The 72,089-nt window shown below is 41.1% G+C and overlaps 2 pseudogenes; both read left to right on the top strand.

The window, feature by feature from the left end:
* Positions 1 to 19,051: 19,051 nt before the first annotated feature.
* On the top strand, positions 19,052 to 20,465 carry LOC116666852 (annotated as a pseudogene).
* A 10,414-nt stretch (positions 20,466 to 30,879) lies between these two features.
* Positions 30,880 to 33,492, top strand: LOC102520640 (annotated as a pseudogene).
* Positions 33,493 to 72,089: the final 38,597 nt, after the last annotated feature.

Raw genomic sequence — 72,089 nt, 5'->3', positions numbered from 1 at the left:
AGATTAGTCCCAACACCGCTCTGTACAGTACCTGAGAAGTCATACACTCTTTATTTTTTTTAACATTTTTTATTGATTTATAATCATTTTACAATGTTGTGTCAAATTCCAGTGTTCAGCACAATTTTTCAGTCATTCATGGACATATACACACTCATTGTCACATTTTTTTGTCTGTGAGTTATCATAACATTTTGTGTATATTTCCCTGTGCTATACAGTGTAATCTTGTTTATCTATTCTACAATTTTGAAATCCCAGGCTATCCCTTCCCACCCTCCACCCCCCTGGTAACCACAAGTCTGTATTCTCTGTCTGTGAGTCTATTTCTGTCCTGTATTTACACTTTGTTTTTGTTTGTTTGTTTTTGTTTTTGTTTTTTAGATTCCACGTATGAGAGATCTCATATGGTATTTTTCTTTCTCTTTCTGGCTTACTTCACTTAGAATGACATTCTCCAGGAGCATCCATGTTGCTGCAAATGGCATTATGTTGTCGGTTTTTATGGCTGAGTAGTATTCCATTGTATAAATATACCACTTCTTCTTTATCCAGTCACCTGTTGATGGACATTTAGGCTGTTTCCATGTTTTGGCTATTGTAAATAGTGCTGCTATGAACATTGGGGTGCAGGTGTCATCCTGAAGTAGATTTCCTTCTGGATACAAGCCCAGGAGTGGGATTCCTGGGTCATATGGTAAGTCTATTCCTAGTCTTTTGAGGAATCTCCACACTGTTTTCCATAGTGGCTGCACCAAACTGCATTCCCACCAGCAGTGTAGGAGGGTTCCCCTTTCCCCACAGCCTCTCCAGCATTTGTCATTTGTGGATTTTTGAATGACGGCCATTCTGACTGGTGTGAGGTGATACCTCATTGTAGTTTTGATTTGCATTTCTCTGATAATTAGTGATATTGAGCATTTTTTCATGTGCTTTTTGATCATTTGTATGTCTTCCTTGGAGAATTGCTTGTTTAGGTCTTCTGCCCATTTTTGGATTGGGTTGTTTATTTTTTTCTTATTGAGTCGTATGAGCTGCTTATATATTCTGGAGATCAAGCCTTTGTCGGTTTCACTTGCAAAAATTTTCTCCCATTCCGTAGGTTTTCTTCTTGTTTTATTTCTGGTTTCCTTTGCTGTGCAGAAGCTTGTAAGTTTCATTAGGTCCCAGTTGTTTATTCTTGCTTTTATTTCTTCTAGGAGAAAATTTTTGAGATGTATGTCAGATAATGTTTTGCCTATGTTTTCCTCTAGGAGGTTTATTGTATCTTGTCTTATGTTTAAGTCTTTAATCCATTTTGAGTTGATTTTTGTATACGGTGTAAGGGAGTGTTCTAGCTTCATTGTTTTACATGCTGCTGTCCAGTTTTCCCAACACCATTTGCTGAAGAGACTGTCTTTATTCCATTGTATATTCTTGCCTCCTTTGTCAAAGATGAGTTGACCAAAAGTTTGTGGGTTCATTTCTGGGCTCTCTATTCTGTTCCATTGGTCTATATGTCTGTTTTGGTACCAATACCATGCTGTCTTGATGACTGTAGCTCTATAGTATTGTCTGAAGTCTGGGAGAGTTATTCCTCCAGCCTCTTTCTTTCTCTTCAGTAATGCTTTGGCAATTCTAGGTCTTTGATGGTTCCATATAAATTTTATTATGATTTGTTCTAGTTCTGTGAAATATGTCCTGGGTAATTTGATAGGGATTGCATTAAATCTGTAGATTGACTTGGGCAGTGTGACCATTTTAACAATATTGATTCTTCCAATCCAAGAGCATGGGATATCTTTCCATTTTTTAAAGTCTTCTTAAATTTCCTTCATCAATGGTTTATAGTTTTCTGTGTATAATTCTTTCACCTCCTTGGTTAGAAGTATTCCTAGGTATTTTATTACTTTGGGTGCTATTTTAAAGGGGATTGTTTCTTTACTTTCTTCTTCTGTTGATTTATCGTTAGTGTAAAGAAATGCAACTGATTTTTGAACGTTAATCTTGTAACCTGCTACCTTGCTGAATTCTTCAATCAGCTCTAGTAGCTTTTGTGTGGACCTTTTAGGGTTTTCTATATATAGTAACATGTCATCAGCATATAATGACACTTTTACCTCTTCTTTTCCAACTTGGATCCCTTTTATTTGTTTCTCTTGCCTGACTGCTGTGGCTAGGACTTCCAGGACTATGTTGAATAGGAGTGGTGATAGTGGGCATCCTTGTCTTGTCCCAGATTTTAGTGGGAAGCTTTTGAGTTTTTCACCGTTGAGTACTATGCTGGCTGTAGGTTTGTCATATATAGCTTTTATTATGTTGAGATATGTTCCCTCTATACCCGCTTTGGCGAGAGTTTTTTATCATAAATGGGTATTGAATTTTATCAAGTGCTTTTTCTGCATCGATTGAGATGATCATGTGGTTTTTGTCCTTTCTCTTGTTGATGTGATGTATTACATTGATTGATTTGTGTAATACGTATTATTTCTTCATGGTAGAATAAAGCTCAGAGACGTTAAACACATTATGCAAGGGCACACAGCAAGAAATGATTGAATGTGTACGTGCTTTCCACTTTTCCACATTTATTTTCTTTCACCTGACTTCAATGTTTATGTTCTTTTTATTTGTCTATACCAATTTTTGGCGGAGGGGTGAGGAGGAAGTAGGCAGAGGAGCAAGTGGAGAGGAGAAGAAAAAGAAAAGACACAAGAGGAGGGAAGAAAGATAAAAAGGAAACGAGCAAGTAAAATGAGAGGATCACAAGAAAATGGGTAGAAGTGGGCTGGTAGAAGAAAGAAGGCTTATTTGCAGGGTTTCCTCAGTTTTTCATGTTTCTTGGCTGTGAATTCCTGGTCAGTGTATTTTGGGTCATTTGCCAAATTTTAAGGCCACAGTTAGGCCTTGGAAATGCTAGAACTAAACCAGCACCATTGTTCCTTCCTCTTCCTTGTCCTGTGGACTCTGTGGCTGCCTAGTTGGACCCTGCAAAATGGTTAGAAGTGTAATAATGGAATCAAGCTGACCCCTCCCAAGCTTGTATCAACAGTGGAATGGGATTGCAGAAGAAAGAAATTCAATGCAGGTGTGTAGCACAGGGGACAAGGTGAGGGGATGCTGGTTAACCCAAGAAGCTTAACATATAGTGAAAATTAATGACCCCCTGAATGGATTTTCAGGGTGAAAGGACACTGCCAGGGTATAACTTTCAAAGGATTTTATTCAAACAAACCAGAAGAGTCTACTATGTTCCCAGTCCTGTGCTGAGTGTTTCCGATATCAACTGTCTCACATTTTCAAGACATCCCCCCCACCCCAAAGCAGGAAATCTTACATTCAAGACAACAGAAGTAAGTGGAGATGCTCAGGATGGAAGTTTCCCTGACCTTTTCTTTGTATCCCTCTGAGTTACCTCCTTAGATTCTTGAGGGTTCTCTTAGCATGGTGGGGAGCTCCCGCCCTTAGAGAAATCACAGAAGCTGGGATGGTACCGCTCTCCTTTAGCTCGTACAGTGGACGCAAAGGAAGTGCTTTACTGGAACATGGTGCCCATGGTTGGGGAATTTTGAACGCTTACATTTTATTTATTGCCTTTATTTATTAATAAGTTTAGTATTTCCACGCAGGAATTCTTCCTTGCAGCTCTTGGGACTTGCATGTTTTTTTAAAAATTCCAGATCATGAAAGAATTAAAGTTCAGCAATCAACAGAGAGATCTTATTGGTTTGAAGGAATCCACTGAAGTCTAGTTAAAAGCAAGAACAGGAAAGCTGACATGTGAAGTCAAAGTTTAAGTTCGACATTTCTGGAAACTGGGACAGGAGCACCTAGGAGAGAACTGGTCATGATAGAATCACTGAGTCTTACAGCTTTTGTTGTAAGTGGCTGTTTGTGGCCTTGTGTGCTTCTCACACACAGTGAGTCATTTTTATAAATCAAAGAGATACTACTAGTAATACATTTACATGCATTATATACTATATGCAAGTTAAATGAGTGGTGTTCCAAGAAATACATTTTGTAGGCAAAAGTGTTCTTAAATTGGCAATTTTGACACATGATTTCTACTAGTGCTGTAAACTTTTCTAGAAGATCTGAATTTTAGGCTATTAGAATATACCCAAAAATGTTTGCTGGTGTTTTCCAGAACCTCTGTAAATACCTTAACAGAGAAACACAGAAAAGATGTGTATATTTATGTGGAATACTCCGACATGAAATCACAAATGACCTAAGAGCTATTCTAGCAAAAGCAATATCAATTTCAATGTCAAACCCCAAATCAAAGCATGAATGAAAATGAGCTTATCAAAAGCAGTATGTATGCTGACACCTGACATGAAGAGGTTTTCGGATGCGCTCTTAAACAATATCAGTGCAAAATGAATGACAAGTTTTCTTTGTAATATCTGTCACAAAATAAAGATCAAGGCTATTGGATAGGACGATTAATGCCTTTCTCTGCTTTAAAATTTCATTTTAAGAATAATGTGTCGAAAGTATCAAATGTTTGTGTAACAGTGTTCAGAAAGCTTCCAGGTTGAACATATCCATGTACCGGGAGTGTGATACACCCCAGCTCTGGGGTGGCAAAAGGGGCCTTTCAGACCTCACCCTATTTCTTCATCTGACTGTTCACCTGTATTCTTGATTATGTGTTTTATTATACAGTACACTGGTGAGCATGTAAGTAGGTGTTTCCTTGAGTTCTGTAAGCTGTTCTGGCAAATCAGTGAATCCAAGGGGGAAGTCATGGGAAGTTTGGATCTGTGGCCAAGTCAGATAGACGTTGTGGGGAACCTGGGGGCCTGCTACTTGTGAGTGGCATCTGAAGTGGGTGGCAGTCTCGACTGAGCACGTAGCTGTGGGATCCTACATTATCCCCAGGTAGATAGCGTCAGAATTGAATTAAATTGTAGGACGTTCAGCTAGTGTCACAGAGAATTGCTTGGTGTGGGAATCCCCCTCCCCCCAACGCAGCTGACGTCGGAAGTGTTGTGAGTGTGCGAGTAACGTGAAGAGAAGAGGAGAGAGAGGAGAACAGATTTTTCATTACCCTGCTCTCTCCCCGTCCCCGTCTCCCCCGTTCTTTATTCCTACAACCCATGCTCCAGAGATGAAGATCACGTAACTCATCAGGGCCTTCCTGTTCAGAGGCTCACAGATGTTGTGCCTCCTCCAGTATTCCCCGTGTCTTTTCATGACCCCTGGCTCCTCAAGGCTCTCCAATCTTGCGCCTACCCCAGAGGTTCTTCCCTGTCTGTCTGTCCCTTTCTAGTGAGATGGGTCCTCTTCTCTTTGGCCCCTGTCATTAAAAGGGACAAATTAATTCTTACAAAAGCATTAATGCAGTGGTTCCCAGCCTTGGCTGCAACATTAGAAACACCCAGGGAGCTTTTCGAATATATCTGTGCTGAGCTCCATCCCAACCAATTAAATCAAAATTTGTGACACCAAAAAAATTCTGGAAGCCTTTTCGGGTGATTCTCATGTGCAGTCAGGTAGTGGGCCAGGTGGACCTGCACAACAACACATTTGAATATGAACTGATGCTCTCAACGTCTTAAGTCCAAAGGAGAACGTTAGGCGGAACATTCAGTCTTCAGGATAAGCATTTATAGGTGAAGGAATGGGTGGGGGTGGAGAATGGAGGCCTCTTTGACTCACACCCATCAGGGCTTGATCAGGACAGACTGTGGTGTGGAAGTTGGAGCTTGATACTGGCTCCTCTTTTTCCTGTAATGAGATGAAGAAGAGCACAGGGGCTCGACTGGCTAAATGAGTAGAGATTGCTCTGATAGGGACACATTTTCTAGAGCCGTTTCTGTCTTGTAGCACAGTGCAGGGTTATATTGCATACATTATCTTCTCTGAGTATGTCTACATGTGTTCTTGTAAAAGTAGCATGGTTCTGACCCTTTGCCATAGCTAGGGTGACTTCCAGAGAAGCTCAGTTTCCTAAGTGCTTGATACACATGATTCTTCCCTCATTTTAATTTGCATCCATAACCAGCATCATCAGTGAGATGTGTTTCTGTGGGGGTCTGGCTGACTACTGTGAAAAACCAACACCCAGCAAGTGAAGACACAGACATAATAATTAGTGACCAGAGAGTCCCACTCACATCTCCTCTGGGGTATCCTTGTTTCTGCCAACGTTGCTGTCATTACTTGTTTTATATGCTTCTGCCAAGGGTAGGTTGTGAGACTTACTTTTTAAAAAAAAATCTACTTATTTATTATCTCTTCTAGCAGGACGCAAACTTCATAAAGATGGGAAAATGTTTTGTTCCCCATTGTAGCCCAGCAACTAGCCTAGTGCCAGCACATGGGAGGCACTCGCGTTTTCCACGAATGAATGATGAAAGCATTGGCTCTACAGCGGGTTTTCTTGCTCCTTCTGTGAATCAAAAAAATCGGTTGCAGAAGTAAAATTGCTCAACATTCATTTTCTCTTATTCCTATTTAAGCTAATTACATTTGAGGCGTTTTTGTTCACGCCTCTATAAAACTGCTTCCTTTGTCTCTGAGGATTTTCTATCATGTCTTATTTTAATTGTACCTCTAAGAAGCCAAACTTTATCAGCCTCTACTTGTTTCATTCCGAGTTTTGTGATCCTTCCATGTTTAATTCATGCTGATGTTTTGTAGGCTGCTATCAGCCAAGAGCTGAAATCTAAAGTACTGGAATAAAACATCCCTTAAAGAATATTATGACAGACTGGCAGTGACCACGATGTTCATACACCGTGAAAGTAATTTCATACCTTATTCCCCATGCAGGTTTTCCAATGTTATCTACATATTTGGATGAGACGTAAAAATAGGATTACTTCTTCCCCTTTCCTCTCCTCTTCAAGTCTATGAATTTTTTCAATCAAAAATGAATCTCATTTTAATGGAGACCCATGCATCAGAGTACTTAATGGCCTGTCCATCACTGATGGGATCTCTCACATTTTCTAAGACGGTGAGCTGTGATGCCACAGACTAAATCTCATGTGGAATATTCCATGCAATGTTCAGGATGTCTGCTTTCTTATCCTTTTGATTTCCTTGAATGAATGCTTAGTTAAAAAGTACATGTACCACATTTTATTTCAGTGTCTTGCCAGTAAAACTAGAGGAGCAAACGGTATCATTCAGGTTCTCTTCAATTTACCGGTTGTTTTAATCAAGTTACACTTTTTTAATTGCTTTCGTTCCAATGCATTTTTGAAGAAGAGTGCCGACGGCTTGCTAGTTATTCTCCTAAGAAATGTTTGTATCATTTCTAATTAATACTAGTAGTAGGGAAAGTGGCTCGATGAGGTTGTGACTGTTGACGGGGTCCAAACATTTCAAGGAATAGACCAGTGCTTATAAATTGAGATGCCATTCATCAGTGTGTCAGTCTTTAAAAACAGGTTTATAATTCTATGACCCTTGGGAGGAAATCAGCAGCTTCATTTACCATGTGATGCTGTTTGATGGGGTGTGAATACAAAAGATCAATACCTAATAGGCAATGCCTTGACAGTTTATCTGAAGGAGGATTTAATGCAGTTGTATATCTTTCTTGTAAATCACACTTATTAAATCCCAGCTAAAGCTACCTAACTGTGATCTAGGTCAGAGCTTTAAAAATTGGCATGAAATTGGAAACTACTAATGAATTTGTAAATCTCTTCTGAAACCTGCATTCAACCTATTTTTCAGGATAGAAGTTCTTGAAAAGCTAAAGCCACTGTCTTGGGTCTCCCTATGAAATTGCTCATTTCTAAGTTCTGGGAATGGATAGCGATCATAGTTGTGCAACATTGTGAATGTACTTGATGCCACGGAATTGTAATCTTAAAAATGGTTAAGATGGCAGATTTTACCACAATAAAAAAAGGTCAGCAGCCACAAAAAATAATAGAGAAGATTAACAAAACCCAAACTGATAGACAGATCAAGGAAAAAGAGAAAAGATACAAACAAAACAAAACAAAACCAGAATTTAAAAAGAGAAAATAACTGTAGATACAACATAGGTTTTAAAAACAATAATAATCTTGTTTGGATTCTGGTTTGAATAAGCCACCTATTAAAAGATGTTTTTGAAAAAAGTGGAGACTGACTAGTAATGAAACTATTAATGAATTATTGTGAATTGTGCTGAATGTGTTACTGATATACTGGTTATATATTTTTTAAAGAGTCCTCACTTTTAGTGATAATAGCTAACATTTAAGGAGAAATTTTTGTGATATCTAGGATATGCTTAAAAATAATTCGGAAAAAAAAAGTGGTGGGAAGTATATGGAATGATAGTGTCACAGTGTTGGTAACTGGAAGCTGGTGATGGATACATGGAGTTATATTATTCCTTCTGCTTTTGAATTAACTTGAAACTTTCTAAAATGAAACATAAACAAAACAAAACAAAATAATAAAAAATTAGGAACAAGTAAAATAATTGTGTATTTCTGTGCTTTTGGGTTACCTTCCCCCACCTCCCCGACAACAAAGACCAAAGGAGACAGCGTTCATTCATATTCAGAATGTTAACATTCAATTTCATGCTTAAAATAATTGTTTCTTTGGGTGAAACTCCTTGGGCAAAGCTTTCAAAGTGCATATTAAGGGAAAATATATTTAGTTTTCACCAAACATTTCCATTTCTATGCTAATTCCCTGGCTCTGTGCATCAATTGGAGATGGAAAAGCTACTTGAGTGAAAGAGGCTGTTGAAATTAGTTGGTAAATTTCAACAAACAATTCTTTTGTGTAAAACAAAATGAGCAGGACAGTACTCTTGACTATCTAAAATGTTTGAAATGCCTTAGCTGGTGGCATAATCTTAACCATGAATGGAAAAATAAATCTACTTTATTCTAACTTTTCCCAGACCAACCCTAAGTAAACACGTGCTTAGGGCTTGCCTCTGTAGGAGGTAAGTTTCCACTGGTCCCTGTGGGAGTCTGGGTAATGGCCCTAAAAGATACCCAAGTTCTAATCCCTGTACCATGAGAATGCTACCTTATATAGCAAAAGGGATTTTGTAGATGTGTTTAAGGATTTTGAGGTGGAAGATTATCCTGGGATATCCAGGTAGACCCTAGAAGTCCGCAAGAGTGTGTGTGTGTGTGTGTGTGTTTTCCACAAATGTTTTTATAAGAGGAAAGCAGAGGGAGATTTTATGGTAGAAGAGAAAGTGATGTGAAAATGCAGCAGAGACTTGACACTTGAAGCAGAAGGTGATGTGATGATGGAAGCAGGGAGAGATTTGGAGATACTACTCTGCTGCCTTTGAAGACGGAGAAAGGGGTCATGAATCAAGAAATGCAGCTCTAGAAACTGGAAACGGAAAGAAAACAGGTTCTTCTGTAGAGATTCTGGAGAGAGTGAGGCCCTGCCAATACACTGAAACTGATTTTGGACTTCTGGCCTCCAGAGCTGTAAGAGAATACATTGTGTTCTTTTAAGCCATCAAATTTGTGGCACTTTGTGGTAATTTTTTAGGGCAGCCATAGGATTCTAATACATCACCCTAACTCTTCCTCTTATGAGAAAGGTTGGGTTAGTGAACTGGAGGGCCTGGCCCCTGGGGTGTGTATCAGAAGCACATGAAAGTAAGTATCATGGTTTGGTTGATTATTTGCAGGAACAGATTGTACAACCAAATGAGAGGTGTGTTATGGTGGTTCCCACCTTGACCACAGAGGCTGCATTTTGTCTTCTTCCTGGTTCTCTGTTCTCTAAATCCTATGGTTCTGAAGATAGGATTCATGAATTGGAGGTACAGATGAGGACTTCATTGTAGGATGGTAGTAGCAACATTAGAGTAGGCATCTGGTCTTCTGGCCAGTGCCCACCTACCAATAAGCATTTGGAGAAGATTTTTAACCTTTTGCAACCTGTCAAATGGCTTAAAAATGACTTACCTTGCCTACATCATCGTGTCTTTGAAGGATCAAATGAAATGGAAGGGTCTTTTCAAATGTAAAAGAAAAGCCCTTCCCCTTAAAGGCATTAGATGGTGCTGAATAAGGTAGGCATGTGTTGAAGAATCGTTGTGGCCCAGAGCAGGGTGTAGGAGACAAAGAGGGCCTAGAAGGTTGTCCATGTGGCTGGGTGGTGGTGGTGGTGGCTCAGTATGGGATGCTTGACCCTGAGTGGGTGGAGGAGTGGGTCTGCACTGGTGTAGGAGTGGTGAAAATGATACTGAGAGATTAGTTACAGTTAAGGGAATTGACCTGTATGTTAAAGTTAATGTAACTTAAATCTCTATTAAGGTACAAATATTTTTACTATCCCAGAAAATTTCCTCCTACTCCTTCCTAGTCACTTCCCATCTCCATCTGCCAGAGACAACCAGGGTTCTGATGTTTTCCACCATAAATGAGTTTTGCCCATATTAGAATTTTATTAAAATTTTCATTCAAATTTATAAAATGTGAATTATAAACTCTTTTAGTCTTCTTTCATTTGGCATAATACTTTTTAAAAAATTAAAAAATTTTCTCATTATTTAATGTACTTTTTAATTTATTTTTTGGGGGGGAGGTAGGTTGGTTTGTTTGTTTTTATGGAGTTACTGGGGATTGAACCCAGGACCTCGTGCATGCTTAGGCACACACTCTACCACTGAGTTATACCCTCCCCCTAGCATAATACTTCAGATATTTCTCCTTTTGTTTATTGCCTGTATCACTATTTTGTTCCTTTTTATCCCATTGTGTATTATAATATTCCATTGTATGATGACACCATAACTTGTTCATCCATTCTTCTGTTGATGGACATTTATTTATTTTTTTTCTTATTTGAATAAAGTTTCTGTGAATAAAGTTTGAATAACAGTGTTGCTTCTTTGGATATGTCCCAGACACTGGAATTGTTGGTTCATGAAGAAGAGGTATATTTAGTTCTATAGGAAGCTGCCAGACCAGTTTTCAAAGTTGTAATGTTTTACATTCCTCCCAACAAAGTATGAGAGTTCTCATTACTTGATGCTCTTGCCAGCATTTGGTATTGCCAGTCATACTTATTTTACCCTTTCTGATGAATGGGTGGTGTGAGCTCATTATGGTTTCAGTTTGATTTATCTGGTGACTAATGATGGTGAACATTTTTTCTTTGGGTTGTTTGTCTTTTACTTTTATTTGTAAGAAATTTTTATATACTCAAGATAACAGTTGTCTGATGTATGCTTCTGAACCTTCTCCCCCACTCTGTGCTTTGCCTATTCATTTTCTTTAATAGTATCTTTAGATGAGTAAAACTTCTAAATTTTGATAAATTCCATTTTTTAATTATTTTTCTCTTGTGCTTATTTCTTCATGTGTCCTGTCTAAGAAATACTGGCTTATCTCCAAGTTACAATGATATTCTATGATTTGTTTCTTATCCTTGCTGTCTTCCTTCCTTCCTTCTTTCTGCCTTATTACACTGATTAGGGCCTCCAGCGTAATACTGAGTAGAAGTGAGAGAAAACATCTTTGCTTGTTCCTAGTTTTAGGAGAGAAGCTTTCCCTCTTTCACTATCAAATATTATGTTAACTGCAGGTTTGTCATAGATCTCTTTATGAAGTTGTGGTAGGTCCTTTTATTCCTAGTTTTCTCAGAATTTTTATTATGAATGAGTGTTGAATTTATCAAGTGCTTTTTCTGTATCTAGTTTGATCACATAGCTTTTCTTCTTTATTTTATAAATGTATATTACATTGGTTTTTAAAAGCAGTTGGAAATGTATACTGCACAAGTCAATGTACACTTCAGTGGTTTTAGTATATTCACAATGTTGTGCAAACATCACCACTGTCTAACTCTGGAACATTTCCATCATCCCAAGTAGGAACTGGGGAATGATTCCGTTAGGCAATGATTCCGTTAGGCAGTCATTCCTCAGTTCTCCTTCTCTCCAGCCCCTGGCAACCACTAATCTACTTTCTGCCTCTATGGATTGCCTATTCTGGACAGTTACTATAAATGGAATCATATGTGATCTTTTGTGTCTGGTGTCTTTCAATTAGCATATTTTAAAGGTACATTCATGTTGTAGCATGTATCAGTAGTTAACTCATTTTCAGGGCCAAATAACATTCCATTGCACATACCACATTTTGTTTATCCATTCACAGTTGACGGACATTTGAGTTGTTCCCACATTTTGGCTATTATAAATGATTCTATGAACACTCATGTATGAGTTTTAGTGTGAATATAGGTTTTCATTTCTTTATTTCTTTTTATATACCTAGGTATAGAGTTATTGGGTTATCTAGTAACTGTATGTTTAAATTTTTGAGGAAACGGCAAACTTTTTTTTATTAGCCACAGCGTTTTACATTCCCACCAGCAGTTTTCTGTTAGTGGTTGCCCTAGAGTGTGCAGTATACATTTCCAAGTAATCCAAGGCCACTTTCAAATAACATTTCTTTTAACATCTCTTGCAAGGTGGTTCTATTGGCAACAACTTCCCTTGGGTTTTGTTTGTTTGAGAAAGTCTTAATTTCTCTTTCACTTTGGAAGGATAATTTTACCAGATACAGAAGTCTGTGGATTTTTTCCTTTCACCATTGTAAATATTTCACTCTGTTCTCTTCTTGCTTGGATGGTTTCCAGAGAGAAGTCTGATGTAATTCTTATTCTGGATGCTCTATAGGTAAGGTGGCGCTTTTCCTTTGGCTTCTCTCAAGATTTTTGCCTTGTCTTTCATCTTCCATGGATTGAATATGATATACTGAGTCCAGTGACTTGTAAATACTGATAAGGGACAACTGATCTACTGAAGCACTTGGAAGAATATTTAGGCAACAGTTTGGGTTTGAATACAGCAACCTTCCCTCTAGTCCTCCACAATAGGCTGCAACAGAGATTCGCAGTAGTAGTCACTCCTCTGCTTACTGAATTTTACTCTCTTGTTATTTTCATGGGCACTGGATAATGTTTTCTTTCTGTTCAACAACCTATTATCTGGGGTGTTGTTTCCTTACTAACTCATATCAGAAATGATGTTATACTCAGTTTGCTCATGGTATGGGCTGTGGGGTGCTCTGATTGGGCCTGCCTTACGTGATCAGTCAAATAAGAGGTCATGAGAACTGCTGTCCTTCTGGCATGGCTCTACTGTCCTGGACTCCTCCTGCCATCTTTGTCAAAGATCACGTTAAGGGTGTCCATTGTAGTTTTCCAGGTCCTTTGTAAGGGTGTCTTTCAACCTCTCTGAGCAGAGGGAAATGATGGAGCTGTGTTTGAGAGAAGAATAATGAATATTGGACAAAATAGCTAGTTTTTATCCCCCTACAAATTCTGTTTTATTTTCTGCCTAGAATAATATTAAGGAATAATTGACTCCTTACCCACACTGGTTTTTCAGCCATCAGCTGGTGAAGTCTCTTTCCTTGAACAATTTATACATCAGAGAAGTGGGGACCACATTAATGGTTCACTCATTGTTTAAGCTCCATGGGCATGACCTCAAGATTGATACCTCGGTGGCCAATTGGCCTGCCCCCCACCTCCTCTTTAAGACAAGATGATGTGAAATGATGACACTACATGAAAACATTTATTTTCTTATTTGGGCAGAGAGATAGGCTTACTTTTTCTCATGAGTAGAATAATTACAGGATATCGAAGATGCAAAAATTCTTGTGGTATTAGATAGGATAAGATGTAAGACTGAAGAACTTTGCTCACGCTTTTGTCTCCTCCATCTCCCATGGCTTGTGGGAATTTCCTATCCTAATCCAGTGGCATCATCCTACTGAATGTTTTTCATGTCTAGATATTCCCAGATGAAGGACACCTCATCATACAGCAATGGCCATGGTCTCAGGAGGCTGAAACAGATTGTCCAAAGGCTCCCTGAAACCTCACTGTTCCATGCTATCTTTATAATTTAGTTTAATTTGGATTAACAAGCATTTCTTGTCCACTCTTTCAAGTCCAATACTTGGCTAGTGTAGGATGAACAATAGTAGCCATGACATAATTTATTAATTTTTAAATTGAAGTATAGTTGATTTACAATGTTGTGTTAGTTTCTGGTACATAGCAAAGTGATTCAGGTACACATATATTCTTTTTCAGGTGCTTTTCTATTATATTCTATTACAAGAGAGTGAATATAGTTCCCTGTGCTATACAGTAGGACCTTGTTGTATATTTTATGTATAGTAGTTTGTATCAGCTAATTCCGAACTCCTAATTTATCCCTCCCCCAACCTTTCCCCTCTGGTAACCGTAAGTTTGTTTTCTATGTCTGTGGGTCTGTTTCTGTTTTGTAAATAAGTCCACTTGTAATATTTTTTTAGATTCCACAGATAAGTGACCTCCTATGGTATTTGTCTTTCTCTGTCTGACTTACTTCACTTAGTATGATAATCTCTATGTCTATCCATGTCGCTGCAAAAGCCATGGCATAATGTAATCATCAAGAGTAATGTTAAGCGGTGTTCTGTAGAAACTATCATGTTTGGGTGGTGGGTTTTTTTTTTTCCTTGCACAGTTAGGCAGTTGGCTTTCAGCTGGAATTTGATTGGAATGTTACGGCTTACTAAAGTACTGACACGCCAGGGAGCACAGAGGGACAGAGGGACTGGCGCTGAGTTGAAAGCGCTGCAGCTGCAGAGAGGCTAACACACGCCATTGTTCCCGTACTAGCAAGGAAAGTAAGCAGGCCACGTTTACCGGTAATAATAAGGAAAGAAAAACTCTTCATAGGGATTCTGAAGAGAACTTTATGTATTTCTAGGCTCAAAGACTAAGAACTATATGCAAAGAACTGCTGGGAACGTGAAACAAGAAAATGCCCCTCCCCCCATCAAATATTGGAAAAGACTCAGGGAACACAGAGGGTGATAAGTAGCATAATGAGAACGTGGGGACAAAAAATGCTTAGCCTGGACCTGAGCAGAGGCACAGGTCACAGAGATCATTGCTGGACCCACAATGAGGAGGCAGTTGAAATTAATATCATCATTGTCATTGTCATCATCATCATCATCACATTGACTTATTCAGTACTTAAAGTGACTCAGGCTCTGTGTTAAGTGATTTATGTGTTTGTTTACCTAATTTTCCAAAGAACTCTATGAGCTAGGTCCTCTTATGCTGCTTTTATAGATGAGGAAAGGGGAGAGGTTAACTGCTCTGCGTGAATACACAGCTTGGAACGCCTTAAGAGTTAATCATCACAGTGCGTGGGCTTATCCATGAAATACTATGTACACCATCTCCATTTCACCATTTGGGCTCATCCATCCCCCAAAATCTATTTGACATCTTCTGTTTCAGTGTTAAATATGCCATCCAGGTATATTTATGTGTAGATACCCATAATGAATGGACACTTTCTACCTATTGCCCTCAAAAGTCTGGTAACTAGAGTTGATACAAACAGCTTCTTTTATAGAATGATCTGTTTATAAGACTTAATAAATTCTGGACGTGCTGCTATTATAGTCTTTATTATAATTGAAGATCTTTTCCATTCACAAAAGAAACTATTAAGGCAAGCATGTAAAATCAACCACAAAGGCATCTCTTCTGTTGAAGCAGTAGAAATGTCTTTTAAGATGAGAATACACTGGACACCTTCAACATTTTCTCTTCACTGTTTCTTTTTCACCTGGCTCGTGTTCCACGTTCTCTGGAAAGAACTGCCTTGTATAAACCATCTTGAGAGCAAGGTTCTTCAGCAGTGACAGCCTGCTATACTGTGCTTTTCTGTCTAGAATGCTGTTGCTAGCTTTTTTAAAATCATCATTTTCTTATAGAGATTTTTTTTCCTCCTCTGAATAAAAAAAAGTGAATTATTTCTATTTGTTTTGTTGGCATGATTATATTTTGAGTATGGTTTTGAGTACATCATTTAAATATGATTCTATTAAAGTGATTATCTTTGGGTCTTCATGTAGGAACTAGTGATGTGTGTCTGATAATCTAGGTCTCCTGGTTATTCCCCGCCCTTTCTTTTTTTCTTTTTCTTTTTTTTTTTTTTTTGGTAATCCTGCATGTTGTGGCCAAGAGCATAAAAAAAAAGTTCTTTTCACAGCATATTTCCCTTTTGAATTTTGCCTTCCACTGAAGGTTCCGGGACAAAATGACCCACTTTCCTCCCTTTGCAGTTTGTAAAAGTGATGAAATTGCCTTTTTAAAAAAACTTTGTTCAGCTTTTCTCATCTAGAATTCATCTTGTAGAAACAGATAGGTATCACTGCTTTTCCCTCAGGTAACACTGAGAATAGTCTTCATTATTCTGAGGGAGAAGGAAGAGAAATAAAAAGGGATATGTATATCAGTGGAACCTGAGATCATTATGAACAGTCGTTACCTGTGGGTGAAGCTAATTGTAGCTTTCCTAAAAGTAAGAGTTAAGTTTGTCCCATTTAACACCAACGAATCTATTTTATACTGTTTTACATGCAGACATGTACATATAAATGTGTTTTATTTTTAGAGTACCATTTGGATAATTTGTTCTTAGCATCCTCTCATTTTCCAGAATTGTCTTTTTCTGTAGAAGACTGTTCTGCCCACCCAAGGGCCATCTAATAACAGTAGGAATATAGTTGGGGATTAACTAATTGTGTCGCTGTATCCAAAATCCTTTGACTTTGGGAATTTGACAAAACTCAAGAGACACTTAACAAAAGGATACAGAAAGCTCACTGAGACAAGGTACCTATAGATATTTCATACAAACTGTGATTTAGGACTTCTGTGCCATCAGTTACCAAGTCAGCTTCTCTTCCTGTCTCTCCCTCTCACTCTTTGTTGGACCACAGGCTTTCAAGTGTCTGCCTCTTTCTTTATGTTGACCTAATCTTTTTCCCTTCAGACTAGTGTCATCTATTTGCACATCTGTCTTCACCAAAATGGTGATCTAGGTCAGAGTCACACGTCCCTTTAGTTCAGCTGCATTCTACCCACTGAGTACAGCTGGGATGCTTGTTAGTTTAAATTCTTTGGAGTGGGGGAGCATGTAATTAGGTTTATTTAATTTACTTATTTATTTTAAAGGAGGTACTGGGGACTGAACCCAGGATCTCGTGCATGGTAAACACGCATCTACCATTGAGATACACCCTCTCCACTTAGTTTAAATTCTTGAAGTATTTTGATCGGGTGCTGGCTAGAGAGTGAATTGCCCAGTCTTGGATCCAGTGTCTACTATTGATCCAAGCAATCAATCATAGTAATCCTACAATGGCTAACGTGTACTTTGGACTGCTTCAGGGTTGAGATTAGGACAGGAATGTTTACAGACTATAAGAGGTAACAGGAACTGTGACTGGCTAAGGAGATAAGTGGTATTGAGAATAACTTTTTTCTTTTTTTTTTTTTTACACAACAAGTCACCCTTCTTGTTTAATTTATAAATAAAGTCAGCTGTTCTAGATTTAGAAAAATACCTCATCATGTCTTTAATCTACTTTGACTCACTGACATTGTAGGCCCTTCCAGTTTCATTAAAAGCCATTGTTGAGGATCCCAGTTGCTTTCTTCCAGTTTTATCCTTGGCTTTCTCTTTGGCTAGAAAGCACATGGGTTGGTTTTCCTGGACCCTTGGCATTTCCCAGCCCATGGCTCTTCCTTCTTCTAGTGCCTTAGGGAGGTTATCCTGCTTTAACTCAGGCTTTTAAACCCAAACTCCAGCACAATTTGGGCTTGTATTTGGTGTGTATTTGGGCCTCCTTGGAAGGTTTAGATGACTTATGTGATTCTCCAGTTTCTTTCTAAGAAGAGTATGTTTACTGGCATAGCAATTAGTTTCTTATAACTTTGTTGGTTATGTCTCAAAAATAGGAGTGACATATGTAGCACAGGGAACTATATTCAATAGCTTATAATAACCTATAATGAAAAAGAATATATATATATATATACACATTATATATATACATGTATAATGAAACACTGTGTTGTCCACCAGAAACTAACACAACATTGTAATTCAACTATACTTCAATTTAAAAAAAATAGGAGATATATTATTTTCTGAAACATGGATGAAAACTTAATTAGCACTTAGGCAGGAAGCAAATAGGACTATAACAGTGAGAAATCTGGGTCAGCAAAATTCATCTTGTTGGAAGGGCATCCTAACTGAGAGGACAGCCTTTTCAGGCTAAAGATATTAGTTAATTGCAGACATAAATTCCTTATGTACAGACTTCTGACATTTTATCTTGACTACACTTAAGGCCTGCATTAGACTTTTACTTGAGGTGCAGAGAAATCACTCTCTTTAAAATTATGCTGCAGCCTTCTTGATAAATTCACCATTGCTCTTTCTACCCAAGGAAGGTTTAATAATAAATCTGAGTCTCTTAACAGCAATAGCAAAGCACTGATGCTCTTTTTCTCTTGCCCAAGATCTATGTGCCCCGACACTGGTATTGTGTCACATCCTAATCCCAGAACACCGAGCAGTTTCTCAGTTTGTACAGCAGCCTGAATGCACCGCTTTATCTACCTTCAAAGTTAGAGTTATGAGCAGAATTGCTTATGGAAGTTTCAGCATTCAGCCACCCTGCACAAAGTGATTTAAGCTGGAGTCAGAGGGCAAAATTTGGGGACTGACATGAGCAGTGATGAGGTGTCCTCTACATTCCTCAGGCTGTCTTTTTCTACCTGTGTTCAAAGAACTTGCTAGAACATGGTGGGCTAGATATGAGGAGGAACACGTAGTTAAGTTGGTGAGCCATTTGGCCTCTTGGGAGCGCCATTTGCTCAGTGTAATGAAAGTGTTGGGTGAGATTGGCAGTTCCTAGTTCAGGCAGTGAGTTGGTTGCTTGGGTGTATTGTGATTGGTTATAAAGTGTGTCATGGGTTGCTTGTTACAGATGACATTTAAAATAGTGAGATTTGAGATGTATATTAAAAGTGTGAATTCAAGGCTGTTCCTGTAAGATTGTCCCTCTCACTTGCTTGCATTAAGGTCTGCTTTCGTGAGTAAAAGACTAGAGAAGTGTATGGGCTTCCTAGGGCTGCTGCAACAAAATGTCACAAATTGGGTGGCTTAAAACTACAGAAATTTATTCTCTCACAGTTCTGGGGGCCAGAAGTCCAAAATCATGGTGTTGGCAGGGTCATGGTCCCTCAAAAGCCTGTAAGCTGCTGCCTGGTGAGTCACGAATCCTAAACAACATCAGTAACAGCCATAGCCAGTGGGAAGCCCTCCCAGCACTTGAGAAAATTTACCCAGTGTTAAGTATTTGCTTTTACGAAGACACAGGTATCTCTTGGAAAATCAGTAAAACATTCTAGGTGGCTGAGGACATCATTTTCTCTGACTTCTGGGTTGTTTTTTGGGAGTCCTTCATTTGGCTTTTGGGCCCAACTCTCATAGAGCTGTTTAGATGGCCTCACTGAAAAGGTCCCAGGTAACTGGTTATCTATGCCATCCTGAAGTTTTGCAGGGAGGGCCTTGTCTTTAAGCTCCATTCCAGTGCTAAGTGCTCCAATTCTCAATAGCTTTTGTTCTGAATTTAATATCCAATATGGTAGACTACATGGGTTTCCTTCCGTTTGTGCTTAAGAAGAGATAGTGAGCTGCATTCGAAACTCCTTAAGAAATTGGGAGGAATTACCTGATTTTTATTTATAAGGCTCTGCAAGATTTAATTCGCACTTCTCCAGTAGGGTCGCCAGGGGGCCCTTCGCGATTGCAGGCGGGTAACCGGGAGCCGGGGCCTGGATCTCTCTGAGGACCCGCCAGGGCCCATTCATGCCTGCCCGGAAACCAGAGCCCCTGCGGGAATTGTGGCTCCGAAGAAGTGACTGGTTTCCTCTGCTCTAAACCCTTTCCCAACATTTCTTGGTGCGGCTGCTTCCTGAACGAGCCCACCCGCCGACGGTTGAGAGTTTTCGGTGGATTCAGCCTAGGAGAAATGTGCAGTGCTCCCTCTTTGCTGGCCACTGCCCCTCCGCGGCCTTGGTTATCGCACTCCCGTGTGCCCTGCTGGTTCGGTTCCGGCAGCCCTCGGCCAACACCCTCTCACAGATCACCAGCAGCCTGTACATCAGCCACGGTGTGGCCGCCAGCAACAAGCTCATGCTGTCCCGCTTCCAGATCACCGTGACATCAACGTCTCGGTGGAGACAGAGAACACTTCATAGGAGGACATGCAGTAGGTGCAGGTGCTTGGGGCAGATGCGTCCATCTCGTGCCCCGCAACTTCCTGGGCCCCGCTGCTGAACGCCCCCACGGTAGGGAGACGAAGCAGGGCCGTCCCCTGCTGCGCTGAGTCGTGTCTCTGCTCCAACGCTCTGCCGCCCTCGGCTCTGCTGCCCCCGGAAGCACCGGCCACCGCGCTGCTTGGACCACGCCTGGACCAAGCCGCGCCGGCCGTCGTCATCCCGCCCAACATCGGTTTTTGGGAACGGCTTGTCCACTACGAGTTCCAGCTGTTTGGCAATAACACTGAGCACACAGTCCACTCCCCATGGGGGTGATCACCGACGTCTATGAAAAGGAAGTCCGTTTGATGGCAGCCAAACAGTGAGCCGTCCTGGCCAGCCCCTGCCCCAGGGGTCAGAGGTGCGGATCTGCCGTTGATTCCACACCAAGATCTGAGCTTGAACATTCTACTTTAGTTGATAGAGAAAATCAGATGATGGCTCTTAGAAAGCCAAGAAAAAAGGTAAGGCGACTGCAGTTTTTAACCTTATAATCCGTATCTCTGAGGAGTAAAACTCTTACTAAAAGTAAGATGGTGAAAATAAGTTTCCTATCTTGTGAGTGCCAGGGCACGACCGCTGGGGCCAGGCCAGAGTGGGGGAAGCAGGGGCTACCCATTCAGATGCACCTGCCCCCATGCTCGTTGCATGTGGCAGGCCTGGAATCCTGCAGCCCTTCCTGGGATGGACTTCACAGGAGCAAGGCAGCCTGTGTCCCACTTCATTCTTTGGAACCCAAAACCAGGGCCTTAGGCATCATGGCTCTTGTACCTCTCACAGGAAGTGCCAATTTACTAGGTAAGTGGCCATCAAGTGTTGCTCTAGGAGCCTTGGGAACCTTTGGCCACCCTTGCCCCTCACCTTCAACCACGGCAGCCCAACTCTGGGTTTATAGGTTAGGCTTAAGCATAAGATAGGTTTTGAGGAAAGCATTTCATTATATAAAACTTGAAAGTAATTTTTGAGAGCTATTCCAGATGGCAAGGTCTCAAGGTGCCTTTAGTGACTTCCCACCAGCCTTTAGATGGAAAGTAGCATCAGTCCCTTTCTCTGGGGCCTGTGCTGAGAGAGCAGGCCTGATGTCAGACCTCATGGTTTCCTCTTGGCCCGGACGGTTGGGGGTGTGGGCTGGGACCCAGCTCTGTCATCCTGTGACCTGGGGCTTCTTGGGGGTTCAGTTTCCTTACCCCTCTCTGCAATGACAGCTCTTCTCTCCCAGGGTTGTTGTGAGGGTAAAAGGATTGCTAACAGTGGGACTGGCACAGGGCACCTGCTTGGAGTAAAGGGCAGCTCTTGTTATTAATGATACTCCCCAGTCCTGCTGTCTTTGGTCACCACTTTCAACCTCATAACAGCATTTCCCCTATCTGTGCACAGCTCTTTATTGTTACAAAGTGCTCTTCTCTAAAATTGTCCTGTGGGGGGAGGGAGAAGTTTAAGGTCCTTTCAGACCCTGTGTCAGGGGAGGCCTAGACTTAGCAGCCTTTTCAGAATCCAATTATGTATCCAAAGGTTCTGAAGCAAGAACCCACACTTCATGCTCCCCCTGAAACATCTAGTTTGGCATCACTGACCATTAGAACCAGTGCCTCATTCTGGCTAACCACTGAGATCCACGGGGGCACTTGCCCAACGGACAGTCGAGTTGACTCCACCACTAGGGCCTGGAATCTGGGATTGTTCAAACTCCCCAGATACCTAAGGATGTGGCTTGGGAACAGCTATTCTAAATGAAAGTTCTGCAGACAACCGATACACGAAATAAACAAAAGCACGACTGCTCCAGTTGACGTAGAGCTGTGGGTCTGGAGCCTGGTGGATGCTGAACATTCTTCGTCTCCAAATGTGCCCTTGCCTCACTTTCACAAAAGGAGTGCCCAGGGATGAAACTGGGGAGGAAAATGAATGCCAAATCACTGCTCTGGACAGATCTTGTTTCACAGATGGAAAAACAGTCCCACAGAATACCAGGGCTGATGTGGCAGAGCCCCTCAAAGCAGCTTTTCTGGCAGAAACTCAGATGGAAAATTTCTTTTAAAGTACTTTATAAGAAAAATGTATTTGGATATATATGGCCAATTTTTTTCTCATTCAAAAAAATTCCTAAGTTAGCATACCATAAAATTAACTTTTTTTTTGGTTGTACAGTCCTAAGGGTTTGACACATGTATGGTGTTATGTAACCATCCCCGCAATAGGAACACAAAGCAGGGCCCTTCCTCCTAAATATTCCCCAGTGCTTCTGCTTTGGAGTCAAGCCCTCGCCCCACCCCAGCCTCTGGCAAACAGTGATCTGTTCTCCATCCCTATGGATTTGCCTTTTCCAGGGTGTCAAGTCATCATGCATGATGTGACCTTTGGAGGCTGAGTTTTTGCACTGGGCATAACATCGTGGAGATTCATCCATGTTGTTGCTTTTTGGCGGTGTTCCATTGTATGGATATACCAGTTTGTTTTACATTCACCAGATGAAAGCTTGGGGTTGTTTCCATTTTTTGGTGGTTGTGAATAAAGCTTCTAAAAAAAAATTCAATGCATATCAATATTTATTTGCAACAAATAACATGGCAAGTCATTTCTAAATGGAAATAAGAACTAGGAAAAAAGTTGAGAGTAGTATATTAGATTCAAGAATCAAAATTTCTAGTCTGTAGTAGCTTGGCTTGATATCCCATTGATAGGGCTGGACTCATGGGCACGTGACTCATGCAGTTGCACAAGACCTGTGCTTAGAAGGGCTCCTGCTTGGTTTAATGCTCTGCTGTAACTGTCTTGAGATTTTGCACTGGGCCCTACCAATTATGTAGTCAGATTAATAATGACAATCAATGGGAAAATTTCAAGCCTGCTATCCTTTACAAGGTCTCTTGGATGTTCACCTATCACAGTTTCTTTCTTTACTCTTTTCTTTCCCAATTAATAGAGTTAGGAAACAGGAATTAAATACAATTAAAACAGGAGCTGATCCTCTGGACATAAAAAGAAGGCTACAGCTGAGAAATTTAAGAACATCTGTTTTCCCCACCTGGTAAATAAGCTCTGGCTATCAGTAGTTTTGAGATTGGGTCTAGGTCACCAGGCAGTCTAGTCATGCCTGACCTATAAGGAGTACTAAGATATGAGATGACTTTTTACGACAAAAAGGAATACCAGCAGTAAGCTGTCTTTCTCTTTAAATTTTACCTGTTTTCTCCACTGTGATCCTACGTGATTACAGGGCTGCAAATTTTTCCAAGGTATTAGTTTAAAGCTTTTAAAATCTGGAAAGCCTCTTTCTTTGAGTTTAGTTTGACCAGGGCTAACTGTCATGGAGTAGCATATTCATTTCCTGAGGCTGTCATAATAAATTACCACAAACTTGGTGGCTTAAAGCAACAGAAGTTAATTTTCTCACAGTTCTGGAGGCCAGCCGTCCAGAATCAAGATGTCGGCAGGGTTGGTTCCTTCTGGAGGATCAGAGAGAGAATTGTTCCAGGGTGCTTTCCTAGCTTCTGGTGGCTGCTGGCAATGCTTGGCTTTCCTTGGCTTGTAGATGGGTTGCCTGAGTCTCTGCTTCCTTCTTCTTCTTCTTTTTTTTTTTAAACACTTTTATTATGGTATGATTCCTGTACAGTAAACTACACATATTTGAGATGAACAATTTGATGAGTTTTGATAAATGTATATACCAGTGAAACCAACACCACAATCAAGATAGCTAACATTTCCATCACTCCCCAAGAGGTGCAAATTTTGAATTCCCAATTTACCCCTTCCCACTCTCTTTACCCACCGGTAACCATAAGTTTGTTTTCTCTGTCTGTGAGTCTGTTTCTGTGTTGCAGATAAGTTCATTTGTGTCCGCCCTCCTTTTTTTTTTTTTTTTTTTTTTTTTTTTAACGATTCCACATATAAGTGGTATCATATGGTATTTTTCTTTCTATTTCTGGCTTACTTCACTTAGAATGATGGTCTCCAGATCCATCCATGTTGCTGCAAATGGATTATTTTATTCTTTTTAATGCTTGAGTAGTATTCCATTGTATACCTATACCACATTTTCTTTATCCAATCATCTGTCGATGGACATTTGTGTTGTTTCCGTATCTTGGCTATTTTAAATAGTGCTGCTGTGAACATTGGGGTGCATGTAATTTTTTGAATTATATTTTCCTCTGGATATATGCCCAGGAGTGGGATTGCTGAATCATATGATAAGTCTATTTTAGTCTTTTGAGGAATCTCCATACTGTTTTTCCATAGTGGCTGCACCAACCTACATTCCCACCGACAGTGTAGGAGGGTTCCCTTTTCTCCACAGCCTCTCCACCATTTATTGTTTGTGGACTTTTTAATAATGTCCATTCTGTTTGGTGTGAGGTGATATCTCATTGTAGTTTTCATTTGCATTTCTCTGACAATGAGAAATGTTGAGCATCTTTTCATGTGCTTATTGACCATCTGTATGTCTTCTTTGGAGAAATGTCTATTTAGTTCTTCTGCCCGTTTTTTGATTGAGTTGCTTTTTTTTTTGATATTAAGCTGTATAAGTTGTTTGTATATTTTGGAAATTAGTCCTTTATTGGTCACATCATTTGCGAATATTTTTTCCCATTTTGTAGGTTGTCTTTTTGTTTTGTTGATGGTATCCTTAGCTGTGCAAAAGCTTTTAAATTTAATTACATCCCCCCCTTTTTTTTTTTTTTTTTTTTTTTGCTTTTATTTCCATTACTCTAGGAGCTGGTTACAAAAAAAAATATTGCTGTGTTATGTCCAAGAGTGTTCTGCCTATGTTTTCCTCTAGGAGTTTTATAGTATCTGGTCTTACATTCAGGTCTTTAATCCATTTGGAGTTTATTTTTGTATATGGTATTAGAGAATGTTTTAATTTCAGTCTTTTACAGGTAGCTGTCCAGTTTTCCTAGCACCACTAGTTGAAGAGACTGTCTTTTCTCCATTGTATATTCTTGCCTCCTTTGTTGTGTATTAACTGACCATAAATTCTGCTTCCTTCTTTTCTTTCTTTTAAATTTTTTGTTTTGTTTTGTTTTGAAGGGGGAGGTTCATTCATTTATTTATTTTTAGAGGAGGTACTGGGTGTTGAACCAGGACCTTGTGCATGCTAAGCATGTGCTCTGCCACTTGAGCTATACCCTACCCACCCTGCTTCCTTCTTTATGTGGCCTTTCTCCCTGTGTCAATGTGTTCTCTTCTGTCTGCGTCTTTTTTCATCAGGACATAGGGCTGTTGGATTTAGGGCCCACCCAGATAATCCAGGATGATCTGATCTTGAGGTTCTTAATTCCATCAGCAAAGACTCTTTTTCCAAATAAGCCCATGTTCACAGGTTCCAGTTGGACATATCTTTTGGGAGCCACCATTCAAACTACCACAGGTGATATATGCCTTTTGGTCAGTAAAAGCTTAAGCTTCTGTGAGCTGAATCATTCCTGTCTTAAATAATGTTACCTAGGCCTCTAGGGGTTGCAGGCACTGGTATCAGCTTGTGCCAGCATACAGAAGCTGACTGTTAAATTTCCAGGAATTTTGCCTGTTGTTTCACACAGCCATTAATAAAATGTAAATTATGTAAACTGACAATTAAGTTATATTAAAACCAAAAATTATATGTACTCAAAACTCATCACTTCCTAATTATTTTACCTCATTTTATTATTCTGTGCTCTTGAGGTTATCTACATCTATTGTATCAGTGTGGTTGATTGCTGAGCATCTCTTTCTCAACTCCAAGTGCAGTCACATTGCAAGCTTGAAATTGACCATGGTGGGAGTATTTACACCATGGAAATCGGCAAGTGCTACACATCCCCTCTCCTCCAGAGCCAGTTTTTAAACATTTCTCATTATACTGCTGATCCTTGTAACCATGACAATGTGTACCAGAAACTTCTGAGCAGGAAACTGATACAGGAAAAAGAATGTGGGGCGAGAGGATGTCTGTGTCCCAACATAAGCATTTTATTTTTTCATTAGGCTTCTTAGTTTCTTGATATCACAATAGAATGACGAGAAAACAAAAACAAACCAACCCCCCCCCCAAAACCCCCACGAATCTGCAAATCTCCAACAAAGAACAGAGACTTCAAGGCAACTTCTGTTGAGTCCCTGGGATGTACTCCGCCAAGTGTGGGTCCTTGGCTTCTCACAGGAAGGAGTTTAAGAGTGAGCCACAGTTGAGTAAAAGTAGATTTATTCAAAGAGATACTTATTCCATAGACAGAGTGCAGGCTGTTTCAGAAGGCAGGAGAAAGGCCACTAGGTGTGGGGGTTGGGTGCTCAGAGTAGTTACACACTCTGCAGACAGAGTGCAGTCTGTCTCACTCAGAAGGGAGAGCAGCCATGAGGTGTGGTGGGTGTTAGTTTTTATAGGCTGGGTAACTTTATATGCTAACAAGCGGGAGGATTATTCCAGCTACTTTGAGGAAGGGGCTGGGTTTCCCAGGAACTGTACCACCATCCACTTTTTGACCTTTTATGGTCAGCCTCCAAACTGTCATTGTGCCTATGGGAGTGCCATTTACCACGCTAATATATTACAATGAGCGTATAATGAAGCTCAAAGTCTACCAGAAGTGAAATCTTCCACCATCTTGAGCCTCAAGGCCCACTGGAGGTTGAGTCTTCCTCAATCTTGGTGTTAATTGCTGTGTCATTCCTTGAATGGCCGTGCCCTGTCCCCTTTCTTCCTGTCTCAAAACCAGCAAAAGCACCCTATGACTACGGATACTACGTAATCCGATTATTTAAATTTAGCTATGATTTCAGTGAAAAATTCATTAAATATGTATAATTAAATGTGATTTATAATTTTTAACTTATGGTTTTATCTATTACTAAATACACTAGTCAAAAACATCCTTTACTAGTCTGTATAACCTAACTTTTGTTTAAAATAATATCATTGAACTTCCTATGATAACATAAGTATTTTCAAGGTGCAAAGTTGATAGTTTGTAAACACTAGCAAACCTTTTATTTGGGCCAGTTCAGGGATGAGATGACAGAGATGCTCTGTGAAACTTAGAGTTGGCCAGGCTTTTAACTTGCTGTGGTCTAATGAAATATTTTAGTTTGATCTCTACTTTTTGTTTTTCCTTTGTTATCCATTGGCACCTTAGGCATTAGCTGGAAGTGAATTAAATGGCCCCAGAAGCTGTAATTCTGCAGCCAGCAAGATATTGGAATAGAATTGATTATCTGGAGGAGTTTGCATATGGAAGCAGCCCTCCTACCTATCTATTCATTTCCATTTTAACCTAAGAGGTATGTGGGGAGCTTGTTAATACCCTTGGAGAGTTTGATCCCTCTGCCTGTGGGGCTTCTGTATCAGCTGTGAATACTTAAAATCCATAAAAGTGAAATCATAAATAAAAGCAAACATGACAGAGGAGAAGATAATTCCAAAAATATTAGAAACTATATCTTCAGGCAATGTCAAATAAAAAAACAAACCCAGACTCAAGTAAGGAGGGACTTTAGTTGAAAAGACTATGGGAGTTGGGAGAGGGGGGCTATTACAGTAGGAGGGAAGGAACTATTGCAACAGAAGGCTCTGACCATTATATCTATAAGGGTCTCAAAGGCCAGGCAGAAAGGGATTTCATTTTAAAGGGAGAAATAAACAAAGCTAGGAAGGTCTGGGTGTGGAGAGTGGGGTGAACCGGGGATTGGTTGGTCTGTTGAGCAGAAAATGTCTGTTTTTGTGGTCAGCTGATTCTCAGGAAAGGCTGTTAAGGGGTTTTGTTCTGTATTCCAGTGCTTCCTTAAGCTCCTAATGCTTGCTTACGTGCAACTGTGGGCCAAAGTTCAGGATTCTGGGGGAAAGAGAGAAGCCGGATGAAAGTTGGTCAGGTCAAGTTAGTGAGCATTTTGTCCGGACTGTTCAGTGGGGATAAACAGTTCAAGCAATCATTTATTAGGTAAAGAAAGGGAATTTCGAGAGCCTGTGCCTGGCCTTGGCAGAGACACACAGTGGAGTCATCCATGGGTTTTATACAAGTCATATGTGAAAGGATGCTTCTTTGCAATAAACTGTTTTCTGAAATACGAAAGGATGTATTGACTATCCCTGTTTTCCGGGAACGTGAGGCTCAGGTAAAGTTCTACGTTTTCAGCAGCGAATGCAGTTCACGCTATATTTTACATCAGACTTCAGCTCTAATCCTGTGCTGTATTTGAGAGACTGTATCAGATATTTTTTTTTGTTTTATAATACCCTTTATTAAAAAAAAAAGCCTCTGGAATTACTTGGCAGGTGGAAGTAAGATTTTGCATGAGGCAGAGCTTGTCACTTCTGTCAAGCAATTTGTGTTGTCCTCCAACACACAAGTTCCTAATACTGGTAGAGCAGACAGGTAGCTAGATATGAGCAGAGAAAGGGGGACACCGACCAAATGGCAGGAATTGGGCAGAAAGGAGGGGCACAGGCCAAATGCAGGAAACCACACATCATGTAAGCACCAGGGGTCCCTGGGCAGAGAAGGAAAAGCAGGAAACTTTGGGCTGATAAGAGATCATGCCTTTTGGGGTGACAAGTGGCCTTGAGAAGAACAAAGAAAGGTGAGAAAAGGCAGGAATTTCTAGTGTCCGAATGTAACCTTTTGCTCATTATGCCCTCATTTCAATAAAATTAGCCTTGCTGATCAGAAGTACCCATCATGCACCGATGCCATGACACTTCCGATCCAGACTAAATAAGGACAAAAATCCCTCCTCACTTTGGGAAGGTGGAGTTGGGATGATAATCAGGGAATACAACCCCAAACGCTTCCCTCGCCAATGAATATTCTGCCCATTCATTTTTACTCCCTATGTGGCTAACTTGCCAAAGAAACTCAGGGCAGCCGCTCACCTCAGCCTGCCGGCTCTCCCCTGAGAGTGTACTGTCCATCCTTTAATAAATCCTCACTTTACCTTTTTTAACCACTACGTCTTGTCTCTGAATTCTTTCTGGGACAGGACAAGAACCTGGAACACCGGTTCCATCTATCGGCAACAATACTACCTGCACTAGTGAAGACGTCACCAAAAATTTTTGTAACTGAAAGTGTTACCAGGAGGAGGGAAATAAGAATTACCTCGGTTCTTAGTCACTCGAAAAAAAAAATAATTTTTAATGAGGGACAGAAAGTGTGATATAAAGATGATTTTATTAGTAAAGCAAAAAGGTAGTAAAATAGAGTACGCTCCCAATTGTTGGGAGCGGGCCAGTCCAAGAGAGGAAAAATGGCGCCATTCCTTTATTTCTCCTGTTTCTATATCCTGGCTTAGGGGTGTTTTTCGTGATTGATTGATTGATTCACGGCTCAGGTTGAGTGCTCAGGCTGACTGACAGCTCAGGTCCCTTGTGCTCAGGTGCGCCCATCCCCTTTTGGGCGGTTCTTACCCATGAAGCACACAGAGAAACCCACGGGAGGGGGCTCAAAATGTAATATTAATTACATTATAATGAGCATTGGACCAGGTTAAGCCGGCTCCTTCTTTCTATTGCATGGATGCAGCATTGGATCCTAGCTGTCTTCTTTGTTGGCCCTCATTTAGAGAAAGTTTTTGGAGCCCCTTGTCCTGAGTGCAGGCATACCATTATTTTCTGGGTTGCTCCTTTCCCCTTCCTCTCTCCCTGCCCAGTGCTCATCTCTATCTAACTGCCTAGCAAGCTGCTGTAATTCAGAATTTGAAATAACCCCACAGTGCTCTGAAATTTCACTGGAGTTCCTTTCTGAAGCCAGCACAAAAGCAACCTTTTTTTTCCTCCTTTTGGTTTCTCCATCTCCCTTCTCTCCCTCCAGCTAATATCATTTTTTTTTTTTTAATATTGGGAAGCATTTTAGACAAGTTACCTTCTTCATAAAGAGTTACTGTACCCATACTTCCCATTTTCAATTAACACAAATGATATAGAGCATGACTTATTATTGCTCGATTCAGGAAGCACTTATGGAAGTTTTTGTGTCATTAGAACTATAATCACGAACCTAGCCTTCTTTCAATGTGAGCTAGTTAGTAAAGATTTATTTTGGGTTACCTTAAGCATTTAAAATGTACATATACACATACATATTTTGCATACATTTGAGCTGAAGTAAATGAATAAATATTTGGGAGACTGGTGCTGTTGAGAGAACATGGTCTTAGGGTTAGACACACAGACCTGTATTTGAATGTCAGTCCTCCCACTTAACTACCTATAAATCGTTGAGCGTGTCACTAAAACTTTGAGTGCTTTTCCACATCTGCAAAATGCAGGCAATAATATGTGCTAATGGCATTGCTGTGAGGATTAAATGGAATGAATTTGCATCTTTAAAAGAACACAGACTAGGTACTGGGCAAATGTGAGTAGCCTTCTGTAATTTATTGAATTCTAGTACATGCAGCAAAAGAGACCAGCCATTCTCGGGGTCTGACTTTTGAGGAACTTATGATCTAATTGGGGAATCATATAGACACATATAAGATACGTAAATACATATCAATTTACATTTTCAGAAAATGCACCTAGGACTTTTGCAAACTTTGATCACTGTTTGAAACTTATCTCGTAATTTGATCCTAGTGCTTACTCACAGTTTAATTTTAGGTGGTTCCTTTTATCGCCATCCCTCTGCTTTCTGCATCGGGCACCCGGCCCCCTTGTCATCAAAATTTTACTAATGGAAAAACTATGCCCCTCCCCACCTCCCACCGTATTAGTAGTCATTACTGCAGTTGCATTGTGTGCAAGGAATAGATCTGGAATCTATGTCTTCCAGGCCTGTTCTCTGGCTGCACCTGCTGGTTTTCATCTCAGTTGCCCAGCACAGAGCAATTTCACTCCTAAGTGGCTGCCAAACACCGAGTCAGCCAAAGAAAACTCCCTGCCCTGCTCCCTGCGTGCATAGGAAATCAGGGGTGAAAGAAGAGAAGCATCCAGGGAACCCTGGGTCAGTTCACCCTCACGAGGGCCTCGGAAACCCGAAGGGGAGCCACCTAAGCGGGGTCACTGCAGATGAGCAGGCACAGGTGGCGTCAGGGCCTGGAAACACCGGGCTGCAGGGACAGCTAGGCTGTGAATGTGGCCCTGCTCCACCGTGCACCGAAGTCTGTGGTGCTGAATGAGGCACTAACACAGCAGCCGAGACTCTACAGATGATTTTGTTTTGCACTTGGCAAAGGTCGCCCTGTGGTGGTAATGATGGACCCTTGTGATTTTCTAGGCTCTGTCTGGCTCTGAAAGAATTTCACTTTGGAGGCACGAAAAACGGGATCAGCGCCCTCCAGAGGCAACACGAGGATTTTGTAGACATACTTGTATACTGAGAGAGGGACTCAGTAACACCTGGTGACTCCCAAATGACCCTGATAAAGGCCATTCTTAGTCCAGCAAGGGCGACATCTTTCCATTTTGACAAGGTCCTTCTGTATTTTAACAGTTACTAGAGGATTAACATTAGGTGAGCTTAGGCAATGGCATAGAGGTTGATGGTTAGTAGCTTCTTTTGGTGTCTGCATATAGGGCTGACCATGCATAATCTTTTAAAGGTTTTGGAGAAGCATTCAGAGGCCCTTGGATTTTTTTTAATGGAGCACAAAATTGCCAATAGAAAGTCTGTGTAATATAGCTGATGTACAATGAGTAAGTCATAGATACTGGTGAATAATTAATTTGGTTAGGTGCAAATTAAAAATTGGAAGACAAAGCAATTTTAAACCCATGTACTTTTAAAAACTTTTAAATTCGAAATGAGTTTAGATTCACAGGAATTTGCAAAAACAATATAAAAGGTCTCATGTATCCTTCACTCAGTCCCTCAGTAGCAACCATAGCACAATATTAGAACAGGCAAATGGCATTGGTACCATCTACAGAGGTTATTTTGGATTTTACCAATTTTGCACGTGCATTTGCATGTGTGTGTGTGTAGTTTTATGCGATTTCATCACATTTGTAGATCTGTGTAGTTACCACCACAGTCACTATATAGAACTATTCCATCAGTCCTTCCTACAATCCCTTTATAGCCATACCAATCCCCTATCCTCATTCCTAACTCCGGGTAACCACCAATCTATTCTCCATCTGCATAATTTTGTAATTTTAATAATGTTTTATAAATGGAATCATACGGCACCTTTTGAGATTGGCTTATTTCACTCAGCATGCCTTTGAGTTCTCTCTAAGTTGTTACCTGCATCAGTGGTTGTTTGCTCTTTTTTATTGCTGAGTAGTATTCCGTGGTATAGATGTACAAGTTTGCTTAGTCACTGATTTGGTAAAGGACATTTAAGTTTCCATTTTTTTTGCTAGGAAAAAAGTTGCTGCTATGTTTGATTTTGTGTGTCATTTTGGCTAGGTCATGGTACTCAGTTGGATTCCATACGCAGCTAGCCCCATTCTATGTGCCTTCTCTCCTGCCCCTGGCTCTTCACTCCTAGTCCTCATTCAAGAGGCCTTTGTGTGAAAGAAGTGGCAGCCCCCACGCCGGGGGAGGTTGTCTTACTTATCCAGAGCTTCTGAATAGTGGTCTCTGCAGTCAGTCCTGGTGACTCAGTACACAGCTGTGAGAACTAAAAAACATTTCACACCCCCTATTTTTGAACCCAAATACAAATCAGAAAAAGGCGTTTATAGAATGTGCTGGGAAAGCAGGACTGGCCATGCCTCTGGAACATTTGGCGCATCCCGTGCATCTGGCCTGTAGAGCTGGATCTTTGACACCTGTGTTCCTCCTGAGGGTAATGCTCTCATGTCATCTCTTTCAAAGAAAGGACTGACACAGAGAACTGAGCAGTTAAAGAAGAATGTAGCTTCACAATTGTCCATTCAGAAGGTAAAAGAATATGATGCTAATTTGAAAACAAAGGACTTCCCTGAGAAAGCTGAGGCTATCTTTATTGATGCTCACCTTTTTCTAAACAATTTAGATCATGATCAGCTTCATAGCTTGGTAATTGATAACTGTTTCCTGGATGTGGTCTGGGACATCAAACATAAGACCGTTTGCTGGAGCTTTGTAGACTCTTCAGAGCCACCCTAGTGGTTCAGATTTGCTTCTCAGACATGCGGAACCAGGACATCATGAATGGCCACATCATTGTCCTCATGCGCACTTAGCAGACTCTGACCGTCTATGATCAATTTGGACGGTTAATATATGGACAGGAAGGTGTGGCCATTGATGTCCTGAAGTATGTTATGTTTGAAAAGCACCTGAATAAACCCCTTGGGAGCTGAATTATGCAACAGTCCTCCCATGGCAGCTCCCTAAGCACCCCATCCTTAAAATAGTAAAGATCCCTGGCCCCCAGCTGAAACCATGGGAAGAAGCACAAGGAGAAGCCCATAAGCCTCAGCTAGCCTGGTGCCAAAAATGACTCCTGGAGTGGAGCACGGGTGAGGTGGCTGGAAGCTGAGAAGTCTGTGAGTCTGGGAGCTGTGAGGTTATCCATCTCCACTGTGCTGTAGCAAGAACTACCTCTGTTCTCTCCTGTTCGGCTTAGGTCTGTCAGTCTCACCCTCCACAACCATGGCTGATGGCTGTCCTCCTCCTCCTCCTCCTCCTCCTTCTCGTATATCTAACTTCTGAGTCTAGATGAAAGACAGTATGTTTCAGAGAACATCTGATACCAGTTCTGCCCGCAGCAGGGACTGTCAGGAGTGAAGCAGCAAAATTTTCTTACTAATTGCAGGGCGGGGATCAGAGTTTGACATAAAACACTGTCAGCCTGCTGGACAAATTGTGGTGGGTTCTGTACATTTTTCCTGATTTAGGCTAGAAGTAGACCAGCCTTTAAATGACAGAAATGAAAGACAAGCTTCATTGTGAGTGATGTGACTTCCAGGAAATCCAGACTTGGGGAAGATAATTAGTGTTTATAAAGATGGTATCATTGAAAGGGTCTTCTCTCATACATTGACAGACTGAATCAGCATTTGTATTTCATAGGAGAATGTAAACCCAAAGAAATCATTTATCTCTCAAAAACAAAATGAAACAAAACAAAAAAAAACTGAACTCCACTCCCCCACCAAATACCAGTCTGATGTTCCTGTGAAGGTATGTTTTTCAGATGTGATTAACATTTAAACACCAGACTTTGAGTATAGCAGATTACCATCATAATGTGAATGGGCTTCATTCAATCAGTTGAAAGTCTTAAGAGAAAGGACTGAGATTCCGAAGGGAGGAAGGAATTCTGCCTCTAGACTGACTGCCTTCAGAGTCAAGATCGCAAAATCAGCTCTTCCCTGGTTCTTCAGCCTGGCTTGGCCTGCCCTGCAAGATTTTGAATTTTCTAGCCCCTCACAACTAAGTGAGCCAGTTTAAAAAATTAATCAGTCAATCTCTCTCTCCCCCTCTTTCTGTAGGTCTCTTCTGGCTTTTCTGTTCTGTTCCGTTGCTCTGTGTGTCTAGCCCTCTGCCAGTGCCACACTCTCTTGATAGCTGTAGCTGTAGAGGAAGTCTTGACATCCTGGTCTAAATAGACTGATTCTTCCAACTTTATTCTTATTTTCCAAAATTGTTTTACCAACCTTAAGTTCTTTGCCTTTCTATATAAATTTAAAATAGTCTTGTCCATGCCTGCCAAAAGAGTCATGCATTATAAAAAAAAGAAGTCTTATTTAATTCTATTATGAAAGACATATATGTTTATCATTGAAAAATTAGAAAATACAGGTAAACATTAAGGAGAAATGCTGTAGTGGACCTCCATAGAAAGGCCATCAAAGTGACCAAAAGGCCTGGAAAACTGCCCTAAGTGTTCCATTAAGCTAACATTTCCTGATAGCATCTCATTGTACTAGGTGCTACACTAAGAATTTAACCAAACATTATCACATTAAATCCTCATTAGAACACGGGAAGAAAATGTTATCTCTGCTTGACTCTTGAGGAAACTGAGACTCATAAAGGTTAAGTAAATTGTCTAAAGTTACCTATTTAACAAGCATTAGAGCCACAGTTTTAACTGAAGTTGTACGAGGTGCTTATATAATTGAGCTGCTATCCCATGTCCCATCACCCCCCACACTTGATCTGCTCCCCATCCTGAGTCACCTGTGATTTTAGATATGAGGTTCCCTCAGCCAGGAATGCTCACTTCTCTTTTGACTGCCTGGGCATTTATTTTTCAAAATGTAATTCAGATACCATCCCCTCTAAGGCTCCTTTATAAGCAGCCTCTACCCACCCCTCCACCCGCTCTCCCTTTGCTCTATTCAGTCTCTCCTAGCTATGGCAGCTACCTTGTGTAGAGCTGTAACTGCACTCACTGGTGTTATAATTTATTTACTTGTGTCTCACTCTAATAGACTCTGAGCTCCAACAAAGGCAGAGACTGTGTTTTATTTGCATTGCTTCAGCGAATAGTCACATTAGTGACTTTATAGATTTATCAGTTAAAAGAATGAAGGCTAATCACTGCCCATGGGCAGAAGTCATAATTCTAATGCATACAGAGATCAGGAAGGTAAGAAATATGTGACATGGGTTGAAAATAAGACTGTGGAGAATAGTGGGGCTTGTTATGAATGGAGGAGCTTCGCAGCTTTACTCAGAGGTAGTCAAATTAAATCTTTGAAAAAGCATCATGTCAGGTAAGCCAAAAACACCTGCAGGTAGAATAGGCATGGGGGCTGCAGATTCAGTCCCATCCTTGACAGTTTATAATCTCATTAGGGGAAAACATTCCTAAGGGAAACATAAAAGGACTAGACTTAAAAAAAAAAAAAAAAAGGTTGGTCCATGGATCTCTAGCACAGAGAAGCGCTAAGGAGCAGAGCAGATTATCAGGCCACAGGTCAGACCTTTTAGGTGGTTTTCCTGATCACCAGCATTTGCATCTACTTTATTTTGTTAAATATTATTGTATTACATTAATTTTTATTATAATATATACTATATAATTTATATATAATGCATTTACTTTTAAATTATATTTGCTAGAATATGAATATTTATTTATATTCTTTATTCAGGGTGTAATATAGTATCATTTTATGGATTTCTATTTATCCTAGATACTAATTGTTTTCAGTTATATGGTTACAAATATCTTCTCCAAATTGTTTGATTTTTTGCTCTGTTTATAGTGTCTTTTGTTGTAGAGAAGTTTAAAAAATTTTTAAATACTCAAATTTATCTCTTTTTTTTATGGTTTGAGTTTTGTTTTATTTTATTTAAGAAATCCTTTATGTCCTAAGGTCATGAGGGTATCCTTCTATATTTTCTTCTATAATTTTTTCAAGTTTTTCCTTTTCATATTTAGGTCTAAATTAAATTAAAATCCACTTGTGGCCTGAGGTAAGGATCTAGCTTTATTGACTTTTTTCCACATGTTGACTGAAAAAAAACATACGATGTGAGAGCTGTGAGTTCAGTTTTATTTGGGGACTTAACCGAGGACTTTAGGCTGGAAACAGCCTCTCAGATAGCTCTGAGGAACTGCGCTGGAGAGGCAGTGGTGAGGTCAGCGTATACATGATTTTGGTGAATGGGGTACATGGAATCAAGCACACATCTTGGTAGAAGGTTGCTGCTAGTCACGAAGAGCAGATGTCTCTGTTAATGATTTTGTGCTTTTCTTGGTATGAGAAGATGCAAGAAATTGGGTTTATAAAATTTTCTCCTGAAAATATCTAACTATCTGAAGGCTTGTTCTGCCAGTTTTCAACAGAGCACAGAATGCCTTGCTCCTCATCTCCACCTCAACTCCTTTCAGGATGTGTTGAAGTTCAGCGCCTTCAGTGGCTCATGACCTAATCCTTGCAGAGTCAGATGGGAGTCACATTCTTTAGTTGGCACACAGGATAATTGTATTCTCAGGATAAGCTAGTTATGCCGTAGTAACAAACTAAGCTCTAAATCTTAATGGCTTGACACAACAAAGCCATTGTTTCTTTCTTATGAGTACCCGACACTGGTGGCCATTCTAGGGTGGGGTGAGCCCAGTTGGTTTTCTGCTCCTTGAGTCTCTCAGGGACCCAAGCAGAGGTAGCTGTGCCATTTTCTTCCAGAATACAGAGCGTCCCCTGTCAGTGCTGTAGGAGGGGGATGTGGGGAGCCCTCACTCCTGTTCATAATCTTTCTGCCACAGGTTGTCGCCATAGCCTTATCGCATGGCCTGACCTGTTGCAAGGTGGTGTGGCAGTGTTGACCTCAGTCTGTCTAGTAGGAGAGGAAAATCAGACATTGTTGAGCAGTGTTAGTGTCTACCAGATTAACTAACTCTTCTAGCATTGTTTATTGAATAGTCCATCACCCTGCCTTGATGTGTGACTTTGTCTCTGTTATATTATGTAATCTTAGGTCCATTTAAGCAAAAATTTGTTTCTGGGCTCTCTATTTTGTTCCATTGCTCTAACTGTCTATTTTTGGCAAATACTATAATTTCTTAATTACTATCCCTGCATAACGTCTTTATATAAGATACAGTGAATCACCTACGTTGTCCTTTTCTGTCAAAATTGTCTTTTTGCTTACAATTATCTGCTTTTCTCCATATAAATTTTAGAAGCACCTTGTCAGTTGCATTAAAAAGCCTGTTAGACTTTGCCTGGAATTACAGTTAATTTATAGATTAATTTGGTAATACGTGACATCCTTAAGATGTTGAGTCTTGCCATCATGAATAGTTACATTTTAAGTCCTTCCATAGAGTTTTGTACTTTTCTCAATAAAACTCTGGCATATCTTTTGCTAGATTTATTTCCAAGTATCTTATAAATTATTTTAAAAGTCCTTTTAATAGTATCTTTAAAAAATTACATTTTCTAATGGATTGTGATTTGTGTACAGGAATGTGATTGACTTTTTTTTTTTTTTTAGTGATGTTATGTTCAGCCAACATTCTGAACTTGCTCTTTGTCTTGAATTTTTGGTCTGAAGACTCTCCTGAATTTTCTGTGTAGAAAATTACACACTATTTGCCAAAAGAAATAATGCTGTTCTTTTCCTCCCATCCTTATACTGTTTCTCCTTCTTTCCGTCCTCCTTCACTCGACCTCTCTTCCTCCCCTTTGCTTTCTTCGTGTCTCCTGTCTCCCACTCTTCTCTCCCTCCTTCCCTTCCTTTCCCCCTTTCTGCACTGCCTAGGGCCTTCCATTCGAATTTGTTCAAGCATGATAGCAGGCCTCGTAACTGCTCACTGACTCAGACAGGAGTCCTCTACTGTATCACTACTCAGCTTCCTGTCGGTGTTTAGCAGTACCTTTGCCACGTAAAGGCGTTCTCCTTGTCTTCACAAGGGTTTTTAGTATCAGCAATCAGTGCTGAATATATTCCACACAGATTTCATTTTGGGAAAAAAAAAAACTCTTACTTTTACTTTTCTTCCAAAGCTTTAGCTCCCTATCATTTGCTTTTTAACCTGATCTTTTTGTTAGCCTGGTGTTGACTTCCAGATAATGTTTCCAGCTGCGTGTGGCACTTTTAGTTAATAAACAGACGCCTCAGTGGTTTGATGACTTTTTCTTTAGGACTCTGATTCTTTCTGTGTTCTGTATTTTAAAATCTATTTATACGTGTGGATGAAATCCAAGTACCCCTCCTCTGTTGAGTTTTTGGCTGATGAAAATGCTAGGCACCAATTCGGAAAACAGAACAGTAAGTTGAGGCTGATCCTATTTATTTCAACTGAATTTATGACAATTCAGTGATTGATATTTTCATAACATTATCAAAATTTTTACTCATTCCCATGAGATAAAGCCTCTCAGCCTTCAGAATACCATTTCTGCTCCAGTGGTAACAATTTACAGAGTGAGCCAGAGGGAGGATAAGGGGACAGCCAATTATTGTCTGTTTCTTTTGCAATAGTTGCAAATTCCTCTCAGCTCGTCCACCCCTGAGGCTTGCAGAATAATTGTAACTACTCAGAGGCAAGGGCACCCTTTCTAGAATTCTGTTTGTCAGGAAAGATTATAGCAATTCAATTGTGTCAGTTCCTTCACAGCTACTCTCACATTGGCTGTTCTATAACTGTCAGTAAGATTTCTTAGTTAGCAGGATAGCTACTGAAGTTCTTTTGGGGGGAAAAAAAGATAGATTTTCTTTTATAAAAAGAATTAAGGTTAAATCAAAGCAGAGCTCTAAATCTAAGGTACTGTCCCCTCAAAGTTTATGTCCAGATATTTTGGTCTGAAGGGCAGAAGTTTCTCAGATTTCCAGTTCACTGATCTGGAGGGATTATGTGGGTGACAAGCAGCTGCTTTCATTTTATGACTGAGAGCAGACTCTATCTCTGTATATAAATCGGTGACTATACGGCATTTAATCCTAAAGATTGTCTGGGTAATAGAAGTTTTCTGTCTGAAAATGTAGCCAGATCTCCACTTGTGCACTTCTGAGGTTTTGTGTAAAATTGCTACAGCCCAGAATGTGTCGAAAGCTTCCAAACACGTCATAAAAATATTAGTCAATAATTTTCCTGTGAGAAAGGGGAAATGATCATATAGTAAACACTTTCCCTTTTGTGGCAAGTTTAGAAATGAACTCCTAAGAGAGGTGGACCTGGCATGGAACTGGGTAAGAGTTAAGTTATCTCCCTACCAGTGGCCCAAGGAACATGGCCTGTATGTATTGGCAGTAGTTTCAGTATTAATAAACTCAGCAGAGATCTTCAGGGTGCCTTCCCAGCTCTGTTCTTCTGCGAATGAATTATTATTTGAAGACTGGGGGGAGGTGAGTTATGACCTGAAGTGATTGTTGAAGCAGAATCCTCGCTCCTCAACAGAGAAGCCAGGACACTGCATCTCATCGAGAACATACTTATTTCAGGCCAGCAAGACTGTAAATCACCAAGTTTGAGAACTGCTGGTGACACCATTCATGATGGAGTCTTGTCAAGTCTGGAGACCTCAATTTTTGCTACACCAATAATTGATCAAGCATGTGGTGGGCACTCAGTAATTTTGAACTGTTTAGGACAAAACTTACTCTGGCGATCATATGCTTCAGTTTCAAAGAATGCCTATAACGTTTCTGATCCCTGAAAAGAACAGTAGAGTTAATGTCCAGGTATCCATAATATTTCTTTTCACCCAGCTTTTCAGCCTTCTGGAAAGTCTATTTCTTCAAAAGTATGTATTACATTGGCAGTTTGATTCTACAATTCCTAATAGGCTGTGACCTTCCAAAGGGCAGGCACTTTCTCATGTTCATCTCTGTATCTCTAGTTCTCGGACATACGAATCATACTTGATGAATCTGGGGTGCAAAAGTGTTATAAATATGAATCGGTGCCTTGCCGCTCTCCCCCACCGGTCATTGCCTGTGGCTGCTGCCCTCCTTCCTTTGGACAGCTGAGCAGTCTGTCTTGATTTGCTCATTGAAGAAATGATGAAGCAGGTCATGAAAACAAAGGAAAAAACCTTGAGCCTTAAGATTCAGTATCATAGGCCCAGATACAGAAGACACAGATTTGGAAGCATACAAAGGAAGTAAGAGCACCCTAGGTGTGAAGAAGATTCTCCTGGTTGTGAGCTGCCAGGACATCAAAGCCATTGAGACCCAGAGAAGGAGGCCTGTCCTCCTTGGTCCAGCCCCAGATAGTCTTCATGCACCAGAGCGGGGAAGAAACATAGTTCACAGACTGAGAGAGAGGACATGAAGATGTTTTGTGGGGAGGCAGGAGAAGAAATTAGGGGTGACTTTTGGGGCCCAACACAACTCACTGGTGGATGGGTGACAGCATCAAGGCCCAATGTCAATACACCCTCCGTACTATGGAGCCTCACCCCAGTACACGCAGACACATACCCCAAAATCCTGAGAAAGGGGTCGGGGGGGTACCTGGATTGACTCTATTACAGTGCACCCAACCATCCAGTGGAATTAAGAAATTTTAAAATGTAATAATGCTTTCACTCTATAATTTGTGGACTAAGGTGTATTTACAAGCTACAAGTGTCTGTCATGGTGTGACTATTTACACATATACTTTAAGAAAAGGTTTTATTTCTGAAGTCAGAGAGTGAATCTTTCACTTCTTGTTGAAATAAGGCTGTACTTAGCCCCGAGTTTACAATGTGTCAGCTGTGGCCATAGTGAGTCTTTAGCCAAGGAGGTGTGACACAAGGGTGCTCCCGAGAGGTGGGGTATTCAGGAGGCAGATCAGAGCTGAGACTCCTTCAGGAAGCCTCCTCTTGATCCCTCTTCATGGCTGAGTTAGGTGGCTCAGCTTTGTTCACCTGTGGGGGCCTGGGCACACTCCTTCTGCATGCACATTGTAGTAACATGCAACGATGTCTTTATGCTTAGACTGAACTTGGGACTGATACGGTTTACACCTACTGTCCTTGTGTAATTATTAATAGCAATTCCTTTATTGTTAAAATTGTTATAGTTTAGAGAATAAAGTTTGGCACACCTTATTTATGCATCAATTTGTATCATTAGACCAGGTTCCTTCAGGGCAAAACTTAGGTTCTCTGTTATCTTTTTATCTTCAGTATTTTGAAGAGTGAAGAATATTGTGGGCATTCAGTAAAGGTCTATTGAACTGGTTCGGCCAAAATACTTTGGGAAATGTCAAAAATAATTCTCTGCACAGGAAAAAGCCATAATGAAGGAGAAATTCAAAGTAGCCGTAATAGTCAGAGTCCTTCCAGAAAACAGATGGTACATTCAAAGGGGGTAATTTGAGGAGAGTTTAAAGAAGGACTAGTTACAAAGGTATGGAGAGATTTTACTAAAAATCCAAAAGACAGTACAGAACCTGGAGTCCTGTATTGTTACCAGAACCTGAGTGGGGTGAAGGGGGAGCAAAGATGGGGACAGTTAGGGGCAGAGACCTGTGTGGAGAGGGTTGTGGGCTTCAGTTGAGGGTTTTGGCTACCCCACAAGGATGCTGAGGGAGAGACTTGGTGAAAAATATGCAAATCTCACTTTCTGTCTTTTTAAAAAAATATCTGGTTAGTACTCCCCTTTGGCTGAAACCAATAGGAAGTCAAGGGCATGGGAGCCTTCTGGCATATTCTATACTTCCTAAGACACATAGCATTGTAGAGAGGGGTGGAGAGTAGGTCTGAGAGCAAATGGAAGATTTGCAGCAGTTCTAGGAAAAGAAAATATAGTCCATGGGGGGAGGATAGAAGAGATTAAAATAATCTCGAAAGTTAAGGAATGTGACAGTAACAAAGATGATAGGATTTTCTGTGGCTCCTGGAATTACTGAAAGCAGTGACCACATTTTATACTTCTTCATATTGTTTAAAGTCTTTACCATCCTACAGATTGTAAGTTCCTCAAGGACAGAGACCACCACCAGCACCTGCACAGGTCCTGGCAGGTTTCCAGTATTTACTGACTGACTGAATGAATGGAAATTTCCATATGGCTACATCAGAGAGGATGCAGCACAACTGAGAAGACTCCCCCACCTTAAGTCATTGTTAAGCCCAGTCAAGGACTTCAAAGAATGGAGACTTTTTTCCAAAGATACAGAAGGTGGTTGTGTTTAATTCAGTGTTTAGGAGAGAGAGAGAGAATGAATTGTGTGGATCTAATTTTCTATTCCTAGGAAAGGAGTGATCTTTAGTTGGGAAGGAATGATTCTCCAGGCCTCATTGTAATGTTCCCATTATAGACTGGCTATTATAAATTACTTTGTATTATAATTTTCTGTTAATTAAATTTTGTCTCACCGTTCCAATAATCTCGTAACAAATCAGAAGTTTGGACAGGCACGTCAGACTCCAAGCTTATACACTCTCAGGAATTCCAGGCAGGTTGGTAGGGGCCAGGGGTGGGGATGTGATGGTGTCAGTGTATTTTAGCAAAAGCAAAACTCCATGAAACTAACTGCAGAGGGAACTCATGGAAGAATGCACTGGCACAGGTGTTCCACTGTGTAGTTCTGTACAGCACTCAGTCCACCCAATATTCAGGGCAAGGCTTTAATGCAAAATTAACCAGAGATAATGGTAAACAACCAGCACCTGGCAGAGTGGATGTGCTCAGTAAATAGTCCGTGACTATTACCAGGAGGAGTCATTGGCATCATAATACCCTTTAACTGATTTTTCAGTATTATGTAGGCACAGCTGAGATGAATCATTTTCATATTTTTTTTCCCTGTGATCTGTCAGAGGCAGAATGATCTAGCAGAGGACAAGTTTCAAATCCCAGGTGTGTGACCTTTTCTAGTTATATATATATATATGTCAAGGAAAATGGACAGCTTTGGTAAATCATTGAGGTATATCAGTACAAATTACATTTAATTCTGTGCTGAAGCTGTCAGTTAAATGGACTTAGTTGTTGACTGTTGGATGGAACTAGTGGAATACTAACCTGTAAGTGATCCAGGAAATGGGTTGGCTTTTTTTGGGGGGGGGTTGTGGCATATCATATGTGAATGCTTGGAATGTCAGGGTCCCCGATTTCTAGCCCTGTGGGGAGTCTGTGATGCCAAGACTGCCCAGAAGAGCAGCAATAGCAGAGGTTCTGCCTCAGAGGTTGGAGAGGTGGTGTACTCACACTTTAATGAAAATAACTTAGAAACAAGAGGAAAATGAGAGTCCAAAATATGAGCAAAGATAGAGTTGTAACAGTGAATAAAGGCAACAAAATACTAGTCATTTATCAACACAAGGGCAGTACCATATTGATGGTCTACATACATAATCTCATCTAACCCTTGTTTAAGTCTGGCGGGAGGCAAATATCTCCATTTTATAGATGAGGACATTGGGTAAGAGAGGATAAGTAACTAGGTACTAAAGAAGAGCGGCTCTCTAAAATGCCTCGGTAAAGTAACAGGCCAGTGTGGTGCACTGACATGAAACATGCCAGCAAGGCTGCACCAAGCTGAGAGTTACTAAGCTGTAGAGTCAGGGTTGGATTCCAAAGCCCAGCATCCTTCTGTAGCTCTCCACTTCGCTTTCAGTGTGGTATGGAGCTCTTCTCTCATTCACCAAGGAAGATTTCAGAGCACGTATTACAGGGGGAATTTGCTAAGTGCTGAAGATAGAAATGTGGGTACTGACACGGTCCAAGTTGTGGTCATCGATTTATTTATAGCAGGATCCACAGTCTTTGGCTTTGTTTCACTTGGGCTGAACAGAACCCATCTGTGGGATTGAAGTGGGTGATATTCCTGAGCACAGAGCAGAGTCACTGGTGGGCATTTAATGCAAGATACAACAAATAAGTTGAAGCAAAGTAGTGAATGGGTGTGCTTGGAACTACCAACATCTCCACCCAGTCAGAGGTACCCAAAATACTTCCCAATAGATAGCCCTTGACCACTCTCCCTTTTTCTAGCTCAACAATATTTAAATCATTGCTATTAACCTCCACCTATTGAGTGTCTACTACATACTGGACACTTATATGGCAACTTACAATCATTATTTCTAATCTTCACCATAGTCTTGTGAAGTAGGTAATTTTACTCCCATTTTATAGATGAAGAAACTGATGATGAGAGGAGTTACATGGGAATTCACTGGCAGGCTTGGGATTTGAACAAAGAAATGCCTGATCACAAGACATCAGCATCTCATGTTGGTTTTGATCATTTAATTGGGCATTTCCAAGACTCCATAACTCAAGGAGGTGGGTATACCTAGGCTCTTCAGGAGTAAAGGCTTGAAATTGTAAACCAACTCCTTAAAGACACACGGGCCAGAATGGGATGAACTTCGAGACTGTGATTAGTCAAGGTGGGGCTCCAGAGTTGACTTGGTGGTCCAGAGACCCTATGTAGGTAGCAAATGGACAAAAGTTGTTTGAATAAATTGCCATGACCTGGAACATACCAGAAATTTATAAATCTTAAGGTGCATTTCCTTAGGGAGAGATATTGAAAAAAAAAACCCCCAAAACATTTGCTTTAAAAAATTGAATTTCTGAACTTACTGTGTTGTACTTTTCATTTTCTGGTCCATTAAAAAACTCCTGAGTACTAAGTGATGGAGAGCAATTCCAATTTGAAAGAAGTGCCAGCAGTGAATGGGACAGCAGGTGCAGTTGGTAAATTTAGCCTAATGGAGGGAATGCAAGTGGAAAATTATGCTGGAAACTTCCTATTTGGTAAGCATTTAGTTGAATTACAATGCTAAGGGCTTGTCAATAGGGTTCTTTAACCCTAATTCTCATGTAATAAACTTACTTTGTGGTGGTACAACAAAGATATTTGAGTTGACTTGCTAAATGTTATATGTTTCTTTCTGGTTATTAATTGTGACTCTGGCAAGGTACAATTACTTACTGAATTTGGGTTGTAGTTATGTAGGAATCACTGACTTGGAAATACATAGAACCACATTCAGGACAAGTCACAACTGTCCAGAGCCTCAGTTTTCCTATTGCTAAATGAGGAGATGTCATAAGAGATAATGCCTAAAATTCCTTCCATTTAAATATTTTATAAATTGTTGGTATGGGAAATGGTAGTTTCAAATGTTTTCAGTCGATCAGGGGTCATGTTTTCTGTTAGTTTAGGAATTCTTCAGAAGTATATTCTTCTTTAGTTTGAGCAGGCAAAAGTTCATAGAGGAAACCAGAAATATCTATGATTCTTCTTCAGAGAATGGGAGTCCTGTGGCATTCTGTCCAAATTCTGTCCTTTCCTTTCAAAAGCATGGACTTCTTTACAGAATGGATGGTCTTTCCCCTCATGCAGAGAGTGATGGTATAATTGGTAGCTTTATGCTCAGGGATTCAAGATCATCTTTTTCGGGAAAGGATGTCAAATATTTAAGGAGCAACAGACCCTGGGCTCCCTTCTCCTCACTCCTGCCCGACTCAGCCCCACTTTTTGAAGAAGATGATATGATATGCCACTGAACAAATATATTTTGGGAGGTTATACATACATGTGCTTCAGCAACAGGCATATGATGATTCCTACACTTCTTTCTGATACATACGTGATTCATAGACATTTCAATATTGAAAAACTATAGGTCCAAAGTACTGCTGATGCAAATACACTTTACTGTGTACCATAGGGTTAACCAAACAACCCACTACAACTAAATTCATAATGATGATAATGAAACTAATAGTAATTTATAATTTATTTAATAAAATTTTTCCAGCTTTATTGAATGTAATTGAGAAATAACATTGTATAAACATAAGGTATACAATACAGTGATTTGATATGCATATAGATTGTGAAATGATTACCGCAATAAGGTGAATTAACACCTCACATTGTTATCTTTTTTTTTTTTTTGGTGGTGAGATCATTTAAGATCTACTCTCTTAGCAAATTTCAAGTATACAATGCAGTCTTGTTAGCAGTAAGTTAGAATTAAAAATGAAAATGGCAACAACCGAAAACAATGAAACACAACACAATGGTCATCACATTTCAGTAAGAAACTTGGGAGTTCAAGCTACGCTCAGGTGCCTGTTGAGAGCCTTGCTATGTGAACCTACGGTTTTGCAGTCAATTGTTGTGACGTGAGGCATAGGAATACCAAACTGCAACGGCCAAAGACCTAGTGTGCTCTGCCAGCTGTGCCCAGAACCTCTCGTATCCTCTCACCCTTTGTGCATCCCTTTCCTGGCTTCTGTGTGCCTTTGCTTCTGTGGCCCACATCTGTGGTTCTGTCTGGACGCCTGCCCTTGGGTACTGAAGCTGCTTTGCCTTTGCTTGCAGAAATGCCTGGGGATTTACCTGCACACACAGTGAGCTTCTGCCAATGACTGACTGGTGCCCAGACAATACCAAAGCCCAGCAACTTTGCCCTAAATCAGGACAAATTCTGGGGCATAGCTTCTGAGTTCCCCACAAGATTAGTCTGAAGTTACTGAAATCCCTTCCTTGCTTGGCTTCCTCTGCTTTCCTTTCCTGCTTCTCCTATTCCCATACTGGTTACTGTTGGAAGCACTTCCTAAATCATTTTTTTTGCGCATGAGTTCTTCTCAGCGAAGGTTCTGCTTCGAGGGAACCTGATTGAAGAACTTTTAGGTAACTGACCTAACAGGTTAGAAGCAAGTGGCCTGTGGTTTCCCATAAAAATAAACACTTGTACTTTGCTGTAGAAGCTCTCACAGATATCTCACCATAACACATGCCTTTAACTGTCTTGCTTTAAAAAGCAAAATGAGTAGCAAGTGGATCAGTAGTTTTTCCTTGGGGTATATGATCTCTAGAGTGTACCTCAGGGTCCACGAAGCTGAGAATAAATCCTAGGCATCCAATGCCTCAGGAACCTCAGCTGAATGTTACAGAGTAATTTGCCCCTTTAGGGTAGCGCACACATTTATGACATTCGCTTTGCCTTGAATGTCTGCCTATGATGGTAGTTAAATGTAAGATTGTGAAATTAGGTAGTTCTTTAAAGGCAAATTAAAAAATATTTTTCCAGGTTTTGTTTTCTAGAGAGTGGGTTTTGATAGAACAGCATCTTGACAGATGAAGTCCAGTTCCACAGTTAGGCCACCCTTCTCCCAAACTCTCATCATATTTCTTTGAAGAGCAATGGACCCAGCATAATGAAGTTTCACGAGGCTCCTAAAGTAACCTTTCCCCTGAGCCTTAAGCATCCAGGCATCCAAGTGATGCAGTTTCCACACTGTGGAGAATCCTGCACACTTTGAGTGATGTTGCCATTTGCTGGAGTTCTCGGCAGTGCAGCTCTTCCAGCCAGTTGCACCCAATTTCACTCATCAGTAGTTCTGGCTGAGCTTCGCCTTCATATATTCAATAATTCAGTTGGCAGGTGCAGAGCAGACACATCTAAAAAGGAACTGCAACATCTTGGAAGAACGAGGGAAATATGTACCGTTTACTCTCTCTTGGATTCTGACATTTAATTTGGATACGAAGGGGAGCAATAGTTCCAGTGTGTTCTGGCATCAGAAATATTTAATTTTTTTTAGAGGTGAATTAGATTTTTATTCTTTCTCCTGAAAAATGGTTTCAATCTGTAGATTTCCTCTAAAATACCAGAGCTATCAATAAGTTGTTCCGACGCGGCCGGCTACTGGGCCGTGGAGTTGGGCTGATCAAGCAGGGCACAGACCAGAATCTGAAGACAAGCAAGCGCCCCCCTCAGAGAAGCATCTTTCTGAAATTGCACTCAGGCTTGGCAGCTGTGCTCAAGCAGAGGCTGTTTTTTTTTTTTGTTTGTTTGTTTTTAATAATTTATTTTGAGCAAAGTTGTGAAGATGGTGTTGAGAGTTCCCCTTCACCCATGCTACCTTTGTCCAAGCTAAGAAATTAACACAGGTACAATACTTACAACTAAATATAGACTTTATTTGGATTTCCTCAGTTTTCCATGATTGTTCCTTTTCTGTTCCAAGATCCAATCCAAGATTCCACATTGCATTTGGTCCTCATGTCTCCTTAGCCCGTACAGATACTTAGTAAAAGGCTTTTGAAGTGATGTATATGTACATCTGTACCTCTGCGGAGCCAGACTGCCTGGGCTCCAGTCAGGGTTCTGCTACTAATTAGCTGGGTAACTTTTTGCAAGTTATTAAAACTTGTTGTGCCCTATCTGTAGCTTGGGGATATTAATAACACACCATGTGTGCTTAAGGACACTGATCCTATTAACCTCATGTAGTATTGTGGGGACTGATCAAGAGAGTTCACGCAAAGAGCTTAAAACAGTGCCAAGCCCATGATAAGTGGTCGGTACACAGTAATTGTTATTTTTATGGTTTTACTATTCTTATCTGATGTAAATGTCTAAACAAAATTGATATATTATTTCTTTTCTTGGGTGGTCACAGATTACTTTGTTTAATGTATTTTCTTGAATACTAAATGCACATAGTAAAAAATATTCCACCAGTACTAAAGATTAGGAGTAAGAGCTCTCTCTCCCTCCCGTCCCTGTTTCCATCTCCTCTCCCCGCTCCCCATCTGCACCCCACCAGACAATAACTGTTACTGTTCCCTCTGTGCCTTCCAGAGATGTTCTGTACGTAGAAATGTATTTGTTCAAATGCATCTGAAATTCTGAAAAATGTGGTGAATCCTAAAGGCTGCATATTATCCGAAGGGGAAAAATTAGGTTTATGTCATTTGTATTTTGACTACAAATTATATTCGCTGTCCTTTGTTGAGCACTTGACAGCTGGCAGGCATTCTGCTGTTTCCTCACTCCCTATCAATATATTACCTCATTTCAGATCGTAAAAGTAAAAATAGTACCTATGCAGAAGGTACTATTAACATCCCCATTTTATAGATGAGGAAGCTGAGGGCTGGAGAAGCTAATTAGCTTCTTCAAGGAGGCTCAGCTACTAAGGGACAGAGCAGGTAAGAAAGTTTTAAGGAAAAAAATCAGAATCCAAACAAGTTGAATTTTTTTCCTTTGAGTTCCTTCTTTTATTTTACCTTTCCTTTCTGTCCCTCTTTTTATGTCACCGTCTTTGCTGAAAACAGGGCAAGTCTGGACTCTGTCCCAATTCCATTAGTTCACCCTGCACCCCCTTCTGTGGTTTGCTCTTTCCAAAATTCATTTTCATCAAGCCTCTTGCTTGCTCAGAAAGCCTCATTAGCTCTTCACCTCCTGGGGAATTGAGGACAAATCATGTACCCTGGCTTCCTAGGCCTTCCCGTATCTGGTTTCATTTGTGCCAACAGGTTTTATGAGCCTCGCACGTGGCATCATACAGGGTTGCCCTCAATAAACACTTGTAGAATTGAGGAGCAGATACGCCTAACTTATACAAGCTACTTAGTAATTTCTTTGATGACACATCTGGAAGTAAAAAAGAACCTTAAAAAATTCTCCTTCATAGAAGAATGAGGGATTTTTGGGTTTTTTTGAACAATTTCTATTTCCAATTTTGGTGACTTGAACAGTGCAAAATTACATTTTCTGTGACCTACGTTAATTATGTGGTCTGGAACTACAGGTTAATTATTGACTGAAAATTTGGGAAGGTGAACGGGCAGTTATAAATTTCAATTTCTTCTTCTGGGGAGCCAGAGCTTGAGACGCAGCAGTATTCCCTGGCAGACGATGCCAAATCTCAGCGCTTTTGTTTAAACGGGAGCAGACTCCAACCACTTGACCTTGCCTTGGAAGAAAGGGCCTGGCATGAAGGTACAATTACTTGGTAGTCTGGACAGTGGAGACCCAGCATCATCATGCCAATTGTACGCTTCACAAAGGACTCTCTGCTACTACAGAGGAGTTTAAATATCGCCTCTCCTCCAGAGGGATCACATCACCGCTTGGCTATAGTGTTCCTGGTGAGATTTTGACGAGGGCTGTTAGCATAATTTAGCAGAGTTCAGTGCATTGTTGGAAGAACAGATTGCCTTGGCCTGGTGACCGGCTTCCTGTCCAACAAGTTGGTAGCGTCCTGCTTGACAGCATTAAGTCCCACCTGCGCCTTTTCTGTGAGAGTGTTTTGAGGCCCTAGAAAGCTGCTGTATGTCTTGCTTGTCTCTCTGTCCCCTGTGCCATCCACTTCTCCTGGCACAGAGTAGGCACTAAGGAAATGTTTGTTTGGCGAATAAATGGATGCAGGCATTATTTCCTCATAGAGCGGCTTTGGATATCAGCTTCTGCCAAGCCCAATGGACTGGGCCCATGGGCTGCTGCAGATTTCCTGCCAATAGAGAGCTGTAAAATGTACAGTGGGGGTTTACGGCCCATGAAATGCCTTAAAGACATCCGGAGACCTATAGGATTAGAAATAATAACTCAGGACGTGCTGGTGATGTATGTGAAGGTATGTTTGGTACCAGCTACTCCCTAGCCTGTCAGGGGTCCCTCCTCAGAGCAGTAAAACTTTTTTTTTTTTTGAAGATTAAAGATTGCCTTATCTTTTTTATTTTTAATTTATTTACTTTTTAATGTAGGTGCTGGGGATTGATCCCAGGACCTCACGCATGCTAGGCACGCACTCCACCACTGAGCTATGTATGCCCCTCCCTCTTGGATACTTCTAACCAGAGGGCCTAATAAACCTCATGCTTACTTTAATCTCTCACTTATTTTCTTTTTGTTTTCCTGACTTGGTTGGGGAAACTGAGGCAGTACGGAATGTTAATAACACTTCTCACTGGTTTTCTTGAGGAGAGGCTGGAATATTCAGGAGCTAGGAGAAAATACTAGCAGTTAATACTGAAAGGACTTCAAATGAGTAGAGAAGTAAATTATTAGAGTGGGGCTACCTGGTAGAATAGGGAAATTTCTGTGTAGCTGTGATCGCTGTTTCCTGTGTGTGTTTCTGGCCTCAGTGGTGCTGTGGTGGAGTCTGTGGGGAACCCCTGGAATCCCTTTTACAGCAGAGGCACTTACGTTCTCCACTTGCTGATGGCTGAAGGCTGAGTCCTTCTCCAGGAGTTGCCCTTGGCTGAGGAAAGCTGCCTTGCCAAGCTCACAACCCCCACCGACAGAGGCAGCCTTATCCAGTGACTGGTCGGTGTTGGATACCAAAATCTGACCCCCTGCTTCAACTGGGACAGCTCTGCAGGGCCATCCCAGCTCTGGAGCTTCCAGGAGGGTCTGCTGCTGCTGCTTTTGCAACTGCATTGCAGTTCAGCGCTATGTCTGTTCAGTCCTGCCTCTCTCATCCTTCACAGCTTTTGCTCCCCAGAGCAATCCCTTACAAACTTCCTGAATGCAAATCTCAAGGCAAAGACACTGTCTGCTGGAGAACTTGGGCCAAGTGCTCTTTACTGTCCCTTTAGTCCCTTGAGATGTGATGCATTTCCATCCCTTTTCTGCATCAAAACTTGTCCTCAGGAAACAGTCCAATAATTCCTTCATGCTAAAATAAATGTAAATGTAATAATTCACTTCTTCATTTTCATGGGTACCACACAAAGCAATAAATGGCTCTGTATGGAATTTCAGGCAAATGAATGGGAGAATATTTCTGGGTGCCTGAAAGGAGGGACCAGCCAGGTGCCTCTGAAATACACCCCCTGCCTCACAGGCGGTCTCCTGATGGTGAGGCTGCTTTCTCCGCAAAGGCCAAGGGTTTGCTGTGGCCACGCATCTGGCTCCCTGAATCTCAGAGCAGCAGCCCTACCCTGGGCACATTGGAAGAGAGCAACTCAGCTTTTTTCCACCGGTGTTTCTTGGCCACCACTGTTCAAATGAAGGGGACCATCCACATTTCCTGCCTCCTCTAAATTTCAAGGTAGGAAAAGGCGCATAGTTCAAAGTTAGGAATACATCTTGAGCAGCTCAACCATGTCTTTTACTGTGTCGTCTCCCCAACTCCTTTTTCCCTTCCAGGGGCTGTAGGTACATTGCTACAGAGCACCTCTTGCCCTCTGTTTTCATCGTTACCCATTTCACAGCCATCCATCAGTGATGGCATTAACCTATGTGATAGGGGCTGCGTCATCATCACTTCTCCATCTCTGATTCCCGGCATGAAGTGTTGGCATATAGGGACGTAACTGTCTGAATGGCTGAGTACGTAAATGAGCACCTGCTCGTGCAGGACCCTCTGAAACAAGGGGGAACAAAATGGATACTAATAGCGAACACTCCCTGACCACTTCTTTAGCTGTAACCTTGAACAAGCATGACTCACGGGAGGCACTTATAAAACACCTTGACTTCTGCTTCTCTTTGTCCCTCTAAGTCATTGGTTATGTTTAGGTAAGGCAAGTAATTAAAATGTTTGTTCCTATGTTACAGTGAAAATGTTGAACTTGATTTAACCTTGAGGCTTCTCCTTCTCCCCCAGCTCAGTCCTGACAGGGGAAGTATGCAGTTAGACAAGGTCATGCAGGTGGCTCCCTCCTGTTCCTCACCGAATGCTTGTTTCTCTTTCAGCCATCTGGATCATCGTGGTTTCTGAACCCCTAGTGTTGGCATATCCAGAAGACAAAGGGAACAAGAAACTTCTTACCTGGCCAGAACCAGCATAGCAGGAGTTGTGCTCTCTGGGTAAGGCAGGTGTTTAAACTGGCTCTTTTGCAGGTTCTTTGTAGACTTATTTCCCACCACCCCCTCACTCCCTGTCTCACCTCCAGTAACTGGGACCTCATGCCTCCTGTTCCCTTGCTGTGAGTGAGGTGTTCTCAGCTTGTTGCTAATCCTTCCTCAGCCTCTGGCCATTCGGTGGCACTTGCAGCTTCTCTCTGCTGAGGTCTGGTTACCGCTCCAGGTGGCCCTCTCAGGCGGCATCTAAGACACTTCAGTGCTGGTTGGCTCTCTGTTCTTGATCTCTCTCCGGACCCGCTTCTCGTGCAGGGACTCTTTCTCCTATGCCCTCACAAGCCCTGAGACCATGACTGGTGATGCAGCCTCCCCTCCTTTGATCCATCTGTCATCAGCTCCTGGCAAGTCCAAATGCTGGGCCTCAGAGCTCTCAGATGAACAACGGACACTGTCTGCTGTGTTCTCCAACTGTGGGGGACACGGGCTCTCTGTGTGGTCTCCCTGGAGCCTCCACAGTAGCCTTGAGGGAAAAAGGCAGGCCCCCCATTTCTTTCCCTTGACATACCAATTATCCACTCCAAAATCTCTCTGTACTCATTTTCTTCCTTTTAATTTCTCCAAACGTCTCAAGAGCTGGAGGTGGATGGTCAGCTAAGTGTTGCAATACTGATTTTCTTCCATCTCTTTTTTGTACGTCCTGTGTGGTGTTTTTACCTTGGAATATGGCATCTCTTGTCTGTGTATTGACCAAAACTGAGAAAGGGAAATCTCACTTTAATAGTCTTTTATTCTACATGCCAGGTGCTGACCTCAGATGTACACGCATTAACTCTTTCAAATACGGAAAACCTACAGATGAAGAAATGAGGCACAAGGAAGTTAATTAAGTAATTTGCCAATTCACTCAGCTAGCAAGTAGCAGAGCCAAAATTTAAACCCAGACAGTCTGAATCGGAGGCTGATGCTGTTAATCACTGCTCTACTTCCTCGTGTAAGTGAGGCCTAGAACAGACCCTTGGGAAATGCACAAGCTAGTGGGGAGGAGATGAAGAAGGATTAAATAATTGCAGGACATGACATAGCAAAATAGCTTATGGAGAAAGGTCCACGCAAATTCTAAGGAGAAAAATACCATATCCGATTTGGGAAATAAGGAAAATTTCATAGAGGAAGCAGACCTTTAAAAGTAAATAGAACCTCTACTGGTCATGATGGCAGGAAAAGGATTTCCGGCGATGGCACAGCGAGAGAAAAGCAGGAGGTGGCTCTGGGACTAGTGAGAGCCCAGTTTGACTGAGGAGGCAGAGGATGGTCAGAGAAGTCGTGGGCAGCGAGACTGAAAACGTTGCAGCTGTGCTATGGCCTAGAATGTCAGGGTGAGGATTTTACCTGATTTAGTGGGTGATGGGGAGTAAGCAAAGGCAGGTGGGAAGTGATGCAAGAGACGTTTTACAGATGGGTGAGAGGACCAGGCGGCTGGTGGGATGTAGGAGGGACAGGAAAGGAGGATTCAAAACCCTGGGTCCCTGGGAGAATGAGTTACACCGAGGGAAGTGGAGATGGAAGGAGGAGGGACACCCACCCTCCTTTCCTTCTCTTTTAAATTTTGGTAAAATATATTGAATTGAGATTTTGGATAAGCTAATACTTAATGCGTGTTTATATGCTGAGCAGAGAATGAAGCACATATTGTTTCATTTACTCTCACAAATGAAACCTTATCACACAGGTTAAAGATCTGTTTTTCTCTCATTTTGGCTTTCTCTTCCATCAGATTCCCTGAAAGAGGGACTGTCTCCCCATCCAACCTGAGACTCTAGCACAGTGTCAGGCACCTAATATGTCCTTAATAAGTATCACAACAGTGAACATACGAAGTGATTCCTTCTGCAAATACAGTGTGTGCTGTAGTCCCCGTGGAACACAGTGGGGTGAGTGAGTGAGTTATTCAGGCAGCAGCCCCAATGTGACAAACCACTTCTGGGGGCACCTGTGTAGGTAGGAGCTGTTAAACTTCAGACAGAACGATAAACCTTAGAAGGAAGGCATCTTTTGATCTGGCCTGTCATCACTAGAGCTACCTTTGCTGGGTGGAGGTCATAATCACAGGTCAGATGGCGAGGAGAGGGCTCCGAATTGCCCTGAAAGTATCTGGTGTTGGTAAGAGTGTCCTGGATGAGACTAACAAAAACTGATCCATGTCCAAAGGCCCACTAGCCACCTTCAGGGACGCTGTCTGTAGTTCATCCAGAGGCGGTGGGAAGTTAGATTACTGGGATTTGCATGTTTGTTGAGTTTTCTTCTAATCCTTTGAAGTCTAGAGACCTGGGGCTAACCCACTGGGCTATGATCTAGGCCAACTTTTAAAGGACTTGTATGTATTTTTCTGTGCAGTGTGCTATTGTTGCTGTAGAAAAACCTTCTAAGCTCTTGAGCATATTTGATGGTACTGATGGGTTGTCATGGGTTCGTCTGCACAGTCTCACCTGTCTTCCTCACAACCATCAGCCCTTATTTTAGTGAGAGATGCCTTGAGTTAATGATACAGTCCAAGCCCATGGGAATAGAATATTACTTATACACTTACAGGATTACATTAGACTGAGATTCACCCGGGTTGTCCCAAGTTAGTAACTGACAATACAATTCCATTAATTGATCAAGTTAAAACCTCTGGAGTGGTCCTTGCCTCCCCTCTTCTCTTACCTTACATCAAGCCTTTCGGCAAATCCTGTTTGCTCTTCTTCAGAGTATACCCAGAATCTCACCACCTCTTCCCTTCTGCAACCCATAAGTGGCTGTCACTGGAATTGTTCCAGTATTTTCTCAATTGTTCTCCAACTTTCATTTTGTAGTTTCTTTTTTCTTTTTTAAAAAATTGAATTATAGTCAATTTACAATGTTGTATCAATTTCTGGTAAACAGCATATTTCAGTGATACATATATGCACATATATTCCTTTTCATAATAGGTTACTATAAGATATTGAATATAGTTCCCCGTGCTATACAGAAGAAACTGGTTATTTATCTGTTTTACTCATTTTGTAATTTTAGGGTTGTTTTCCACGGTCTCTGGAGAGATCCTTTTAACATGCAGTTAAATCCTTTTATTCTTCTAACCTAAACCTCCTAAGGGCTTCCCAGCCCCCTTAGTTCACCATGTATGTGGATGTTGTGGCCAGCTGATTCGACCACTCTGGGAAGAGAATGAACGGGTGTGCCCTGGCATCCTGCCTGCCTTTTTGCGTGGAGGGGGGGTGGGGGAGCGGTTCCGTAGAAAGGATCTGGAGGCTGTCATTTCAATCTTTAGACACTAGATGGCACTCAGGGACCATGCAAGGTTTGGCTTGGCTTGTTACTCCTGTAGGGCACAGATTTTGCAGTCCTTTCAGGCTGAAAATTTTCTGTATGGAGCCTGGACTAAAACAGACTGAGAAGACTGAATTTTGGTAAAATTTAAAATTTTTTTCCCATAGGACAGACTACAGCTTGGAAAAAATAAATGGAAATGTTCTGGATTCTTTAAAAGAAAGACTCCAAAATTTCTGCTGTTTGAGCATGTAGAATCACCCAGGAAATTGAGTAGGGGGGAGGTCGGGTTGGGTTCCCAGCCCAACTTCCTAGGGAAGCGTCTGGAGGCTCAGACTCCATACAGGGACTTGTGTGAACAGCTGAGGGGCGTCTGGGTAGAGGCTTTGACATTTGGGGAAAGAGTCTGGAAAGTTTTATCTAAATTCATCATATTTACAAAATGTTTTATTCATTCTTTTGAGGCTGCGGACAAGCGCTCATTAACTAAGAAGTCAGATACTGGAGGTAGGTGGTCAGAAGGTTGCAGGCGTGTGGGTAAATATTGAGGGTGGAAGAAGCCAGCTTTTCCACTTGAGGTTGTGGGAATTAAATTGTGTGTGTGTGTGTGTGTGTGTGTGTGAGAGAGAGAGAGAGAGAGAAAGAGAGGCAGGGAGGGAGGGATGGAGGGAGGTTTCCTCGTGGTTCTCAGGGAAGCAGGAATAAGAGTGAGAGCAGGCCCAGTTGTGCAGGAAGGGCTGCCCCCTTACCTGTTATTAGCTTTGAGCTGGTAGCTGGTTTCTGAAGGGTGTCTCTGGGCCTCTCCTGGGGCTGATGCTCTGGGGAGCAGAGTCGGAGGAGGCTCTGGGGAGACTTGGCAAGGAGGCTGTGAGAGTGTGTCCTGCCCCATGTTCTCCCTGGGCCTGCACGAGGTACAGCTGGCAGTCGGAGCCTAGAGGGGCAGGTGAAATCACAGTTTTTCACCAGGCATCAAAGAGATTCTAGAGGGATCAGGATGGAAACATTTCCTCAGTTTTTTTCAGTTTCTCTGGTGGAGGATAAAGGGCTCAGCAAGTTCCCTCTGGGCATCCTCTTCTACCCTTATTGAAATAAGGATTGAGTTCTAGCCTCACAGCTAAGGGGTGATATTGGGCAAGTTAAGGAGCTCATTCTCTTAATCTGAACTGTCAAAGAAAAAAATGCACTGAACAGAGTTAAACAGGCAAGAAAGACTTTCTTCAAGGCTCTGGCAATAGGGGAGAACTCAACTCTGCTGTGACAAAATGTGGTAGGTGCTAATGGAAAAGTACTGGAGGATGTTAAGGGGAGGCTGGTCAAGGTTATTAGGCCTCTGTGCTTGTTAATTTCCTCTTATAGAATTTAAGCTCCTGAACCACGGAGACCAAAGATGAGGGTGCTGTCTTTCCTGATGATTACGTTTTGAAGGGACGACTCCCAGGTCCTTGAGAGGCAATTTATATCTCAGAGGGTAGAGAAAGAATTTATAATGACAAATTTTCTAAAACAAATGTGCTAAGAAAAGAGAGGTCAGAGGCTAGAAGCTTGTCTCAGGTTTATTCAAGCTGAGGGGATGTTAAGGCCGTCTTGGGCAGCACAGTGGGTATAATAATAGCACCAACCTCCAGGCATTTTGTGGGGATTAATGGGATGCGGCTTCCAATGCACAGTGGCCCTGCCTGGGAGGGCAAACGGCAGCCGTTATGCCGATGACTACTAGGATTTTGATGGACAGAATTGCCTATTTAAGTTCCACTCTGGAGACCTCTTCCATATATAATTTGTATAAGAAAGTGCAAAACAATTCTTGTTTTCTAAAAGCTACCATATATAAGTAAGATATATTTTATGTGTCTATATGTTTATTTAAAGAAAAGCTAGAGGTTATTCTGGAACCAAAAAAAAAAAACCAAAGAAACCACACTTAAATTCTAAAACAATGAAGGCCAACATTGACATGCACAACCTGTTACATCAGAGAGCAACATCTGATGACCTACGTGTTTTTTTTAGCTTGTCTTCTGTCCAGAAGGTCAAAGCACATGAAATAAATGAAGTCGGTCTCTTGACTCATTGCTCTGCCTGACTTGCTGCTGATTCCAAGGCTGCAGCCTTGGTTGTATATACATAGGCCCTACTTTCTTAAAAGGTACAGGACATTTATTATTGTTTCATCTTGCCCTCACAAGAGAGGGGTTCTTTCCCAGCAGTGTCTGACAAGAGATGCTAACTGTCTAGGAACCATGCCCCTATGCCTTTTTTCCACCATTAAAAGGAGACCATGATAATTTAATATCTGCCTTGATATCTTTTAAGGGGGCTCACTTGGAGCTGAGTGTTTCAGAAGGGAAGAATGGACATTTTCTGGGTTGTTCTATAACAGCGTTTTGAGGTAGGAGACTCCTGGGTGGAAGGACTCTGCGAGGTCACAGCTGAACTCAGGTGTCAGGAGAGAGCGGCTCTGAATCTTCCTGAAAGTGACCTTCTTTTTGATAACAACGTGATGGGGTTTGGCTCTTTTTAAAGGAAGACAAAGATGTCAGACTGAAAAATGTTTAAGTCTAAATTCTTCTAATTTATTGTTTCCCCTCCCTTGAATTAAATCTACTCCACTTTCTATCATAAATCCAAGTAACTGATACAATGTACTTACTCTCCTCTGATTCCAGATGAATAAGTGCAGAGATTTTATTGGTGTAAGTAATCTTTTTCGGTTTTCAAAATGCTTTCACGGGAAAGATATCATTTAGCCCTTGCAGCACCTTTTTATTGTTGTACGGAGCGTTGCTCAGCTCAAGAATTTGTTTGTAACAGATTTCAGGATCACAAAAGCACTTGTGAGTCACTCCAAAAAAAAAAAAAAAAGAAAGAAATTTAGTCCTGTTGGTCCTAATGTAGATCATCCTGCAAAACAGCATCTTTGTGGGCTCCCTGCCTCCTCCTGGCAAGGAGACTTATGGATGCCAGATGATACTTCTTGGCTTCCTTCAGTTTGCTCTTCAAATTATATGGCCCTGTCCTTCCTTATGTGACTGTGTGGTTCCAAGTTTTGGGACATCTTATACTGTGTCAGTCTTTGAAAAACCAGAGATTTCTTAAATTGATGTCTTGGGCACAGAATTCCTTTCTGAAAGAAATCAGCATAGGTAAAAAATTTTGAGTCCACTTAAGAGAGTAAATATGTGAGACAGAAACTGTAGCAGCTGTTTCCCATTCTAAGTAAGACATTAAAAGTCTCTTTATGTTCGATCAAACAAAAACTGCTACAGTGGACCCAAACCCACATTCCGCAGAACCCAGCAGTCATGGTTACACGTAGGGGAAGTCCATCCTTCTAAGCAAATTTAATGGGAGGCTAAGTTATGGTTCTGTAGCTGAGACTCAAGCCCATGGATTTGAAATTGAAAATATTAAAAAGAAGTAGCAACATAGGAACTAACAGCCACGAAGAGACAAGGGGAAGTAGTGGGGAGAGGTTTCTGGAACCTGGACAATGAGGCAGGTTGGTGATGTTGACCTGAAATAAATAGGCAGCAAAATATTTCTTCAGCGAAGATGGGTTTATTCAGGATCAACAGAAAATTGCAATGCAGGGTCTGCAACCATGGTGAACCATGGGTAAGTTCCCACGTGGAATGGGAAAAAGGACACTTTTCTAGAGAGGAGAAGGAAGTTGGGAGGTCGAGAGCAAAGAAAGAGTCTGTGGCTTTTCATTGGTGGAGTCCTCTTCGGGAAAGGAGCCTTCTTCCTGTTGGGCCCTGCTATCACTGCAGGGTGTGAGAGCTCCCCATTCCGGTCTCCTTAGGGATGAGGTTCAACTATAGAAATGAAGCCCTCGGGGACCAGCCTGCACTTAGCAATGCTTTCTCCCCAGGCTATTTGGATTAACAGGTTATTATGAAGCACCTAGCCTGTCCCTTGGTGTCAGAGGATTCATTAAGGTTAGATTGCCCTGTGTTCTACCAACAGTAGTTAGACTTGAAATATCCCCGCTCTGTCCCTGTATTTCTGCTCCATTCCTCTGTGTTGCATTCAGGATAATTACTTTGGCTCTATCTTCCAGAATCACCAGTTCTTTCCTAAAAGGTGTCTAGCCCACTGTTGAACTATTCTATTTAAAAAAACATTCCATGACTCTTTCTCATTTCTAGAATCTCTCCTATCCCTCCCCATCCCACATCAACTTGTATTTTCATAGTGACATGCTTTTAACTTTTGGATGTGTCCCTTGGCTGCTTTGGATTATCCTACATTCACCACATGAGGTGTGAATTCTCCCATTCGCTCCGTGGTTGCCTGTCTTTTGTGCTGGTGGGTTTCCTCTTGCTCTTTTTCATTTTGTTTACGAGCTCATCTTCAGTGGGAATTTTCTTTTGCGAAAGTCCAGTAGGTACTTTGGACAACAGAGATACTTTTTACATTAGTTTCTCCACTTGGGTTTTCATGCTTTGTGGGTAGTGAAAAGGTGGTGAGAATTTGGGCTCCACTCCTACACACAGGGCAAATATGGTGTTTTGAATTCTCAAGATTGATTTTTTAGCCAAAGCTCAGGAAGCTCCACTTCCAAGTCAAGACCTTGAGCCAGTGGGCAGATTGTTTTAGTTACTGATCGGGGGAGGGCCAACTCCTTTTTGGCCCTGTGGTTTATTCAGAAAGCAGTTTCATCTCTCCACCAAGAATGGGCCAGTAGTTTGAAAAACCATCCTTAATTGGGAACCAAAACCCTAGCTCCTTATGAGTGGATCAGTTGATACTGAAAGTTGTTGAGAGTAAGTCCTAAGAATTCTTGATTCTCTTTTTCCTCCTGATGGTAAGAATTTGTTTCTGGTGAGGTAATCAAAGTCCCACGGAAACAAGAAGAATTGTCAAGATGCATGAGTGCTCTACCTGTTCCGTGTTATCCTCGTCATGTTAATGTCCGATTCCTCCATGACTGAGAGAGATTGACTCTGGGATTATTAACAAGGCTGCCAGGCCTCGGACTCCCAGTGGACCACGCCATGTGTGAGGTTTTAAAGTAGAAGATGAGGCCTTGCCGTTGTGGTAGAGCCGTGCTGGGACACCAGTGGGCAGCGTGACTGTGCTTTGTCACAGGGGAAGAGCAGTCTGACTGGCAGCCCAGTCAACGCAGAGGCACAGAATGAGCTGGCTGATTTTGAGTCCACGGCTCTTGTTATTTGACCTGACTTTTGGAACACTCACAGGACTAATTTTCTCAGTAATGGAAGAAGTTGGCAGGTGATGAGATAACGATAGAAAAAAATCTGCTTTTTTTTTTTCTTTTTTCTTTTCCGACTCTCAACTCACTCCAGGAAAAAAAATGAGTCAATGTTAAAGGTAAATTTTCCTTCATAAGGGCTTTCCTATTATTAAAAGCATTCTGAGGATGACAAATCACAATAGTCCCCAGTTCTGTTAAATCAAGAATTACCAATTTAGATCAGCTACTCCTTAACTGTGTGTCCCTCTCCAATGAAAACAGTATCCTGAGTAGAGCTAAGGCTTCCAGTACTTGATTTATTGCTCAAAATCAACAAAACAAATGGTCATAATTTAAGTTAGTAAATTAATCTATTTTTCTGATTTCATATACACATTATATGGCATGTAAATACAAATATACATTTTACTGCACTTTTTTTATTTTACATATATGTACTAATTGTTCCTAAGAACAGATAAGATCTTTAGCTTTTTAAACTTACATAGTTATCAAAGGAGTAAAGCCAACTACAAAATAAGAAACGACAGAATGCAGTAATCCAATCATAAAGATTAATAAGTTAATCTAATTTTGCATGATGCTTTTAAGGACCATAAGCAATGACTTGTTATTTGGGGGCTGAATTTGAGGAGGCAGATATTTTCTAAGTTCTTACTGACTATTAAAATCACATTATAACATTAATGTAACTTGTTTATTTCATGTCTTCTTGACATAAATGTACAGTTAATTTTGTTAACTATCTTCTAAAAAAATACTATGCTAATACATGTAAAATTTCCTGATTCACTTACTGTAATTATTTTATAGATATTTCCTTTGAAACACTTGCCCATTTTGCAGGTAATAGCAAATATGTTTCTCCAGGACAGGGGAGGTAGCAACAATAATTTGCAGAGAATCAAAATCAGCTCTCTGTGAAACATAGCATTTTTTTTCACATAAGGGCTTTGCTTTCAGTAAATTGTATTAGGATCGTCAAGAGCAAACATTTACTGGAAGCGCATTAATAAAGCATGTCATTCACAACTGCAGTAGAATTTTAATTGAGTCCTGCAGCATTCCAGAAGGGAGGTAGCTAGCCAAACCACTACGTTTCTCCACTCCATTCTACCCTCAAAGTCCTTGTTCTCTACTAATAAGCCTTTATCTTCCATAGTCATTCAGGACAAGTCATTTGCACAATTAACCCAAACCCACTTAATTAACATCTGTGTTGTAGAGCCTAATTCTTCCACGGTTGTCTCTGGAAACTCTTGTAGAATTCTGTAAGTTTGGTTTTGATAATATATGAATAAATATTCTATTTCCACCTTAGCTGAAGAAAGAAATGGATGAGTCAGTGCATTAGATGGCTGAAGATCTTAATAGAACTGCAGTTATTAATTATACTTATTGAATTATTTTGTGCATGTAATCTGATATACCAGTTCCTATTATTACAGTAAAATAAAATTTCTATCCCAAGGACAAATTCTCACCACAAAGTTAGATTAAATTTACTTGAGAAAGTAGGAAAGTAGTGTTCTACGTCCCTCTACAAAGGTGATTTTCAAAAATGTTCTAGTAAGTCAGTTATGTAGAACTTATTAAAATATGGATTCTAGGAAAGAGATTCAATAAATCTAGGGTGGATCCCCAAAATCTGTATTTGAAAAAAATAGGAAGAATCTGTGGTGATTCTGATTGTAGATGGTCCCCAGAACTTAGTAAAAGGCACACCATGTCTACTGCTTTCTGACTTCATGGTGGATCTTTGTCGACATGCAAAATTTTTAATTTGTTGCCTTTGACAAATTTTAATATTGTTTATTAAATCTGGCCATCTGATCCTGATCTTTTTTCAGTCACAATATTTTTTTAAAAAATCAGTATCTTTTGATCACTCGGACCCTACAATTCTCTTGCCTCTGTGTAATTAAAAAAAGAAACAGCAAAACAAAACAAACTTGCTAGATATAGTAGAATGAGTCATGTCTGTTTTAAAGTTAGATAAGAAGTGATGTCAAAGAAAACAAAAATGTGTCAATGTAGTTGGTCGGGAGAATGGGGCATGTGAAAAACAAACTCAGCCTGTTAATTATGTATCAAGTGAGAGTCTCCAATCCACAGTGCACATGTAACATCAAAGTTCTCAACTAAAATGGGTTCTTATTAGCATTTAAGTAAGATTTTTATCTAGTTCTATCACAGTAAGAGGCTGAGACCAAAGCAGTTTAATAAGCACCTCATCACTGAATGTCAGGCCTCTTACAGAGCCTTAATTAGCATGTGGAATCTCTTACCACTTGAAAAAGCTATGCCAAAGGAATATTTTTTCCCTTTTCCTTCTTCCTTCCTTCCTTCTTTCCTTTCTGCCAGTTTGCTCATGTGGACAAGAGATAGCATTAAGTATCTTGCAGCTGTAGCATAACATACATTTGCTTCCTGTAATTTTAACATATTTTATGTGCTCACAGTTTCTCTGCTGTTAGAATTGTGTCACGGTGGGAATGGTGACAAGAGAATCAAACATTACCATGAAAGTGAAGCCAATTTCAGATTTCTTGAGGTAGCTGTATGCAGTAACTGCATTTAGAAAGCCTAAGGAAATTTTGTGAGTTTGTAGGCACATACAGGTCACAAAGTACAACAAACATCCTGGAGACTTCAAACTTCAGGGCTATTAGTGTCTTTTATTTCTGAAAGCTCCTTTTTAATCATCTGGTGTAGCTCTGTTCGATTTATTTTTCAGGGTCCTTTTGGTTGTTCAAGGTTGGCTTTGAATGTTATTTGAGGGGTCCTGAAACCTTTATGATCCAAGGGATTTCACAAGTAGCCTTGAAACCTCCTCCTCCTCCTTCTTCTCCTTCTTCTTCTCCTTCTTCTCCTTCTTCTCCTTCTTCTTCTCCTTCTTTCTTCTCCTCCTCCTCTCCTTCTTCTCCTTCTTTCTTCTCCTTCTCCTTCTTTCTTCTCCTTCTTTCTTTCTTCTTCTTCCTTTCTTCTTCTTCTTCTTTTTAAATTAAAAAGACATTTTTTATTGAAAACTCAGTTCAATGTAAGTTTGCTATGTTAGGGTTGGGGTGGAGATGGACAAGTGACCTGTGACTTCAACACTCAGTCTTCAATTATCAGATGAGCTGACCTCTTCATCTCTCACAGTTGTTTGCAGATAGAAGGCCCCTGATGGCTCTGCTAATAGCTACCTGTTTGGTATTCGACAAGCCACTTACTATCTCTGCCTTTCATTCTTTCTATGAATAAAGTAAATGGATTAGATTTAAGATTCTCTAGATCCAAGATCAATAGATCTTGGAGTTTTAAATTTTTTGTTTAATATGTCTTGTTGAATTTCCTATTTTTTTTCTTACCTTGATCTTGGAGGCAATTATTTGATAGTTGCAATTTCACATGTTCAATTCAAAGTAGGAGAACTTAATGGTTGAGGTACAATGTACAAGGGACAATAAATAAATATCCCTCTCGATCAGCTCAACATTTCTATAAAGTTCTATAAAAAATACCAATTGTAATCATTCTCCTGGTTTTCAGGGATGGTCCTGACTTCTGGTATATACTACATTGCTCATATAAACTGAGGGCTAAAAACTAATGGACTGTTGGCCAATGCAGCTATTTTGTGTTTTGTTTGTCCCATAGGGTACTTAGAATTTTAGTTATAAGTTAGGGCATATGATTTCCAGTTTGCCAACTTCCTAGCTGTCTCTATCGTTTCCATCAAGTCTGTTTCATCCATTTACTTACCTGCCTTGCATCATGAAAACATTTCAGTTTGCACCCCCTGTTAAAGAAAACTTGTATCTTCTAGACCAGTACTCTTCAGCAGAACTTTCTGTATTGATGACGATGCTCTATATCTTTGTTGCTTAATACAGTAGCCATTAGCCGTATGTGACCTTTGAACATTCAAAGTATGGCTCGTGTGACTGAAGACTAAATTTTTTAATGTTATTTGATTTGAATTGATTTGAATTTTAAATAGCCACATTAAAAAAAAAAAGAGAGAGAGCAAAGGAAATAAGTGCATATGGGTAATGGCCAGCGTATTGGACAATGCATTGCCTAGACTTTTCAGATTATCTCCTTCTGGGCAACAAACCACCCAGACTTATTTTGCTCACAGTTTCAGTGGGTCAGGAATTCAGACAGGGCAGCATGGATGGCTTGTTGAAGCCCAGGCTGGGAAGTTGCAAGTGATGGGGTGACTCAGCTTGGGCTAGAATCATCTGGAAATTGCTTCTCTAATATCTAATGCCTGGGCTGGGATGACTCGCAGACTAGGTTCAACTGGGACTGTCAACCAGACAGCTCACTTGCACGTGGCCTTTTTTTGTGGCTGGGGCTTGCCACAGCATGGTGCCTAGATTCTAAGAAGAAGCATCCTGGCAGCAAGTGTTCCATGAGAACCAGGGGGAAGCTGTGTGGCCTTTTCTGACCTAGTTTCAGAAGTCTTGAAATGTCACTTCTGTCTGCCTCATTCTGTTGGTTATGAGCAAGCCTCCAAGTCCAGCCAGGATTTAATAGGAGGGAGATTCAATTCTGCCTCTTGAAGCAAGTGTGACAAGATCACAATACAGAAGAGCACATGGGATGGGAGAAACCGTTGTGACCATCTCTGAAGTACAGTCTGCCTCATCTGTCCTGTGGTCACAAGAGTGCACATCCCTCTCCCATGCAAAACACACCCTTCCCCAAACTCCGGTGTTTCCTCCTATTATGGCATCAGCTTAAGGTTTTATTTCTGCTCCATAATGTTCAAGATCTCAGCCAGGCAGATCTGCAATGGCTAAAGACTGGAATCATTGTAGAGGCTTCTGTATTTGCATGTTTTAGCACTTGGGCCAAGGTGACTTGAAGGCTGGACTCAGTTGAGTCTATTAACTGTAGTATGAAACACTGACCCTCCAGGTGGCTTGGGCCTTTTACAACATGCGGCTAGATTCTGAGAGGACATGTCGGGGGGGGGGGGGTCATCCAGGAGCTAATGCTACAAGAGAATTGGGTGGTGGTTGCATGAACTTTTTAGATGCAGACTCAAAAGTCACAAAACATTACTTCCATTGCATTTCATTGATTTTTGGAGAGTCAGTAAAGTGAGTACAGATTCAAGGAGAGGGGGATTAGAGTTTAATTTGGGTTGGGGAAATGGCAAGTTCGTACTGCAGCAGAGCATGTCAGATGGGAAATATTGTTGGGTCATCTCTGGAAAGAACAGTTCTATACTGTGTAAAAATCTCTAGCAGATGATATGTAGAATGGAAAATTTCCTGCTTAGGAGAGCAAATGATTGAGATATCGGACTTTGAATTCCTGCTGTTGAGGCAGTCGTATGAAGAAGCCCATCAGCTGAAGACCACCAGAGACTTACCTGCAGTCAAACAAAATTAGGTTTATTTCACTTACTACAGCCAGCAGGAGGCGTATAGAGGACCCGTTGGGCATTTTAATAAGGAGTTGGGGTGAACCTGGAGAATTTGGGCTTGTGCTGTGTGATTTTAAGTAGGGTTTAAGGGAACCAGAGTACAGTTCTGTATTGGCTGCTGTCAGAAAGTGAGAGAGTATTTTGGTGAATTTTATCTGGAAGTGAAGGGATTATAGTGGGGTCCCTGTGCACTGGTCGAGAAGCAGCAGTCCCCCATGTGAGCAGCACGAGGGGTGTTCAGATCTTGTGTGACTGCAGGGCGTCCTTGTCTCCGTCTAGTTTCAGACACAGTCAGGGAAATCTTAGCTCTGTCTTGTTGGACCATTTCACAGTGCAGCCTTGCCCAGTTCTTGTTTATATTCTGCAAAAGTTGTTTATGTTTCCCTGGGAACATTAAGGACTAGCTGTCATGTGCTGGGGCTATTTTTCACTTTCTCACACAGAAAAGTGATCTTTACCTTTTAATGAATAGCCGGAGGTGGAAAGAAACCAATTAGAAATTAGTCCCTGGTTGTAATTAATTCACTTTGGTGAAGATGAACCACGAAGCAGTCGGATCACTTTCCATCAGTATCCATTGTGTAACCAATAAATCAAATTGCTTTCCACTTTCCAGGCCCGGGTGTTGCATGCTAATTTTTCCTTCGGTTTCTTATGTGTTAGTGAGGGAGGGGGAACAAATGAACTTGCCCCTGCTAAAAGAGTTAAGTCTTTCTGGCAAGTTGAAACCTGGTACAGAATTTTAAGCTGTGGTAAGATGCTGCAGAGTGCCAAAGCTGTGCCATTCTTTTGGTCCTTTAGAAACTGAGGGATGAGAAAAGAATTCTGGAGTATTACTGCATCAGATTTGCTGGACAGGGACTAAATCTTAGAGAGTAAGGACATGCAGAAAAGCTTCCTGGGTGTCTGGTAGGCTTGTTTGCCTTCTCAGGGTGTGGCCTGGACAGCTAGGGCTTTCGCTCTTCTCATCCTTCTCATATTTGTGGTTGGAACATTTAAATGACTACCTGAGCAGTAGGATCCCATAGGAAGTAAAATATGTATCAATTAAAAATAAAAATGACATGTAGATCCTCAAAGGAATGCTTGTTCATCACACCACAGAGCCTATTTTCAGATACTGTTGATTTGGGATTTAATGAGGTAGTAGCCTCCAACTGAGTGAGTCTTAGGTAAGAAATTCCTATGAGCCCAAGGGCAGAGGATGTGCTAACACTAGCCCGCTTCCTTGTGGGAAGACCAATTGTTGCTCTAATGTTGCCTGAAAACAAAACTCCTGCCTGCCTTCCCAGGTCCCATTTCTCAGTACAGGGCTGGCCAGGGGTGGGTGGAAAAAACAGTGATGGGGAATGAAGTCGCTGCTTTCCACTTCCCTCATCACTTATAAATCCCCACCCTCCCCAGGACCAACTTTCTCATTTGTTTCCCTATTTCTTCTGCAGGACCCAGGCCTGCTGTTTACTTTAGGTTCCCCTGCTCTAATCATGAGGTTTAAGAAGCCCAGGACACCTGGAGTCTCCCTTTGCTTTGATGTGTAAATTAATCTGCCTCTCAACCAGCTACAGATCAACTGTTATTACGCACGTGCACAGAATCTAAAAAAAGAAGGAAGAGTGTGGCAGAATCCATAGGAGGATTTCTTTCTCCCCATGTATTCTTGTACAGTTGTACAGTAATCAGAAAGTTGCATGCTTATTGGGGCAAAAAAATATTGGGGAAAACTGAGGAGGGGGAGGGAAGGCAGAAACTGATCAGAGGCACTAAACTGCACTGAAGGAGAGGAAAGTGGTCCCGTGGTATACAGAATATGCAGGTAGTGATGGGGAGATGGGATGGGGCTCCAACTGCTGCTGCCCCTTACTGCCTACTCCCCAGATCACTTATTTCACTCTCAGACACAGCCTGCCTGCTCGTCTCAGAGCCCCATCTTGAGGCCATGGGTTTAGCTTGGAAATACGGAAATACCAGGTAGGGTGGGGTAGTTGCTGATTTTAAGTATCCCTGGTAAGGAATCTGAAGGCTCATTCTGGTAAAAGCCTTGTGGCCAGATTCTACAGAACAGCATCTTGCTGTCAAGAAGCTTAGCTTCAGAAAATTAGCGAACAGTCCTATGGTAGGTGGAATTCTAAAGATGCCTCCTTTCTGCTCCTCTCCCTTCCCGCAGATTCCTGTGCCCGGCTAGTCGATCAAAGGCTGACCCAAGTGCTGCTGTGAAGAGATTTTACAGATCTAATTATAGTCCCAAATTGTTTGACTGCAAAGTAGGGAGAACAAGTGAGCATGTTCTAATCACTAGGTCCTTTTAAAGAAGAGGAAGTCAGGGAAATTGCAAATTCAAGAAGGGTTTGACTTCCTGGTGCTGACTGAGGATGGAAGGGGCCACGTGAGAGGAAGGTAGGCAGCCTTTGGGAGTTGAAAGTGGCTCCCGTGTGACAGCCAGTAAGGAAACTCGGTAGGACCTCAGTCCTTTATCTGCTAGGAACTGAATTCTGTGAACAACCCGAAAGAGCTCGGAAGCAGATCCTTCTCCAGAGTCTCCGGAAAGGCATGTGGCTCTGTGATACCTGGGTTTCAGCTTTGTGAGGCCCCGAGCAGAGAGTCCAGCCGTATGGCGCTGGACTCCTGGTCTACAGAACCGTGGGCTGGTTTTGTTGCTTTAACCTGTTACATTTGTGGTGGTTTTCCTTTTTTACACAGCAAAGGAAAACTAATAGAAGACCTAATATTCACAGTGAGTTTCCTACGCTGCTCAAGGGGATTGCAAAGAGGCAGAACTGAGGAAAACATGCTTTCCTTTAAAGTTGTGTGTTCTCCATGTTAACAAAGGTCTAAATTCAGTATTTAATACTAATGAAGTATCTCCAATGAAAAATAAATAGGGAAAACCCTATTTCTCTGTAAAATAGGTTGAATTACATGTTGACACCTCTATATCCATGTTGACCCTGTTCTTCAAGCAGATACTTAACAGAGTCTTTTTCTTTTATTCTCACAGAGAAACTGTAGTAGAATGGGTTGTTTAGGAGCACAGGTGAACTAAGACTGATGCCATCTCATAGAGGTGTTGTGAGAGTTAAATCACATAGTAAGTTCTAAATAAATGTTAGTTATCATTATTAGCATCAACTTGGGTCTGTACGACCAGAGGAAATGCCAAAGTTTTAGGAAAATTCCCGACTAAAAATATCAGAAGAGATCTCCTTCCTTTTCTTGCCAGCTCCTTAGTTACATAACAGTTCTTTCTTTAAATGAGCACTCTAGGGAGACAGCAATCAAAAGAGGTTTTTAGTGTTAATTAGTAATCACATATAAACTCAGCTGCTTTGTCAAATCTTTAATCGTGAGGTTTCAGTCCTTGAAGTCTTCTTTTTTAATTGACGTATAGTTGATTTACAGTATTATATTAGTTTCAGGTGTACAGCATAGTCTTTCCAAAGGCCAAACATATCCCTGTCCTTTCTCCTTTTCCCCCTAATCTTACCTCTGTCTGCACCACCTGGTCACTGCTTCCTTGGGGTCAAGGATGACCTGACTCCCTGTTTTACTCCCAAGATGACTGCATTCAGTTACAACTGTCCATCCTTCATTTGATGCAATGGGAGGCAGGCTTAATAGAATGTTGCAAAGCAGCAAAATACAAAAAATTTTCATGATATAGTGTAATATATAAACAATGAAGAATGTTTGATCATTTCATTCTCTTCCTTTTAATTTATATATATTGTCTCTTAGGAAAGGACCAGCCTAAGCCCCGTGGTACCCTGCATCCTTGGTACCAGTTTATCACACACACACACACACACACACACACACACACACACGTGAGCGTGCACACATACATGCACATCTAATTTCCAGGTGAAGGAAGGATTGTCATATAGAAAATGGCAAGTCTCTTTTTGTAGAGACAGGACTGCCCAAGTATAAATTGTCATAGCTGGTTTACTGAAAACAGCCATTTTAAGTTGGTTTAGCTCAGGTTGCTGCACAGCAGAATGAGTGGAGGATACACTGTCTGGGCATGGCCCCACTAGCGGGATGGCCCTCTTGTAACTTCCCTGTGCCCTGACCCATGGTGACCATGACACACCATGGTGGCATGCCAGTGTGTGTTGGTTAGCATTGTCTGCATTGTGCTAGAGCAAAATGGATGTCAGGCTATTACTGTTCACACAAATTTTTAAAAAAGAAACCTTTATCAAGGGAGCATCTTTGGATGCTGTTTTTAAAACCTTCTGAACCATCACTTGGAGCCAGCTGAGTAGGCTGTGGCTGTGGACTTCGGCACAATCATCTATATTGCTGTTCAGGAAATTACAGTTTACGTCCATTCCAAGTTGTAAATGCTAATCTTTTTTTTTTTTTCTTTTTTGCAAATCATACATATTTATTTTTTAATTTAACTTGGGAGTGGAATGGGGATAGCATACATTTTATTTGTACAATATTTAACAATCACTTACCCAAGATGGGGTTTTATGGGGCTTTTCTTTTCTTTTCTTTTCTTTTCTTTTTTTTTTAGCTTTTTGTTAAATACCTGTGGAAAAAAATAGCAAGTACAATCTGATAGTAGTACAACCTGTGCCCAAAACACTGACAAGAAATACAGAGTAAAGCCAAAATAATTGCTTACCTATATTTTAAGAGGTAACAAATAGGATATGGGTTGAGACTGCATAAAAATGTACTTCTGATTAGTATCTGAGGTAAATGATGCTCAAGATGCTACTTGTATATTTCCCGGTATACCAAGGAACGTCAACCCCAAAGTAGATTAACTTTGATCTTATTTTCCAAGGTTTTGCATAAATTCCTCTAGTTTCCAGTTTGCTTTTGAGGTTGAAAGTTTGCTTTATAGTCTCCAGTGGGCCTTGTTGGTTACTGTCCCTTGTACATTCAATCTGGACAGTAGCCAGGTGGAACAATAGCTATCTATACTCCTGCAGCATCACTGCATGCAGGACATGTCGTCAGGGCCTTTTGAGTTAACAAAGGAAGCTAGAGGTGAGGCCCTGTTTTCAGTCAGACAGTCCACAGATGTTTACCAAGCACCTTTTCTGTGCCTGGCAGATAAGGTAGAGGTTGTTTTTTCTCCTAGAGCTTGCAGTTTAGCATGGGCAAGACAGACAGTAAACAACAACCCAGGTAGTGTGAGGAGTGTTGTGAAGAAGGTGTCCTGG

The sequence above is a fragment of the Camelus ferus genome, chromosome 11, assembly GCF_009834535.1.
Source record: "Camelus ferus isolate YT-003-E chromosome 11, BCGSAC_Cfer_1.0, whole genome shotgun sequence".
In the NCBI taxonomy this organism is placed as follows: Eukaryota; Metazoa; Chordata; class Mammalia; order Artiodactyla; family Camelidae; genus Camelus; species Camelus ferus.
Note: the sequence above shows the minus strand (reverse complement) of the source record. Positions and strands in the feature narration are given on the sequence as shown.